Raw genomic sequence first — 72089 nt, 5'->3', positions numbered from 1 at the left:
CCCTAGTTTTGGAGTTTTTACTTAATTCCTTTTTCTTTCTTAATTTTATCTATTTATTTAACTCTTTCCCACTTGTTTCCCTCTCAGTTAAGTAATTAAGTAAATTTCCCTTTCCTCTCCCACCCTTTAGCTTCTTTCAAAAAAATTTTTACAAATTACAAAATTTACAAAAAATGACCAGAAATATTACAAACAAAATACAAAAAAGAAAGTGCACCTTTTTAAGATAAAAACTTATTTAAAAAAAAGCAGTCAGTTCAGGGGCCTCATATAAAATACTCATTCCCCTAACAATGAAATCATAAATAATGATTGATTCAAAGAACAAATCATAGAAATAATAATTATTTGAAAGAAAATGATGACATAACAATGTTGTAGCTAAAGCATTCTTCAAAGGAAAAATGATATCCCTATAAACCTACATGAACAAAATAGAAAAAGAAAGGATTAATGAGCTGAATATCCATTAAAAAATTAAAAAGTCAATAAACAAGCAAACCTAAAATAAGCATAAAAGAAGAGATATAAAAAATTAGAGGAGAAATACATAAAATAAAAACCATAAAGACTACAGAAATAATAAATAAAAGTAATGGCTAGTTCTCTGAAAAGACTAATAAGGCTTATAAACTTTTTAGCAAATCTTATTAAAAAGAATAAGGCAGAAAATCAAGTCAATAACTAGCAAATGAGCAAGGTGAAATCATGAGAAAACCAGAGGAAAAAAAGGGGAATAAACAGAACCTGGACTTGTGTGCTAACAAAACTGAGAACACAAAAGAAATTGAGGAATACCTTTAAAAAATGTAAAATTTCCAACTAATGTGAGAAATAGAAATCTTAACTAATCCAACCTGAGGAAAGAAATTTGCTAACCATAAAGGAACCACCAAAGGGAACCCACACACACAACCCAGATTTCAGTTGATTTGCAGAATTTAAAGAAAAATAGGTACTAATACTGCAAAAATTATTGTCAAAAATTAAGAAAGTACCTTACCAGATTCCTTTTATGGAACAAATATAGTCTTGATTCCTAGATCAAGAAGGGTTAAAGCTCAGAAGGCAAACTATATAGGTCTGTGTCTTTAGTGAATTTTAGTTCAAGAATTTTCAGTAAAGTCATGTCAAAAAATCATTAATTATGACCAAGTTACATTCATACCAGGGTTGTAAGAGATGGTTCAAAATTAAGAAAACAGTCAAAATAATTAATCATTTAAAAAATAAAACCCACATTATTATCTCAACAGATGTGGAAAAGTATAGGGTTAGAAAGACTTTTAAAAAATATAATAAAAAATATTTCTCTATAACCAAGAGCAAACATCATATATGAGAGATAGATTAGAACTTTTCCTAACTATAGTAAAGAATGCACTCTCCTCCTACTATTATTTGTTATAGTACTAGAAGTGCTACCAATAGCATTAAGAGACGAGAAAGAAATTAAAGGCATAAAGACAGGTAAAAGGAGATAAAATTATTCCTGTTGGCTGATGATATAATGGTTTCCTTTGAAAATCCTAGGAATTGGCCAAGATACTAGGTGAGACAGTAATAGATTCAGCAAAATTAGCATCTAAAAAAATAAATCCTTAAAAATTAACATTTATACATTCTAAAAAAATCCAAGAAGCAATAATAGAAAGAAAAATTCCATTCCAAATAATTATAATGTATATAAAATATCAGGTGATCAATCTATGAAAGCATGGAAAACACTGATTAGACTGGTATAGATTCAATTACAAAGTGTTCCTTAAAGAAACAAAGAAGTTAAATAATCAGAGGGATATTCAGTGCTTATGGCTAGGTCATGTCAATATAATAAAAATGACTATAATTCCAAAGTTAATTTATTCTTTTCACAATATAGCAATGAAATTATCAATGGGATATTTTATTGAATTTCATAAAATAATAACAAAATTCACTTGGAAAAATAAAAGGAAGCCTAGACAAGATAGAATCAGAAATAATGGAATTCAATAATCCAGTGCTTGATAAATAAGAAAACATAAATTGTTTAGGAGAGAATTTTCTATTTTGAAAAAACATTTAGAAAAACTGGAAAGCAATCTGGTAGGTATTAGGCTTATACTCATGTACCCTACACAGTATTCCACAATTAATTCTAAATGAAACACATGACCTTAATATTAAGGATTATATCATAAAAATAATAGAGAAGCTGATTACATACCTCTTACAGGTACAGATGGGAGATGTATTCTTACCTGAAGGAGGATAGATAATTGCAAATGATAAAATAAATAACTTTGATTACATGAAAATGAAAAACTTCTACACAAAGAAAATTAATGCACCTAAGAATAAGAAGGAAAGTAGCCAAGTGGGGAAAAAAAATCTTTGTATCAAATTTCTCTGTTATAGGTGTGGTACCCAAGATATATATATATATATATATATATATATATATATATATATAATTTACACACATAACATACAAATAACTTACACATACATACACATATACTCTAGAACCCTAGATTGGCTGGTCCAATTGAATACTGGGGGAATGGTTGCAGGAACAACAAGTGATGATGGTATACATGAAGCCTAATAGGAATGCCCTTACTGGTAGTAGCAGTAGTTAGTGGCTGTTCTACCCATGTCTCTGACTATAGCAGTGGTTCTCAACCCTTGGGTCGCGACCCCAGTGGGGGTCAAATGACCAAAACACAGGGGTCGCCTAAAGCCATCGGAAAATACATATTTCCCGATGGCTTTAGCCGCTGAGAAATCGCGCTACTTTACAGCAAGATCTCGGAAAGAACGGGGACCCTGCTGCCCGCACATTGTACTACTATTAGTTACTTATCAGCAGCCCTCCCCCTATGAGGGGCTATGGATTTACCCTGTTGCCTGGAGACCAGACTCAAACAGAGACTCAGAGAGAGCACCCAGGTGCTGACTCTGGAGGGGTTAAGAACGAGTCCTGGAGTGGATAACTCCTGGAGCAGATAACGGAGCCAAGTAACCCGGCAAAGTGAAACCTCAGCTCGAGCTGGAGGGAGACGACAGGAAGAAGAAGGCAGCGTCTGCGGATCCCCTCCCCAGGTAGCACTTACCTCCCACCCCAGTGCTCAGGCTGCCTCCTGCTGGATTAATATTTCTCAACATATAATTAAATATTGTTTTGTGATTAATCACTATGTTTAAATTATGTTTGATTTGTAGCAATGAGAATACATAATGCATATCAGGTATTTACATTCTGAATCATAACTGTAGCAAAATTACAGTTTTGAAGTAGCCACCAAAATAATTTTTTGCTTTGGGGTTACCGCAACATGAGGAACTGTATTGCAGGGTCATGGAATTAGAAAGGTTGAGAACCACTGGACTATAGTGTAATTTGCCACCTGAGCCTTAGTTTTCCCATCATATTCTAGAGACAATGAAAATAGATATTGACCTATCTGGAAAAGAAATCCTATTTAAGACCTGGCCCCCAACCTTTATGACAAATCAGGACAATATCCTTTTTGGCCTTGAGTTTAGATATCAGAAGAAATAAACAAAACAAAAAAGGAGCTAAAAACTGAGCCAGATAGTTAGGAGTAGACCTATATGGTTGTAATTATACTTAAATTATTTCTATATGAATGACCAGATCTTAAGTATGGTTTGGACAAATGAAAAGGAATTTTGGTAATTTTCTGGCTTATTTATTTTAAGAAGACATTCACCTTTAGTTTCTATGGAACATATAAAGCAGTTGTCAAATTTCTTCTTTATTTAGTGTTGTACAGACATAATCTTAAAGTGGAATTTTATAGTATAATAGAAAAAGGACTTTATTTGAGTCGCTCCTGATATGAACTTAAGTTTCAATAAGACTTAATTTAATTCAACAAGCACTTAATATGTGCCTATTGTATGGAAGGTACTAGGTATACAAAGGCAAAATGAAAACTAGTCTTTGACTTCTTTCAAAGAACTTATATTCTACTAGTTTCCTAAGAGTCTGGATGTCCCAGAACTCTAGAAGCTACTGTTCCCTATAGATTCTCTTTGATTGTAAGAAAATGACTTATTTTAACTTTTGCTTATAAAATTGTCAATTAGAACCTTAGAGGCATCCGTGGCATAGTAGCTAGAGAGCTGACCTTGAATCCAGGAAGAATTGGGTTCAAGTTCTACCTTGGATATTTTAACTCTGGGACCCTGAATGGACAAGACCTTAACCTTTTAGTGCTCTAAGACAGTATTTAAGACTATAATTTGCAGATGAAGTGCTGACATATTGGTAGAGGGGATTGTCTTATTTAGGAGATCCTTCTACATATCAACTCAGAGGTCTTTTTCTCATCACTATCACTACTATATTCGAGGAAGAAAGACAAAAAGTAAATAGTTACTATCCTTAAGGAGTTTATATTCCCCAGTGGGGATGTTGGAGGGGCAGGGAACAAACATGTATATAGATAAACAAACACATAAAATGGCTTGGTTCTCTGATTTCATTTACGTAGGCAGCTCCTGGGTGAGGAAACTACCTGTATATAATATGGGTACCACAACTTCCTTTTCTGAGAGAGCTGGCTGGAAATGAGTGAGATAAAATGACCAACCCAGATTCATGCAGATAGTAAGAGTCAGAGACAGGACCGAAGAATGCTCTCTAGCCACTGTCCAAGATGCTTCTCAAATGTACAATAGATACAAGCTGAGGTGGGATGGGGAGAGCACTAAACAGTTGGTGGGTATAGAGGGTATCAGGAGGGGGCAGCTGAGATGAGTCTTGGAGGGAGCTGGGGATTCCTAGAAGAAATAGACCCAGAAATATGGAAAGTGTTACTTTAGGTAACATAGGTACAATGTAGCAGAACTGGGATTTGAACCTAGATTCTTTGATTCTAAATGCTACAAATCTCCTACACCTAGATCTTTAGATCAAGAAGCTGAGCTATAGGGACAGATTAGTCCTAGGATTTAAGGAGTCCAGCTGTCAACAAAGGAAACCATTAGTCACCTTGTAGGGAAAAAAAAAGAAAGTAAAGACATTTTTAGCTGCTGGGTAAATGTTTCACATCACAAAACTGTGATTGATGGTAGCTGAGTTTAGTTTAATTCATCTAATTTCATTATCTGTTAATGGAACTCTTAAGGTTAGTTTAAGGGAAATAATTGATTCATTCTGTTGTGGAGAAGTTTTAAACTGGAACAGGCACCATCATTGTTTTTCACCTTTGTTTCTAGACAAAAGGCTGGTGATTCATCTCTAATGGATCGGATTCCTGTCCCCTATCCCCCAAAACATTTATCTTTAATAACTCCATTACCAAACAAATGTGGGCAATTAGGTGGCACAGTGGACAGAGTGCCTGGCCTAGAGTCAGGAATATTCATCTTCTTAAGTTCAAATCTGGCCTCAGACACTAGCTATGTGACCCTGGGCAAGTCACTTCATTCTCTTTGCTTCAGTTTCCTCATCTGTAAAATGAACTGAGAAGGAACTGAAATATTTTAACATTTTCACCAAGAAAATCCCAAAACAGGTCATAAAGTGTTGGACTTAAATGAAAAGAGACCAAATAACATACCAAACAAATAACTCAATAGGGAAATACTTTATGGCAAGGAATAACCTAAGTAAGATACACTGGCCTGACTTAGATCTAATATTTAGTAAACTGAGCACATTTTGAGACTATTGGTGACAAACATCTGGATTGGCTAAATATTCTCCCAAATTGATCTGTGACAGTTTGCACCATTTGCTTATCTTTCAGGTCTTTGGCACTGGCCCAGTACTACAGCTCTCATTCTCTACCTTTACAACTTAAGATCTCATCAAGGGCTTGATTTTATCACTGTAGGAACTTGATCCACTCATATAACTCAAACCCATCTCTAATTGATAGTCTCAGATTGTTTCCTAAGGTTCACAGAAATATATGGTCACACAGTTAGCAAATATGAGAGGCAGGATCTGAACCCAAATCTGACAGACTCCAGGGCTATCCCCCATGCTTGCACATTCGTTATAACTTATAGTAGGATGTGCTGGGAAATGGTCAACCACTTGTATGAGAAGTGATGGGGTATGCATCACATTTTATTTATTTTTTATTTTTTAAAATTAATTTATTTAGTCAATTTAGAACATTATTCCTTGGTTACAAGAATCATATTATTTCCTTCCCTCCCCTTACCCCACCCTTCCTGTACACAACATGCAAATCCACTGGGTATTACACGTGTCCTTGATCAGAACCTATTTCCATGTTATTGGTGTTTGCATAAGGATATTCATTTAGAGTCTACATCACCAACCATATCCCCTCAACCCATGTATTCAAGCAGTTGTTTTTCTTCTGTGTTTCTACTCCCACAGTTTTTCCTCTGAATGTGGATAGTGTTCTTTCTCGTTGATCACTCCAGATTGTTGAGGATCACTGCATTGCCACTAATGGAGAAGTCTATTACATTCGATTGTACCACAGTGTATCAGTCTCTGTGTACAATGTTCTCCTGGTTCTGCTCCCTTCACTCTGCATCACTTCCTGGAGGTCGTTCCAGTTCCCATGGAATTCCTCCACTTTATTATTCCTTTGAGCACAATAGTATTCCATCACCAACATATACCACAATTTATTTGGCCATTCCCCAATTAAAGGGCATCCACTCATTTTCCAATTTTTTGCTACCACAAAGAGCACAGCTATAAATATTCTTGTTCAAGTCTTTTTCCTTATTATCTCTTTGGGGTACAAACCCAGCAGTGCTATGACTGGATCAAAGGGCAGACAGTCTTTTAGTGCCCTTTGGGCATAGTTCCAAATTGCCCTCTAGAATGGTTGGACCAAATCACAATTCCACCAGCAATACATTAATGTCCCGATTTTGCCACATCCCCTCCAGCATTCATCACTTTCCTTTGCTGTCATGTTAGCCAATCTGCTATGTGTGAGGTGTTACCTCAGAGTTGTTTTGATTTGCATCTCTCTGATTATAAGAGATTTAGAACATTTTTTCATATGCTTATTAATAGTTTTGATTTCTTTAACTGAAAATTGCCTATTCATGTCCCTTGCCCCTTTATCAATTGGAAAATAGCTTAATTTTTTGTACAATTGGTTTAGTTCTTTATAAATTTGAGTAATTAGACCTTTGTCAGAGGTTTTTGTTATGAAGATTGTTTCCCAATTTGTTGCTTCCCTTCTAATTTTAGTTACATTGGTTTTGTTTGTATAAAAACTTTTTAATTTGGTGTAATCAAAATTATTGATTTGACATTTTGTGATTTTTTTCTACCTCTTGCTTGCTTTTAAAGTCTTTCCTTTCCCAAAGATCTGACAATGTATACTATTCTGTGTTCATCTAATTTGCTTGTAGTTTCCTTCTTTATATTTAAGTCATTCACTCATTCTGAGTTTATCTTGGTGTAGGGTGTGAAGTGTTGATGCAAACCTCATCTCTCCCACACTGTCTTCCAGTTTTCCCAGCAGTTTTTATCAAATAGTGGGTTTTGTCCCAAAAGCTGGGATCTTTGGGCTTATCATAGACTGTCTTGCTGAGGTCACTTACCCCAAGTCTATTCCACTGATCCTCCTTTCTGTCCCTTAGCCAGTACCAAATTGTTTTGATGACCATTGCTTGTTAGTATAATTTGAGATCTGGGACTGCAAGTCCTCCTTCCTTTACTTTTTTTTTTCATGATTTCCCAGTATATGCTTGATATTTTGTTATTCCAAATGAACGTTGTTATGGTTTTTTCTAATTCAGTAAAAAAGTTTTTTGGTAATTCAATGGGTATGGCACTAAATAAGTCAATTAATTTGGGTAGGATTGTCATTTTTATTATTTTAGCTCATCCTACCCATGAACAGTTGATGTTTTTCCAATTGTTTAGATCTCGTTTTAATTGTGTGGAGAGTGTTTTGTAGTTGTGTTCATATAGTTCCTCTGTTTATCTTGGGAGATAGATTCTTAAGGATTTTATATTGCCTAGGGTGATTTTAAATGGAATTTCTCTTTCTAATTCTTGCTGCTGAGATTGTTGGAAATATATAGAAATGCTGATGATTTATGTGGGTTTATTTTGTATCCTACAACTTTGCTAAAGTTGTCAATTATTTCAACTAGCTTTTTGGTTGATTCTCTAGGATTCTTTAAGTAGACCATCATATCATCTGCAAAGAGTGATAGTTTGGTCTCCTCACTACCGATTTTAATACTTTCAATTTCTTTTTCTTCTCTAATTGCCACAGCTAGTATTTCTAGCATAATGTTAAATAATGAAGGTGATAATGGGCATCCTTGTTTCACTCCTGATCATATTGGGAAGGCTTCTAGTTTGTCTCCTTTGCAGATGATGTTTGCTGATGGTTTTAGATATAGACTGCTTATTATTTTTAGGAAAGGCCCTTCTATTCCTATGTTTTCTAGTGTTTTCAATAGGAATGAGTGTTGTATTTTGTCAAAGGCTTTTTCTGCATCTATTGAGATAATCATGTGATTTTTGTCAGTTTGCTTGTTAATATGGTCAATTATGTGGATGGTTTTCCTAAAATTGAACCATCCTTGCCTTCCTGGTATAAATCCTACCTGGTCATAGTGAATAACCCTTGTGATTTGCTGGAGTCTAGTATCCTATTTAAGATTTTTGCATCTATATTTATTAAGGAGGTTGGTCTATAGTTTTCTTTATCTGTTTTTGACCTGCCTGGCTTTGAAATCAGTACCATATTTGTGTCGTAAAAGGAATTTGTTAGAACTCTTTCTTTGCTTATTCTGTCAAATAGTTTGTATAATATTGTGATTAGTTGTTCTTTGAATGTTTGATAGAATTAATTTGTGAATCCATCTGGACCTGGGAATTCTTTGTTAGGGAGTTCTTTGATGGCTGTCCAATTTCTTTTCCTGATATGGGGTTGTTAAGGTAGTCTATTTCTTCATCTGTTAGTTTAGACAATTAATATTTTTGTAAATATTCATCCATATCACCTAGATTGCCATATTTATTGCCATATAATTGGGCATAATAATTTTAATGATTGCCTTAATTTCCTCTTCATTAGAGGTGAGGTCTCCCTTTTCATCTTGTCTAATATCAATTTGATTTTCTTCTTTCCTTTTTTTAAAATTAGATTGACCAGTACTTTGTCTATTTTATTTGTTTTTTCAAACTACCTGCTTCTAGTCTTATTTATTAAATCAATAGTTTTTTGACTTTCAATTTTATTAGTTTCTCCTTTGATTTTTAGGATTTCTAATTTAGTTTTCATCAGAAGATTTTTAATTTTTTCACTTTCTGGTTTTTTAATTTGCTTGCCCAATACATTGACCTCTGCTATCTCTAATTTGTTAATATATGAACTCAAGGATATGAATTTCTCCCTGAGTACTGCTTTGGCTGCATCCCATAGATTTTGAAAGGACATCTCATCATTGTCATTTTCTTCAATGAATTTTTAATTGTTTCTACAATTTGTTCTTTAACTCACTGATTTTGGAGAATTGTATTGTTTAATTTCCAATTAATTTTTGATTTGCCTCTCCATTTACCTTTACTAATTATTATTTTCATTGCATTGTGATCTGAGAAGATTGCATTTATTATTTCTGCTCTTTTGCATTTGTTTGCACTGTTTTTATGCACTGATACATGATCAATCTTTGTGAATGTACCATGTGCTGCTGAAAAGAAGATGTATTCCTTTTTGTCCCTATTTATTTTTCTCCATATATTTACTAACTCTAATTTTTCTAAGATTTCATTCACTTCTATTACCTCTTTTTAAATTTATTTTTTGGTTTGATTTATCTAGTTTGGATAGAGGAAGGTTCAGGTCTCCCACTAGTATAGTTTTTCTATCTATTTCATCCTTGAGCTTCACTAGTTTCTCCTTTAGAAAGGTGGATGCTATGCCTTTTGGTGCATACATGTTGAGTACTGATATTTCCTCACTGTCTATACTGCCTTTTATCAGGATGTAATTACTTTCCCTATCTCTTTTGACTAGATCTATTTTTACTTTGGCTTTGTCAGATATCATGATTGTGACTCCTGCCTTCTTTTTATCAGTTGATGCCCAATAGATTTGGCTCCATCCTCTTATTTTGACCCTATGCGTATCTACCTTCCTCGTTTGTGTTTCTTGTAGACAGCATATGGTAGGGTTTTGGTTTCTAATCCACTCTGCTATTCACTTGCGTTTTATGGGTGAGTTCATTCCATTCACATTCAGAGTTATGATTACCAGCTGTGTATTTCCTAGTGTTTTGATTTCTACTCCTGGTCCTGCCTTTTCTTCTTTCACTATTTCCTTCTACTCCAATGTTTTGTTTTCAATCAGTCCCCCTAATTTCCACCCTTATTCTACTTCCCTTTCTATCCTCCCTTCTTATTCCCCTCTTATTTTCTTTGCAGTCTTTTTATACTATCCCCCACCCTCTCCCTCCCTTGTACTGCTTCCCTTCTCACCAGTCCATTTGTTACCCTTCTTCTTCCTTATAGGGCGCAAATCTATTCTCTGCCCCAATGTATTTGATTGTTCTTCCTTCTTTGAGTCAATTTCAATGCACGTAAGAGTTGAGTATTTCCTATCTCCAACCTCTTTACCCTTTTGGTGTATTGATGTTCTCTCCCCTCCCACCATGAACGTCTTTGTGACATATGAATTTACCTCCTTTTGTTTCTTTTCCCATTTCTTTTAGTATTAACCTTTTTTTTAGCTCTAATTGAGCTCTCTATATATACAACAGATATACATATTTATGTCTTAGCATATCATCCTATACAGTTTATCACTGTTCCCTCTAAGTGTAATTCTTCTAGCTGCCCAGGTGATAATTTTTAAGTTATCAATGACCTCTTTTCTTATAGGGATACATATCATTTTAAGTTATTGGGTCTCTTTGAAAAAAAGGTTTTTTTGGTTTTGTTTTTCTTCCCCCCCCCCTTTCTTAATTATCTTTTGATGATTCTCTTGAGTTCTGTGCTTGGGCATCAAATTTTCTGTTTAGGTCTGGTCTTTTCTTTACAAATGCTTGGAATTCTTCTATTTTGTTAAATGACCATACTTTTCCCTGTAAGAATATACTCAGTTTTGCTGGGTAATAGATTCTTGATTGTAGACCTAGTTCCCTTGCTTTCTGGAATATCATATTCTAGGCCTTTCGGTTCTTCAGTGTAGATGCAGCCAGATCCTGTGTTATCCTCACTGTAGTTCCATGGTATCTGCATGACTTCTTCTTAGCAGCTTGTAATATTTTTTCCTTGGTCTGATAGTTCTTGAATTTGGCTATAACATTCCTGGGTGTTGTCAGTTGGGGATTAAGTACAGGAGGTGATGTGTGGATTCTTTCAATCTCCACTTTTCCCTCTTGTTCTAGAATATCGGTGCAGTTTTCTTGGATAATTTCCTGTAGTATGATGTCCAGGATTTTTCTTTTTGGAAATATGGAGTGTCTCTGCTGCTGCAACTAGGGTCCCCACTCTACGGTCTGCGTTTCTTCTCTAGATGATTCCTCACTGCTTGTGTTGGATGCTCTGAACCTGGCACAGGTTTGCCTCCAAGGTACTCCCTCAAGACCAGTGCCTTTGCTTGCCCAGAGGTTCTAGCTGCCGCTTGAGACTTAGTGCTCTAGGTTGGGGAGTGGTCCCAGGACCTTACAGCTTCCTTCCCCTTAAACTGGAGTATTCTTGAATTCTGATCTTTGGGGTGTATCTTTTAAGTTGAGTCCAGCAGGAGGGTTCCTTGGCTCTGTCTTGTTGTTAGGTTTGATTTTCAGTCCCCCATGAGCATTTAGTTTGTAATTGGTAAGGAAGGGTTTTCAGAGGTCTGAACTTTTTTGCTGCCTCTACCCTGCCATCTTGACTCTGCCTCTATGTATCACATTTTAAAATTTAATCTGAAATTTGTGCTATTATTTTCTTAAGTCTAGATAATCAACAAAATAATAAATCAGTCCCTTATTTTTAGTATTTGCTGATTTCTGAGGAAAACTGGATCTTTGGTTCCCATAACCTGATAAAAGTTGTCTCTTGTACACTACTACTTACAGGTGTGTAATAGGGTTTTCCCAATAGCAATATATAGCTGTCAGAGTTGGACTATGAGGAAAGTGCCACAGAAATGACACTTTCAAATTGTGGTACTAGAGAAGACTTTTTTTTTAAAAAATATCCTTACCTTCCATCTTTGAGTCAATACTATATATTGGGAAGAGCAATGATGAAAATTAAGTGACTTGCCCAAAGTCACACAGCTAGGAAGTATCTGAGGTCACTGAACCCAGGATGTCCCATGTCCAGGCTTGGCTCACTATCCACTGAGTCACCTAGCTACCCCACCGGAAAAGTCTTTTGAGAGTCTCTTGGACAGCAAGATCAAATCAGTCAATACTTACAGAAATTAACAGTTCATTGTGTAAAATTTTAATTTAATCTCTAATAATAAAAATATTATATTTATGAGGTTTATTAAGGATCATTAGAAATCAAGGAATAAAGAGACTACAAAATAAAAACCACGTGCCCATGGCTAGCTAGCCATTTTCAAATTTTCTCCACCTTTCCACCATCACTGCTGATGCTACATCATGCAAAAAAAGAGGACTTGGGAGGCATTATTGCCAGTTAAATGCCAACAATGTGATTTCACCAATGTGGAGATGCAGGAGAGATTATAGGGAATTCTGTGAAATACCAAGGACTTCCAGGGAATGAAGTCAAAGGTTCAAAATATCCATTTATACAATTGAAAGATCAGAAAAGGAAGCTAAAGCTTAAATACATTGACTACATAATGAAAAGACAGGACTCATTGTAAAAGACCTTGATGTTGGGAAAGATTGAAGACAAAAGGGGAAGGGACCAGCAGTGGATGAGATGGATAGATACTATTATGGAAGCAATGTACATGAGCTTGGACAGACTTGGGGAGAGATTGGAGGACAGAAGGGCCTGGTGTTATGGTCTCTAGCAGGGGTCCCCAAACTTTTTACACAGGGGGCAAGTTTACAGTCCCTCAGACCATTGGAGGGCCAGACTATAAAAAAAAAACAACAACCTGTGAACAAATCCCTATGCACACTGCACATATCTTATTTTAAAGTAAAAAAAAAACACAACAGGAACAAATACAATATTTAAAATAAAGAACAAGTAAATTTAAATCAACAACCTGACCAGTATTTCAATGGGAACTATGGGCCTACTTTTGGCTAATGAGATGGTCAATGTCTGGTTCCATATTTGTCACTGTTAGCCGTAACAAGTAATGCAAGTGTGCATTAGTTAATCTAGATCTGGTTGGAGATTTCAGATGTTTCATTCTGGAAAAAGACTGTTCACAGACATAAGTGCTGCCAAAGATGGTTGCCATTTTAAGTGCATGGTTCCTGAGATTAGGATATGTCTCAGATGGGAGAGATGCATAGAAATTAGGCAAGCTGCTTGACTTGAATGCATCTTTCAGAGAGTCACAATTCTGTGGTTCATCCAGTTCCATTTGGTAAATTATATCCTTGCATCCACATTTTCAATGTCAATAGAAAATGGGTTATGGAAAAGCTGTATGTCCTGTTCATGGAGACGAAGCTCTTTAAATCTGAATTGTAACTCCTTTTGCAACTTTTCCAGTGAATCCACACATTTTCTTTTGGGAATACAATCAAGGGTTTTTCTAGTAATAGATTTTGAGATAAGGGGAGATGGCAGAAATTTTCCTCCTTCACTTGTTTGATAAGGAGGCCTAATTTTACTTCAAGTGCTTTTACATGTGATTGCATATCACAGATGAGCTTCCCTTTTCCTTGAAGTTGCACATTGAAACTGTTGAGGAGTTCTGTTATATCTGTCAGAAAGATGAGGTGCCATTTCCATTCTGTATCATTGAGCTCTGGTACGTCTTTGTTTTTTGAAAGCATAAAAGCTATAATCTTTGGAAGTAAGTCATAGAAATGTCTCAAAACTCTCCCTTGACTCAGCCAACGGACTTCTGTATGGTACAGAACATCTTCGTAGGCAATATTTAGCTCAGACAGAAATTCCTGAAATTGTCTGCCCATCAACGCAGTCTGATTTGTGTCCATCAATGCAGCCTTCCCAGTCCACATCATTTCAGCCTTACCAGTGGCCATATCAATAGAACTCCACTTTTACCTCAGGCTCACATTGGTGCAGGAACCAGCACAATTACAGAGCCAGTTCCTCCACCACCTTTCCAGTTCATACTACCCTGTGCAAACCACACTGCGATCGTGAACTCACACATTACCCATGCGATCAGATTTCACGGCAGGAAAAAAGAAGGCACAACACTAGTGTGTTTCCTCTTGCAGTCCATATTTATGAATCTGTAATTATAGACCATAATACGAAAAACACATGCCTCACTTCCCCCACACAGTACAATGGCAACCATACTCCCCCAGATGCACAACATAATGGCGCCTATAACCTCCCTTTGCCCAAAAGTCTCTCCTCACATTACTACAGAGTACAATGGCCCCCATACTCCCCCAGATGATGCACAACATAATGGCCCCTATAATCATCACCACCACTACACCAGGCAGCAATATACACAGTGCAGAATCCCCTCCCCCAGACCGTTGCTCACCATGCTGACATCTTCCATTGTGCAGCCACATAATCCTTTGCATGGTGCCTCATTCTCATTCAGTTACTCTCAGAACAAGGCGCTACGCAAAGGATTATGTTACTGGAAGTAGTACTGTACTTGAGTGATGCCACACTCCAGGAGCACAGGATGCAGAAACAGCCTGTGCTCCTCTCACTGACCACCAATGAAAGAGGTGTCCCTTCCAGAAGGGCAGTGGGGGGGCTGGATAAATGGCCTCAGGGGGCCATATGTGGCCCACGGGCCATAGTTTGGGGACCCCCTGGTCTATGGGGTCACAAAGAGTGTGACACAACTGAACGACTGAACAATTGCAATTGGTAAAGGTTTTGCTGACCTGGCAAGATATAAATTCATTCTGGGCCACTGGCAAGATTTTGACCAACATCAATCACTAAACTGTTCTCTACTCTTCAGTCCCTTGACTCTTTCAATATCCTCTCTTATCAGTGAGCCAAGGTGGTAGAGTTGCAGCAAACAATACAGTGAAGAGCTCCCTGCCAAATTTCTCCAAACACATGCAAAAAATGCACCAGCCCAAAGCTTGTTGGGACAATCCAGAAAAAGATACAGTGAGTCATTTTCCAGCCCAGATTAATACAGGGGGACAGACAATGAGGTCCTTGGACGCTGGGGACAGGGTTTGGTATAAAGCATGATATTCTTCAGGATAGACTATTGCCCAGGAAAAGGCTGTGAACTGGGGCAAGAAAGGTCCCCAGACCCATATGGGGTGCCACAACAGGGACAGGTGTGAACGGGCAATTTTGTTGTCTACTACCTAGTCCTGGATCACAGATCCAGCATGGTCTGAGGAGGGGGGTCTATCCCAGCCCCACCTCAGGGGTCTCAGGTGCGAGGAAGTATGCCTATAGAGGAGCAAGTCTATAAGCAAGCAGTAGCAGTGGAGCTCAGACTCCAGGAACAGAATGGGGTAGCAAACTTAAGGTGAGTCTGCTGCTCTGTGACTCTGATCTAGTAGAACTAGCTGATCTTGGTCCAGTCCAGCAGCCTCCACTGTTGCTCAGATTTTTCAAAGCTCAGAAGGAATGGGGAGGTTGGGGGGTGGGGAAGTAATCAAACTTTGCCCTGGATCAGATCACTTGGAGAGCACCGAACACTTGCAGGTCTCCAGCATGAGATGTTACTGAGATCCTAGAACAAATACTACCCTTTGTCTATCACCACTCAGGCCCTGTCAAACTTCAATCCTGGGCTACTGTTACTATCTTCCTTCTCACTCTTAAACATGGTATTTCTCTGCTTTTAAGTAGTATTGGTAGAAATCACACAACTATGCCACCTGGTTCCACTCTTTACATTGATATTATCTAATCTCCACTGAGCCCTTCAAGTGGCAAGGCAATCCTTCCCTTTGGTCCTTAACTGATTTTCTACATCTTTTTTTTTGCTTTCCATGTTTCCATGTTTATTATTTGAAGAAAAAGAAGGGCAAAGAGGAGAGAGGAGAGTAGAAAAAGGAGGAAGATGAAGAAGAGAGGGCTTAATTAACGTAGCTGAAAATGTTGCCCTATCCCTGAGCATAAGACATAGCTCCTGAGCAATGACGCATGGAGATAGAAAACTAAGGTACTTGCTCACCCAGAGAGCATGATTACACACAGATAATAAAGATGACTCAGCCATTTAGTACTTATATTTCTCAAAAAAGGTCCCTAAAATTTTGTTTTATATTTAAACATACACACAGAAAAAAAAAAACAAAAAACAAAAAACCAAGAAAAGCGGAGAGAATCATTTTGCAGTTGTCTGGGCTAATTTGTCCTCATATCAGGGCTATTGTCCTGCCCCTATAAAGCTGTACTTTATCCTGGAAAGTATCCCTATTACTCTAAGTGGTCTAGACAGTTCTGTGAGGAAACAGGTGTCACTGTCAGAATTACTGAGGGGAAAAGGGCCTGAAGTTATAAACATGGACCAGGTCCTGGTAAGGCAGAAATGCCAACACTATTGGCCAAGAGAACAAAGAATTTCCTTCCAAATCTGAGTTTCAGAAAGACTCAATACAGAATACATTAGGAGAAAGAAACAATAATATGGAGAAGAACACCTCTAAGTGCCCATCTCTTATCTTCTGGCTAAGAGAAGAACTTTATTCTCTTCACCTGGGTTTTTTCTGTCTTCTGGTGTGAGGAAGGAAATGCCATCCCCTCAGCTTTCTTCATTGGTCTCCTGAATGAACAGCCTAAATCCCCAAGAAGTCTCTGCTGTTGCTTAGTATTTTTTACTTGTGTCTAACTCTTTGTCACCCATTTGGGGTTTTCTTGTCAAAGACATTGGAGTGCTTTGCCATTTCCTTTTCCAACTCATTTTACAGATGAAGAAACTGAGGCAAATAGGATTAAGGTCACACAGCTAGTATTTGAGGCCAAAGATTCCTGATTCCAGTTTTGGCATTCTTATCCATTATGCCCAGGGTAGACCCCTAGGAATATTGATACCTATCTGAACTCTTATAATAAACACTAAAATCCCTGATGACACAACATCCCTAGCATCTCTTTTCAGCACTGGTTGCATTTTCACTCATTCTCTCAACATCCACCTAAGCTAAAGATAGAGTGTGGGGGGGAGGAAGGGAAGGTTTGTAATACTTCTTGCTCCTCATTGCTTTTTTCAGTCTCTCCCTCTGCCACCATCACTCAGTAACCTCTACTTTGAGGTTCACTCAATCCATATCTATCACCCAAAATATTGTCTATCCATCCACTCCCTTTCTGTCCTCAACAGTTCTAGAACTTGGATCACAACTTTCTCTTCCTGATCTCATATTAGGAAACTTCCACATGTTGATAATGCTCCAAACATCTTAATTGCTCAGTTCTTCCCCTTATTCACTTCACATGGCCTATTCTTCCATTCCTCATCTACACATAGAAGCAGTCACATTTTTTTATCTTGTCATCATCCACAAATATAATACTTCATGTTCATGAACTCTGATATTCCCTTATCTGATGACAGTCTGTTGTCATTCTACCTTTCCCTCTGCTTTACAGCCACAAATCCTGTCCAATTTCACCATGATGACCAATTCCTGGACCCTTTGGTTCTTCTACCAAATCTAATCACTTTTCCCTTAATCCTTCCCTTCTAGACCTCCCTGCTGCCTTTGACACTATTAATCAGACACTTCTGATACTCTCTTGTTTTTAGATATTCAGGATACTCCTCTGATCCTGTTATTCTCCTACAAACACTTCTAAATCTCTTTTGTTCCTGCTTTCTTCTGACTCTCAATGGCAACTTGTAGTCATTTAGGCTTACAACTATTTCTAACCCTATTCCCTATCCTTCTTCATTCTAATGCCTTCTCTGTTGATTGTGGTTGTTGTTCAGTCATTTCTGACTCTTCCTGGCCCCATGGACCATACTGTCTATGGAGTTTTCTTGGCAAAGACACTGGTGTAGTTTGTCATTTCCTTCTCCAGTGAATTAAGGCAAGAGAGATTAAGTGGCTCTGTTGATTATTTCCAATTGATCTTGTTTATAGTGTGCTTGAACATAGTTGTTTGCATGTTGTCTTCCCTCTTATTCTGTGAGTTCCTTGAGATCAGGGATTGTCTTTTGCCTTTTATATAGCAGACTTTGCATGCTTAGTGGTTGGCCTATACATAGTAGACATTTAATACATATTTACTGACTGACCGGCAACCTAGGTAGGTGTCATCCTCAACTCCTCACTCTCTCACCTCCTATATCCAAGGCTTGTTCTTACCTTGGTAACATCTCTTGAATATTCCAGCTTCTCTCTTCTGACACTACTGCAATCCTAGTACAGGCTAGCCCTCATCTCTCATGTTTGAACTGTAGCAATAGTCTGATGGTTAGTCTCTGTCTTAAATCTTTTCTTATTGCAAACCATCCTGCATTCAGCTGTCAAATTAATCTTCTTTAAAGTGCATGTTTGACCATGTCACTCTCTGTTCAATAGATTCCAGTGTCTCCCTAAAACCTCCAAGATCAAACATAAGATCATCTGCCATTTAAAGCCTTTTATAACCTGGCTCCTTCCTATCTTTCCAGTCTTAAACTTTGCTCACCCTCTATTGCAATTTTGTGGATTTTCTCTGACTGCCCCTGAGGTCCAGAATTCTTTCCCTTCTCATCGCTACCTCCTAGATCCCATGGTGTGCTTTTAGCCAGAGCTAAAATCCCACTTTCTACCAGAAGCTTTGACTGATCTGTCGTAATGTTTGTGCCTTCTGTCTGTCAATTACTTACAATTTATCCCATGTCAGTCTTGTTTGTACATACTTGTTTATACCTTGTCTCTCTCATTAAAGTGATCTCCTTGACAGATGAGGAAATGGAAGTCCATAGACATCAAATGGCTTCGTTTTATAGATAATAAAGAGCAGATCTAGGGAATAATCCTTAAGTCCTCTAAAATAAAATCCTCAGTTTTCTCAATTAAATTACGTTTCCCTCAGATGGGAAGCAAGATCATTTTAGTTGAAAGGATCAGTCTTAGTTGTGTTTGATGGGTGGCTTAAAAAAATTAATTGGGGGAAGATTTCAACTTCTTATTTTAGTTGGGTTAGAGATGGGTCTCTTTGCACTGTACTACAAAGACAGTATGATCCAGTAGAAAGAGTACCAAATTTGGAGTCAGAGGACCTGGGTTAAAATTTGTGTATGGGGCAGAGCCAAGATAGGAGAGAAGGCAAGTAGACCTTCCCGATCTTTATCAAATGATTCTCCAAAGAACTTTGACATCATGCTCCAAAATTAATTTTGAAGTGGCAGAACCCAGAAAAGGATGGGGTGGAAAAATTGTTCAGTCCAACATAACTTTAAAGGTTGGCAAGAGGGGTCTGCTGCACCTCAGAGGGAGTGGAGTGCAGACCAGTGTCCCAAGGCTGATCCCACCCCAGCAAACCAGCACAGACCATGAGGGTGGCTGAATCAGCCACCAAGGCTTCCTGAGCTCTCAGCCACAGATAGTAAGCAGGCCAAACAACTAGTCAGAAGAAGATTGTAAGGATCCCTTTGCAGGATATGGGAACAGGACCATGTTGCATTGCCTCAACTCAGATCCAGCTCATGGTCCTAGGAGCAGTCCAAACCAAGAAGGAGCACTAGTATGCACTAGCTCTTGTGGCCAAATGAGAGCAGGGGACCTGTAACGGTTTTTAAGACAAGAGAAAGGCTGGAAAATAAGTAAACAGCAAATTCAGTGTATAAAGTTATTTTGGAGATAGAGAAGACCAAAACACAAACTTGGAAGATGACAAAGTCAATACTACTACATTCAAAGCCTCTAAGAAAAACATGAATTAGTCTAAATTCCAAGAAGAATGACTGAAGGAAATAAAAAAGGACTTTAAAAATCAAATAAGAAAGGTAGAAAACTGGGAAAAGAAATGATAGTGACACAGAAAAATCATGAAAAATAGTTGGCATCTTGGTAAAGGAGGCACAAAAAATTACCAAAGAAAATAATATTTTAAAAGATAGAACAGGTCAATCGGTAAAAGACACAAAAATCCACTGAAGAATAAAACTCCATAAAAAGTCAAAAAGAATGAAAAAATAGAAGAAAATATGAAATATCTCATTGGAAAAACAATGAATGTGGAAAAATAGATCCAGGAGAGATAATCTAAGAAATACTGGACTATCTACAAGCCATTATTAATAAAAGAGCTTATATCGCCCTGATACTCTAGAATCAGAGAATAAAATAGAAATTGAAAAAAAAAAAACAACAACCAATCACCTCCTGAAAGAGATTCCAAAATGAAAACTCATAGGAATGTTATAGTCAAATTTCAGAACTCCCCAGTCAAAGAGAAAATATTGCAAGCAACCAGCCAAAAAGAAACAATTCAAATATCATGGAGCCACAGTCAGGTTAACATAAGACTTAGTAACTTTTCCATTTAAAGAATCATAGGGCTTGGTATATGATATTCCAAAGGGCAAAGAAGCTAGGAACACAAACAAGAATCCCCTACCCAGCCAAACTGATTATAATACTTCAGGGAGAAAAATGGATATTCAATGAAAGAGGACTTTCAAGCATTCCTGATGAAAAGAACAAAACTGAATAGATATTTTGTCTCTCAATTATAAGATTGAAGAGATATATAAAAAGGTAAACAAGAAAGAGAAATCATAAGAGATTCAGTAAGGCTAAACTGTTTATATCCCTATATGGGAAGATGGTACTTGTAACTTCTAAGAACTTTTTCATTCTTAGACCATTCTTAGACCATTCTTAGAAGGAGTGTATATAGACAGTGGACAAGGGTATGAGTTGAATATGATAGGATGATTTAAAAAAATAAAATGAAGTGGTGTGAAAGAGGAATATGTTGGGAGAGGGGGGAAGAGTGAGGTAGAATGGGGCAAATTATTTCAATAATAGGGGCATAAAATAGCTTTTACTGTGGAGGGGAAGATGGGGGAAGTGGAGAGGGAAATGATTGAACCTTACTCTCTTCAGAATTGTTTCAAAGAGGGAAGAATGTATAAACTCAAGTGGGTATAGAAATCTACCTTACCCTACAGGAAAGTAGGAGATAAGGAGGGGAGGGTGATAGAAGAGAGAACAAATTGGGATTGGCAAAGGTCAGAAGCAAAACACTTCTAAGGATTAACAGAATGAAAGAAGAGAGAGTAGGATAAGGAGAGTAGGGGTACATGATAGGGGGAAGATAATATGCAGTAATCACAATGGTAAAAAAAACAACCCTTTTATAACAAGTCTTTTTAATAAAGGCCTCATTTCTCAAATACATGGAGAAATGACCCAAACATATAACAATACAAGTCATTCCTCAATTGATAGTTAAAGGATATGAACAGGCATTTCACAATGTAATTGAAGCTATCTATAGTCATGTGGAAAAAAATGCTGTAAATCACTATTAGAAAAATGCAAATTAATTAAATATTCTGAGGTATCACCCCATATCTATTAGCTGGGCTATTATAACAGAAAAGGAAAATAACAAAAGTTGGAGGACATACAAAAAATTTGAGACACTATTGGAGAGTTGTGGACTAATTCAACCATTCTGGAGAGCAATTTGGATATATGTCCAAAAAATTATAAAATCATGTGTACCCTTTGACCTAGCATTACCATTACTAGGTTTGTCTCCCAAAGAGATTTTTTAAAAAAGGAAAAGGGTCTATATGTACAAAACATTTTAAAGCAGCTCCTTTTGTGGTGGCATAGAATTGGAAAGTAAAGGACTACCCATCAATTGGGGAATAGCTGAGTAAGTTGTAGTATATGATTGTAATGGAATACTACTGTGGTATTAAAAAATGAGGAGTAGAAGATTTCAAAAAACATGGAAAAACTTACCCAAACTGATGTAGAGTGAAGTAAGAAGAACCAAGAGAGCATTGTACACAGTAACAGTAATATTATATGATGAACTTCTGTGAACAACTTAGCTATTCTCAGCAACACAATGATCAAATAACCTTAAAGAACTCATGATGAAAAATGCCATCTGTTTCCAGAAAGAAAAAAAAAAAACAACTGATGGAGTCTGAATCCAGACCAAAGCAAACTTTCTTTCTTAATTTTTTTTAGTATCTGTCCACAAAAAAGATTAAAATGGGAAAATGTTTTATATGATTGCACATATAAAATCTGTATCAGATTGCTTACCATTTCGTTCAGGGGGAGGAGAAGGAAGAAGGCAATTTGAGACTCAAAAAAAATTGTAAATGCTAAAAAATTTTAAATGTAATTGGGAGGAAAATATTATAATTTAAAAAAAAATTTGCTCCTCACTAGTAGAGTGACTTTGGGTAAATCATCAATTTCCTCATCAACTGATGCCCTCACACTCCCAAAATAACATTATATTCTCTATATACCAACATGCATTCTTGTTTATCCTACCAGAATTTAAGTTCCTTGAAGCCAAGTACTGCCTTACTTTTTATCTTCAGCACATAGCATAGGGCTTAACATATAACAGGGGCTTAAGAAATACCTGTTGATGGACTAAAAAGCAGCATGATAGAATGGGGGGGAAAAGGCTGAATTTGATGTCCAAAGATCCAAGTTCAAATTCTGTCTCTGAGACATGCCAACTCTGTGACCTTCATCAAGTTAAACAAAGGGGTTCAACTATATGGCCTTCAATGCCCCTTCCAGCTGGAAACCATGATCCTATGACTTAACAGAAATAGACCATTTTGACTGTATCCTTTGATGTTTTTCTTCATGTTCTATTGTCTGCAAATTTGGATTAAATTTACAGCTTCCTCAAGGCAAAGACTTCCTTGGGATAAAGTCTGGAAGGTGGTACTTGTTGCCCAATCACTTTATCCAATCAATTAATTTTATGTAGCCAGACTTTCCTTACCCCTCCTCACCCCTGAGCCATATAGGTGTGGTTAAGTGGCTGCCTAATGTAAATATAAGTGTGGGCTGGTCTGAGTATGGCCTGGCTAGAAATCTGACCTGGGATTTAGTCCACCCTGTCTCTAGGGGATGGTGTGATTTCCCTTCTTTGTGGGAAGTAGGAGATGGAGAATGGAGTCTGTACTGCCAGTAGCCTCACAGAGGGAGAGGCAAGAAGGATCCAGGACCCTAGTGGCCAGACGATCTCTCCTCTCTCTTATCTCCAAGACTCATTGAGCTAGAATTACAGCTATCTACAGTTACATGTTAAACATCTAGAGTCTAGGCTTAAGATGCTTTCTTTTAGGGATTCAAAAATAAAAGAGGCACTTTCCTTGGTTGTTCTAATGGGGAAAATAACACCAAACACCGATTATAGAAAGGATAATCTGTTCATCTGGCAAAATTCATTATCAAAGTAAGCAGTAAACAGAAATGGATGAGATCATGCATATTAGGATAGACTATAGAATATATCTGAGTAAATAAGCTCTTTGATTTTGGACTAAGATAATAGCAGCTAGAAAAAGGAGAGAGCAATATCACCAGAAATCACTTTTCGTAGACTCTGGGGTTACAGGCACTGGAAAGTCAAGGAACAGGTCAATTTCTTTCTACCTCTCTAGGGAAGTCTTCAGTCCCCCATTCACAAATTCACCTTCATTTTCACATCTCTCTCAAACCTTCTCCATGTTTCTCAAGCAAGTTTCTCAGAATCTGAAGAAGTCTCTTATTTATCTATGCAGCATTATAGGTTCAGAGGTTTCCCAATCAATCTGGACTTCCTCTCCTATCCACCCACCATAAGTAATATTGCCACAGGGCTCTCTATCTCTCTCTTCTATACTCAACTCATTCTTGGTACCTCCTGTTGCTGCTTCTTTTGTTTTGCTGATAAAAAGGGATGATCCGCTGAGGTTCCCAGGCTGATTAGTTCTTTCTGGATTCTGGTTGCCATGGTTTCTCCCTCTCCTCTTCTCTAAAACCTCAAGTTAGGTATATGGGCTTGTATGGATAAGGGATTGTACCTGAGAATTTCCTAGTACAGAGAGTTCCTGGGTGAGGAAATGCAGGTCAGCACCTTCTCTGTAACTTACCTAGAGCACCAAGACAGTCACCCAGCCAGTATGTATTAGAAGTGGGACTTAAACTGAGATTGTCCTGGCGTGGTGACTGGCTCTCTATTCCCTCCCCACATTGCTTATAAACTAGTTCTTAGCTACAAGAATCCAGAAATGACTTAGAATTTTAAATCAACAAACATTTTAAAAATTAATTACTGTATTACTTACAGTTTTAATATCCTATTATAAGGCTGTGGTTAAGAACACAGAAATAAGCAAACAATTATCTTCCGATTTCATAATAGTAACCATGTGCTTCAATAGAGAACAGTTGCCTTATAATTAAAGTGATGGGTATCCCACAAAACAAAATGATGCCAATACTATCCATTTGGAGACATGAAATTAAATTTCCCAGAGTGAGTTAAACATTTTTCCTTCACTCGTTATGAGAAACCATGGTCTTTTACTATTACTTTGGGAATCTGACATTTTTCTTTCAAAGGGCACTTGTGACTTTGGTTTCTCATCACAGTCTCGGTTAATTGGGGCTTTAAAATCCAACACAAAAATTTTCTCTTTCTATCACTTCCTCTCTCTGGGCAGAGGATGGTGCTGAGGCCACTCCTTTGATACCATCTGAGAAAAAATATTGGCTCAATCCCAGATGATGGATTGGCCTCTAGCCTATGGACCATATTCTCCAGCCTCTCTTGGCTCCTCCCTAAGGAGTCATCTGTGGATGACCACAGAGAAAAGGTAGGTGACCCTACGCTGATCAGGCTTGCTGGGTCACAGATAATGATTATCCTAATACCAGTCAGAGAAGGTATCCTTCCAAGGTTTTTAGAAGCAGGGGAAACAGATAGTTCTTTCCCTGAATCAATTCCCCCTTCTCAGATTTCTTCCTGAACACAAGAAATATAGACTGAGAAAAAAAAAATACACCAAAAACCCTAAGAAAAACATTTTGGTAGGTAACTAAGGGAAATATATAAAGCTGATATGACTCTTGTTTTCAAATGTCAGGTCTGAGACCCGATCAAATCAGGCATGCCCCTCAGGAAGGGGGAAGCATCCCAGCGCAATTAATCAGATACAGGTCTACCTGCTAAGTATGAATTACAGACTCATCACAGATTTGCTCCTGTCATATGGCCGTGACTCAATTCTGGTGCTGCATGCCAGCATGATCACAATGCAGGAGATGGCCGAGGAGATGGGAAACACACACACACACACACACACACACACACACACACACTGCTTACTCTCCTGGCTGCCTTCCCAGGGGAGCAGCACAAACAGTAGAGAACAAACAACGCAAACAGGGGGAATATCCTCAGGTCACCAAGACAACGGCTGCCTGCAAGCTCAGTCTCCTCTGCCTGAAATGCTTTCTTACTTCATTTAGTCATTTTCTCCCTCTCCCCTAGCGGGTCAATGTTCCAGAAGAGCACCAGGGCTCCGTGACCGCTCTCCTCACTTACCCTGGGGAAGGATTGTGTGCTTCTCCCTTTTAAATCCACTGACCTCAGGCAGCTTCCTTGTGTGGGTGGGAACAGTGGTCCTTCTACAGTGCAAATGGCCTCAGCTGTTCCTTTCTTTCCCAGGTTGGCTCCATTAAACTGCATACAGCTTAGATGTCTAGAAAGGTGGATCTAATGCAAATGTATGCTTTACAAATGTAAAGGTAGCTAAATGCCATGAGAAATGACTGAGAGGGGATATCAGCAAGGAGAAAGCTTCCCTGAAGATGTGCCATCTGATGAGGAAGGTTGCAATAAAGATGGAGAAAAGCGTTTGGGGTGTAGGAAATCTGACAAGCAAAGCCACAGATGTGATAAAGTGTGGAGCATGACCCATGAATTGTCCATTAATTGTGTGGTTTGGGCACACATGGATAATGCATGAAAACTAGGAAGTTAGGAGGAGATTAGCTTATACAAGACAAACAGAGGATTTTATGTTTGATCCTGAAGGTACTAGGGAGCCATAGGAGTTTACACAATAAAGGGATTGTAAGTCAGACTTGTGTTTTAAGATGATGATTTTGACAGTGGAGTGGAAGATGGACCGCAGTGGGGAGAGAATGGAAGCAGAGAAACCAACCCAAAAGGCTGTTGCAGCAGTCTGTGTGTTGAGGGCATCTCTCAAGGAGTGGGTGATAGTATGACAGGAGAGAAAGAGGGCTTTATCAGAGATGTTGTGAAAGGAGAATCAATGGGACTTGACTAGAGTTGAATGGGGATGGGGCATGTGGATGAGAGTGAGAGGATGGAGATGGAGGATTAGCAAAAAGGGTCAAGAATAATAGCTAGCTATATAGACTCTAAATGATCACCCTAGTGAAAACATCAATAATATGGAAATAGGTCTTGATCAGTGACACATGTAAAACCCAGTGGAATTGCGTATCAGCTACGGAGGAGGGAAGAGGAGGGAAAGAACATGAATCTTGTAACCATGGAAAAAATATTCTAAATTAATTAAATAAAAAAATTTCAAAATAATTAAAAAAAAAGAATGATACCTAGCTATTAGGTATCAGAGGCAAAATCTAAACCCAGATTCTCCTGATTCAGATTCCCAAACTCTCCCTTTTACTGCTTCTTCTGACATCATAACCCAGCTTTGGCCATCCCCATAAGCAAAATGACCAATTATGGTCAGATTCATAGTGACCCTGGCTCCATCCTGCTGTCTCCACACTTAAGGTAAAACTCAGATTAATGGAAGACCCCATCAGGGTTTTCCATTTACCAAACGCCCACAGACAGGGCAGTGTTTACTGTTTGCCTTTCTGAGGTGGGTGTAGCTTCTCTTGCTCGATTGTACTGCTGACATTTCTTTGCTGCCATAGCAACTGCCCAGGTCATTTTCTGTTCCAGAACAGCTGTGGCTTTCATTGAGTGATGGGGACTTGCATGTCTGCAAGGGGAAAATTTCACTTGAGCAATTGCTGGTCTGACTGCAAGTGAAATTCAGGCTCAACAGGAGGTCAGGGAAAATCAAAGGAAGTGAAGGACAGGGAGAATCAGGAGGCTAGACTGGATATCACAATGAGGGCAAAGAAGGGAGAGAGAGAAAGAAGCAGAGGCAGAGATAAGGGAGAGACCCAGAGAATGATGTGGAAGGTCGGAGGACTGTGGTCAGAGAATCGACTTAGAATTCAGTAACTCAGAAGGAGGTGATGGTGGACCTTAAAGGGTGGTCACGATGGTGCTTAAATGAAGGGATAAGAATGAGATCAGTAGACCTGAGGTTAACAACCTGAAGTTGCAAGCTATCCACATGGGTTTATGTACAAGATATGCCAAAAGTCTTAGTGTAGTTTTAACCTACTAAAGCTTTTAAAACCTTAAACTTCACTAAGACTGTCAGTGATGATAAAACATGGAAATTGTTGACATCAGTAGGCTGGGGGATGACCAGCACACTAACAATACATTGTCGGTAGAGCCATGAATTGATTCTGACCATTCTGGAAAACAATTTTGAATTATTTGAAAAATATCATCATACTGTTCATGTCCCTTGACCGGAAGGCCCCACTGCTAGGCATGCATACCAAAAAGGTCAAAGACAGAAAGAAAGATCCCATATATAAAAAATGTTCATAGAAGCACTTTGTGTGTGTGTGTGTGAGCAAAGGACTGGAAACCAAGTGAATGTCAATCAGCTCAGGAATGGCTGCAAGTGGTGGAATATTATTTCATTGTACAAACTAATGGATATTGTAAATTAGGAGAAAAATAGGAAGACTTTTACAGACAGATACATAGTGAAGTAAGCAGACCAGGAAAAAAAACATTCATAGTAACTTTAACCACATAAAAGAACACATGAAAGAAACAACAACAAAAAAAGAAAATTAATGATGTATAATTTTAATAACCAATTGGCTTAAGAGAAGAGATGAAGAAATGTACCTCTGTTCCTTCTGCTGGACAAGTGGGGGACTATGGGTATAGAATGTTGTATATACTATCAGATATAGTGCTCTGTTCATTGCTTTTGTTTCATTTTTTTTCTTTGTTTCAAGGGACAGCAAAAGAATGGTAGTGATAGAGCAGGAAATGACTGTGGTTTATTATTTTAAAGAAAATATTGGATTTAAATTTGGAAGAACTGTTTTTAAATTCCAAGTCTACTCCTTACCAGCACAACTATGGATTTTATCATGCTGCAGTGAAAAGAGCATTGTTCAATCAGAGGACTTGGGTTTAAGTTTCGCCTCTGATTAATTTGGGGTAATAATAGCTAATATTTATTATGGTACTTAATATGTTCCAGGCACTATGCTAATTGCTTTACAATTATTATCTCAATTGACCAATCACTTAATCTCTCTGGTCCTCAATTTCTTCAACCGTAAAATGAGGAGACAAGACTAGATGACTACTGAGGTCTTTCTATCATCAGCATTGACCTAATTCAAGACAGATGAACCTATGATCTTTTCTGGGACTCCATTACTTCTTTTTTAAAATTAAGAGGCTAGACTAAAGACAGTTTTAGAATTTTAGGTGGGGTCTGTGAACTCAGGGAAAAAGTTACATCTTATTTCCCTAATTGCTAACTGAAATTTAGCATTTCCTTTAGCTATTTAAAATATTATTCTAAGAAGTCCATCTTATTCCAAAAATGTTATTCTGAGAAGAGGTTCACCAGATTGTTCAAGGGATCCATGATATACAAAAAGTTGAAGAACCTCCAGAGTAGAGGATTTAGATATCTACTTCCTTTTTAACTCTAATAAATGTGTGATCCAACTCCTGGCTAGGAGAGAGGGGCTGCTGATCAGGGACAACAATTGAGGAGGTACCATTGAGTTCCAGCAGGAGTCCAGTAGTTGGTGACCATGGAACTCAAGTCCTAGTTTTAACTATTAGCAAGGCATTCTTTATAGTACTATAGCTGTCCTCCCTGCTAATGAGTTTAGGAACTCATTATTTTGGCTAAAAGAATTGAAGATATATATTTATAGAGCTTTAGGGGTCTAGTTCTTAATCACCAAACTAATATTTCCAGATTTTCTCAGTAGGTTTCTTTCAGCTATCATACAACCTGCCTCCAAGAAGCCCTTTTACCTCCTATTAATGAATGATACTTTTATTGAGTTAATAATAGGTAATATTTGCATAAGGATATGGACTGGACATGAGATTTCTCCCAGATGAAGAAATCCCTCCAGCAATGCAGGTAGGGATCTTCTCTTCAATTTATCTTCTTATAGAGAGTTGCATAGAGCACTCAGGGGTTAAATAATGACTTGGACACAGCCAATATGGGTCAAAGGTGAGACTTAAACTTGGCTCTTCCTGGTTGCAAAATCAGCCATCTGTGATTACTTCATTACAGTTGCCTCTCCTGACATGTATATAGCACTACAAAAAAATAGATCACAACCACAAAACACTTTACACACAAATAAAGTCATCTAAAACAATTGGAAAAACATTAATTGCTTATAGATAGGCTGAACTATATAATAAAAGACAATTCTACCTTATTTACCTATTCAGTGCCATGCCAATCAAACTACCAAAAATTATTACATAGAACTAGAGAAAATAATAATAAATTCCTCTGGAAGAACAAAAGGTCAACAATATCAAAGGAATTAATGAAAAAAATGAAGGAAGGTGGCTTAGCTACAATAGATCTCAAACTGTATTATAAAGCAGTAACCATAAAAACAATCTGTTATTGGCTAAGAATTAGAGTGATAGATCAGTGGACTAGATTAGGCACTCAATAAATAGTAGTATACATAGTAATAAATGACCATAGAAACCTGGTGTTTTACAAACCCCAAAACCCAAGCATTCGGAAAAAGAATTCACTATTAGTCAAAAACTGCTGGGAAAACTGGAAAGCAGTATGGCAGAAAGTAGTCACAGACCAACACTTCCCACCATATACCAAAGTAAAGTAAAAATGAATTAATGATTTAGAAATAAAGAGTGAAACCATGAACAAATAGAGGAGCATAGAATAATTTACCTATCAGATCTATAGATAAGAGAAGAATTTATGTCTGAAGAAGACATAGAGAACATTATGAAATGTAAAATAGATAACTTTGACTAAATTAAATTAAAAAGGGTTTCCCCAACCAAAATCAACACAACTTAGATTAGAAAGGAAACAATAAACTGGGAATAATTTGTATAGCAAGTGTCTCTGAAAAAGGACTGAGTCAAATTCATAAGAATACAAAGAATTCTCCCATTGACATGTGATCAAAGGATATGAATGGGCAATTCTCAGATGAAAAAAGTAAAACTATCTATAGTCAAATAAAAATGCTTCAAATCATTATTAGTTAGAGAAATACAAATTAAAACAACTCTGAGGTGCCACTTCATACCTATTAGATTGACTAATATGACAAAAAAGGAAAATGATCGATGTTGGAGGGGATATGGGAAAACTGGGACACCAATACACAGTGGGAGGAGCTGTGAAGTGACACAACCAATCTGGAGAGCAATTTAGGACCATCCCCAAAGGGGCATAAAACTGTGCATGCCCTTTGATCCACTATAAGATTTGTAACCAAAAGAGATGAAAGATAGGAGAAAAGGACCTACTTATGCAAACATTTATAGCTGCTCTTTTTAGGGTAGCAAAGAACTGGAAATTGAAGGGATTTCTATCAATTTGGGAATGTCTGAAGAAGTTGTGGTATGTGATTGTCATAGAAGACTATTGTGCCATTAGGAGTGACAAGATGATCATAAAAAAAAAAACAAAAAACCTGGAAAGACATATATAAAATGGTGCAAAATGAAGTAGTAAAAACAGGAGATCATTGTATACAGTAAAGCAATAGTGTATGACAATCAACTATAAATGTCTTAGTTATTAGCAATGCAAGGATCTAGGACAACTCCAAGGGACTCATAGGAAAAAAAGACTATCCATTTCCATAGAAGGAACTGACAAAGTCTGAATGGAGGTTGAAACATGCCATTCTTCACTGCATTTCCTCCAAGAATTTGTCTCTATTGTAAGCAATATGTGTCTTCTTTCACAATATGATGAAATTATGCATTGTGCATTGTATAATAGCATGGTACAACCTATGTTGTATTACCTGTCTTCTTGGAGAGTGGGGAGAGAAGGGAGGGAAGGAAAGAATGTGAATGGTAAAATGTCAGAGCATGATTATAGAAATCATCCATGCAGAAGCTGAAGCAAGCACTTAGAGCTTGGTCAGACATCAAAGATGCCAAGCTCATCCACTGCATCCTGGGCCATTAGCACTTGTCCTGAATTTTGTCTTGCCACTGGACTTTGATAAGTCTGGCCAAGAGAGTGAGGCTGACAACTCTGTACAACTCTGCCTCACTTAAATCCAACCCTGTGATATCATTAGTCCTCTTTGAAAATGAAGGATAAACAACAACAGATGCAGAAATGTGAAATGATATATTCACAAACATAGTGTCACAGAGAGGATTTGAAATTAAATCTCTCCTGTCTCTGAGTCCAGAATTCTTTCCATTACATTACCTATTGTGAGTGTTGTCTCTTCTAATGCAGCCTCTTCTGGATCCTCATTTTCTTTGCTTTCTTCCAAGTACCTCCATCCTGGATAGCATGTAGGATCATAGGAATAAAGAGGTAAAGAAGGAGTGGCCAAGTTCAGATGTTGATTAGCAAGGTCAGAAAAGATATGATGGGGGGTGTGCTGGTAAATGTTTAACAGGCTTAAGATACCCCCTGTGACAAGGAAATCACTTTAAAAGACTGATATATATTAATTTAAGGTTGCCAAGGAATTCAGCTATGTAATTCCTAAATGAAAACTCAAGTCGGCAGTCAACCTTTTATGGAGTTTTTAATTACAAACAGGAGAAAGAAAGGTATTAGAGAGAGAGAGAGAGAGAGAGAGAGAGAGAGAGAGAGAGAGAGAGAGAGAGAGAGAGAGAGACAAAGGGGAGAGAAGGGAATAGGGCTTAAATACCCCCTCTGTTTAGGCTGGGCCAAAAGGCCCAAGTCCTTAGATAGCTGAGGCAAAGAAAAGAGATCAGTCCCTATCACTCACATGACCAAAATGGAGAAACAGTCTCAGGGGCCTCCACCTCCAGCCTCCTTCAGAGCAAAACTTCTCAGAGCACAACCTCTCAGAGCAAAACCTCTTGAACCCTCTAGTCCTCAGCCCCTGCTATCTTTAAGGAAACCATCTAAGTTCCCTCCCCTCAGTTCTCACATCTACCAATCACTGTCGATGTCTCCCCTGTGCCAATGGTGGCTCTAGTTTAACCCAGGACCGCCCAGAGGTCTTCCCCTTTGCACATGTCTGTTGAAGGGCATATTCTCAAATAATTAAATCTTGATCCTTGCTGCAGCCCTTCCTAAATCCTTTTACTCTGAGTAGGGTGGAGATTGTATTTTCCAAGACCTGGTTCTGTCATTCCAAGTATCTCTATTATATCAATTCTAAAATCAATCATGACTCAAAGAACTTCCTGTTCTATGCTTAAGCATAGGTCAAAGCCCTTTCCATTGTTTAGCAAAAGGTTTCTGTCCTAAAGTAGTCTTAGGCAGGGAGGAGAAGGATCCTCCCATGCCAGGGGGTTCACATTCCAATAGAGGTCTTACTATCAGTATGAAATTTTTTCCAGTATGAGATTTCCCAATGGGGAAATTTCCAACATTCATAAGTCTAAGAAATTTTAAGGTTTACACCCCTTTTAAGTTTAATTTCCATTATTAACATTTTTCTATCCCATCTAGAAATCAACAAAACAATAAATCAATAAATGATTTATAGAATTTCTAAAATTTCAATTCACACTGAAATTTTGACAATTGACTTTCATGGGGAGTAAAAATTGGCTCCAGCATACTTTCCTGCCTCCATTTATTCCAGATGCAAGCTTAAGGGTGAGGAGAGACCCCCAGACATAATAGGAAAATTCCTTTTGTTTTCTTATAGCTGCCTAGTGGCAAATGTGCCTGAAAATTAGCATTTGATACAACTTTTAGAGCTTTGCTCCCAGAAATGACATCATTACTTTTGAGAAAACAAGAATGAAAGCTTTATAAGCAAATTGTGGTAGACCAATCATTCTGCTTCCTATGTGCAATTCATACATGTTGACCCATTTGTACTGGATCCTTATTCTCTTTTTATGCCTTAAATTTAAATGTGCTTGTGGATGGCATCATCAAGTGTATAAAAAGCTGTGATAGATATTGTAGTTTTTAATTGTCATCTCAAATCTCTAGATATTTTTCTAGATCGTTTGAAGTTTTTTTTTATCTGTTTTCCATGCAAACCATATTCCTTCTTTCTTGAACTTAAATATGTGCTTACACTCCTTAAATCCTTTCCTCCCATTTAACTCTTTTCCTTTTAAGATATGCCTTCAGGGAGTGAAGCTTAGAGAGAGCTCAATCTTTCTGTGGATTGTGACCAGTTGTTCTTTTCAAACCTTGACCTTCCAGATGTTCTTAAACAGGGAGTTAAAGTAGGTCTCTTTCTAACTGTGAAGGTGTCCCAGTTCTTTTTAGCTGTGACTTGTAGAAAACATGATACTTAGCAATATGTGATATGATAAGAAACTGTTTTGTCTTCCAATTTGGAATGAAGATTACCTTAGTTTACATATTCTAACTGGTTTATCAACTGAAATAATAGAACCATGGAATTTTAGAAATAAAAAAAGGACCTTAGAAATCATCCATTCCTTTTAAAAAATTTTTATTCGTATGCTTTGTTTTTATATTGAAAACATTTAGAGATTGTCCCCATTCCATCTTATGACAATGTAAAACAATTAAGCAAAACTAGCAATACTATGAGCTCATATGAAAGTGCATATATTACATACCTATAGCACCCATACACTTCTCTATTTAACAAAACTCCTTGTAATCCAAAGAAATTTATTTTCTCTCCTCATTTCCAACCCCATTGAATAAAAGGGAGAAGGAAAAGCAAATTCCTTGTATTAGATATGTATAGTCATGCAAAAGAAATCCCTTTTTGGCTGTATACCTATATATACACACACATACACAAAAGCTCTTCATCATCAGTCCTCAGAAATCATAATCATTACATTGATCATAATTCTTATAATTTGCCAAATTGTTTGTCTTAACAATATTGTTGTGATGGCATTAATTATTCTAATTCTGCTCATTTCATTCTTTATTTTGTCTTCAAAATTACTCATTTTTATAATATTGAAGTTATAGCATAAATAATTCTTATGTTTCTACTTTCTTCACTCTGCATCAGTTCACATGTCTTTCTGTATATCTTGAAGTATTCTGTGACATTCATATATTGAAACTTATCCAGCAACTCTTTAATTGATGGGTATCCCCACAATTTCTATTTCTTACCTCCATGAAATGAGCTGCCACAAATATTTTTGTATATATATGATATATTTCTTTGATTGTTTTCTAGAGTGGTTTACCCAATCACAGGTCCATAAATTGTAGATACACATAGGTTGAAAGTAAGAAGGTGGAGCAAAATCTATTGGGCATCAACTGATAAAAAGAAGGCAGGAGTCGAAATCATGATATCTGACAAAGCCAAAGTAAAAATAAATCTAGTTAAAAGAGATAGGGGAGGTAATTACATCCTGATAAAAGGTAGTATAGACAATGAGGAAATATCTGTACTTAACATGTATGCACCAAATGGCATAGCATCCAAATTTCTAAAGGAGAAACTAGTGGAGCTCAAGGACGAAATAGATAGAAAAACTATACTAGTGAGAGGCCTGGACCTTCCTCTATATGAACTAGATAAATCAAAACAAAAAATAAATAAGAAAGAGGGAAGAGAAGTGAATGAAATCTTAGAACAATTAGAGTTAGTAGACATGTGGAGAAAAATAAATAGGGACAAAAAAGGAATATACCTTCTTTTCTGCAGCACATGGTACATTCACAAAAATTGGCCATGTATTAGGGCATAAAAACATTTCAAACAAGTGCAAAAGAGCAGAAATAATAAATGCAACTTTCTCAGATCACAATGCAATGAAAATAATAATTAGTAAGGGAACATGGAGAGGTAAATCAAAAATTAATTGGAAATTAAACAATACAATTCTCCAAAATCAGTTAGTTAAAGAACAAATCATAGAAACAATTAATAACTTCATTGAAGAAAATGACAATGATGAGACATCCTTTCAAAACCTATGGGATTCAGCCAAAGCAGTACTCAGGGGGAAATTCATATCCCTGAGTACATATATTAACAAATTAAGAAGGGCAGAGGTCAATGAATTGGGCATGCAAATTAAAAAATCAGAAAGCGAACAAATCAAAAATCCTTAGATGAAGACTAAATTAGAGATCCTAAAACTCAAAGGAGAAATTAATAAAATTGAAAGTCAAAGAACTATTGATTTAATAAATAAGGCTAGAAGCTGGTACTTTGAAAAAACAAATAAAATAGACAAAGTACTAGTCAGTCTAATTAAAAAAAGTAAAGAAATAAACCAAATTGACAGTATCCAAGATGAAAAAAGAGACCTCACCTCTAATGAAGAGGAAATTAAGGCAATCATTAAAAATTACTATGCCCAATTATATGGCAACAAATATGGCAATCTAGGTGATATGGATGAATACTTACAAAAATATAAATTGCCTAGACTAAAAGGGGAAGAAATAAATTACCTAGACAACCCCATATCAGAAAAAGAAATTGAGCAAGTCATCAAAGAACTCCCTAAGAAAAAATCCCCAGGTCCAGATGTATTCACAAATGAATTCTATTAAACATTCAAAGAACAACTAATCAAAATATTATACAAACTATTTGACAGAATAAGCCAAGAAGGAGTTGTACCAAATTCATTTACGACAAAAACATGGTACTGATCCCAAAGCCAGGCAGGTCAAAAACAGAGAAAGAAAACTATAGACCAATCTCCCTAATGAATATAGATGCAAAAATCTTAAATAGGATACTAGCAAAAAGACTCCAGCAAGTCATCACAAGGGTCATCCACTATGACCAGGCAGGATTCATACCAGGAAGGCAAGGATGGTTCAATTTTAGGAAAACCATCCACATAATTGATCATATTAACAAGCAAACTGACAAAAATCACATGATTATCTCAATAGATGCAGAAAAAGCCTTTGATAAAATACAACACCCATTCCAATTGAAAACACTAGAAAGTATAGGAAGAGAAGGACCTTTCCTAAAAATAATAAACAGCATATATCTGAAACCATCAGCAAACATCATCCGCAATGGGGATAAACTCAATGCCTTCTCAATAAGATCAGGAGTAAAACAAGGATGCCAATTATCACCTCTATTATTTAATATTGTACTAGAGAAACTAGCAGAAGCAATTAGAGAAGAAAAAGAAATTGAAGGTATTAAAATTGACAATGAGGAGACCAAGCTATCACTCTTCGTGGATGATATGATGGTTTACTTAAGGAATCCTGGAGAATCAACCAAAAAGTTACTCGAACTAATCAACAACTTTAGCAAAGTTGCAGGATACAAAATAAACCCACATAAGTCATCAGCAGTTCTATATATCTCCAACCCATTTCAGTAGCAAGAATTAGAAAGAGAAATACCATTTAAAGTCACCCTAGACAATAAAAAATACTTAGGAATCTATCTGCCGAAGCACAGGAACTATATGAACAGAACTACAAAACACTCTCCACACAGTTAAAACTAGATCTAAACAATTGGAAAAACATTGATTGCTCATGGGTGGGATGAGCTAACATAATAAAAATTACAATCCTACCCAAATTAATTTACTTATTTAGTGCCATACCCATTGAACTACCAAAAAACTTCTTTACTGAATTAGAAAAAAAAATACCCAAAACTAAGTTCTTTTGGAAGAACAAAAAAAAGATCAAGGATATCCAGGGAAATCATGAAAAAAAAATGCAAAGGAAGGAGGACTTGCAGTCCCAGATCTCAAACTCTATTATAAAGCAGTGGTCATCAAAACAATTTGGTACTGGCTAAGAAACAGAAAGGAGGATCAGTGGAATAGACTTGGTGTAAATGACCTCAGCAAGACAGTCTATGACAAACCCAAAGACCCCAGCTTTTGGGACAAAAATCCAGTATTTGATAAAAAACTGCTGGGAAAATTGGAAGACAGTGTGGGAGAGATTAGGTTTGGATCAACCCACCCTACACCAAGATAAATTCAGAATGGGTGAATGACTTGAACATAAAGAAGGAAACTATAAGTAAATTATGTGAACACAGAATAGTATACATGTCAGAACTTTGGGAAGGGAAAGATTTTAAAACCAAGCAAGACTTAGAAAGAGCCACAAAATGTAAAATAAAAAATTTGACTACATCAAATTAAAAAAGTTTTTGTACAAACAAAACCAATGTAACTAAAATCAGAAGGGAAACAACAAATTGGGAAACAATCTTCATAAAAACCTCTGACAAAGGTTTAATTACTCAAATTTACAAAGAGCTAAATCAATTGTACAAAAAAAATCAAGCCATTCTCCAACTGATAAATGAACAAGGGACATGAATAGGCAGTTTTCAGATAAAGAAATGAAAATTATTAATAAGCACATGAAAAAGTGTTCTAAATCTCTTATAATCAGAGAGATGCAAATCAAAACAACTCTGAAGTATCACCTCACACCTAGCAGATTTGCTAACATGACAGCAAAGGAAAGTAATGAATGCTAGAGGGGATGTGGCAAAGTCAGGACATTAATTCATTGCTGGTGGAGTTGTGAATTGATCCAACCATTCTGGAGGGCAATTTGGAACTATGCCCAAAGGACACTAAAAGACTGTCTGCCCTTTGATCCAGCCATAGCACTGCTGGGTTTGTACCCCAAAGAGATAATAAGGAAAAAGACTTGTACAAGAATATTCATAGCCGTGCAGTTTGTGGTGGCCAAAAATTGGAAAATGAGGGGATGCCCTTCAATTGGAGAATGGCTGAACAAATTGTGGTATATGTTTGTGATGGAATACTATTGTGCTCAAAGGAATAATAAAGTGGAGGAATTCCATGGAGACTGGAACAAGCTCCAGGAAGTGATGCAGAGCGAAAGGAGCAGAACCAGGAAAACATTATACACAGAGACTGATACACTGTGGTACAATCGAAGGTAATGGACTTCTCCATTAGTGTCAATGCAATGTCCCTGAACAATCTGCAGGGATCTAGGAGAAAAAACACTATCCACAAGCAGAGGACAAACTGGGAGTAAAAACACTGATGAAAAGCAACTGCTTGACTACAGGGGTTGAGGGGACATGTCTGAGGAGAGACTCTAAATGAACACTCTAATGCAAATACCAACAACATGGAAATGGGTTCAAATCAAGGACACATGTGATACACAGTGGAATTGCGCAACATCTATGGGAGAGGTGGGAGAGGGGGAGGAAGAGAAAATGATCTTTGTTTCCAATGAATAATATTTAGAAATGACCAAATAAAATAATGTTTAAAAAAAGAATTAATAAAGCAAAATCAAAAGATTGACAAAATAGAAGGAAACATGAAATATCTCACTGAGAAGATGGCTGACCAAGAAAACAGATCTGGAAGAGACAATTTGAGAATCATTGGTCTACCTGAAAACCCAGAAATAAACAGAAATCTTGACATACTACAAGAAATTATCCAAGAAAACTGACCTGATGTTCTTGAATAAGAGGGCAAAATAGACATTGAAAGAATTCATAGAACACCTTCTACACTAAATCCTCAAAAGACAACCCCCAGGAATGTAATTGCCAAATTTAAGAGCTTCCAAGCTAAGGAAAAAATTTTTACAAGAAGCCAAAAAGAGACAATTCAGATATCAAGGAGCACCAATCAGGATCACACAAGATCTGGCAGCTTCCATTCTAAAGGACCACAAGGCTTGGAATATGATATTCAGAAAGGCAAGAGAATTGAATATTCAACCAAGGATCACCTACCCATCAAAACTGACTATATACTTCCAAGGGAAAGTATGGGCATTCAACAAAATAGAAGATGTCAAAGTTTTTGTAAAGAAAAGGCCAGAACTAAGCAGGAAGTTTGATATCCAAACACAAAGATCAAAAGAAACATAAAAAGGTAAATAAGAAAGAGAGAGGAAATGGGGGAAATATTTTTTTTTAATTTAAGAATCAATATGTAGCTTGAGAAATGAAATGCTGCTCCCACCCTTCATTCTCACTTCTTTTTATTATTTCCCTTGAGATTCTTGAACTTTTTGGTCATCATATGAATTTCATTATGATTTTTTCTAGTGCTATAAAGTAATCCTTTGGTGGTGGGGGGACCCTCTGTTCTGAGAGCTCTCAGTAGGCTGGTGGGGCAGAGTGGCAGGCAGAAGTGGTTGGCAAACAACATCTTTTCATATCTCTTGCTGGGCTTTGACTGGGGAAGACAGACTCAGAGAATCAATCTGCTCCACTGGGGTCTGGCCCTACTGGGGGGAATGGAAGACCTGTGGAGCAACACAAAATTCCAATTTAAGGAGAATTATCCTTTCAAGTGCTGGAAAAAAGAAGGGGAGAAGATTTAGAAGAAATAACCTGAGAGTCCCTGTAGTTGTGAAGAAGACATCTAAAGCCAGAGTTCCTAATGGGGACAAAAGGAAGGACCTACCTGGTCTTCTCTGACCTTAGAGTCAATCAGTTCTACTTCTTAATTTAGAAATGGATCCACCTTCATCTGGAAGACACCCTGTTCTTTGTCAACACTATCCCCCTATTAGTGCTACCATGAGCCAAACTTATAAGGACAACCAAGAGGGACATTCTTTTCTCTATGTGTCCTACAGTGATGAAACCATCCACACAAAGAAGGCATTGCAGGACGGAGCTGCTGGATTGGCTGGGGGAAGTTTTTGACAATTATGATTGGGAAATCCCCTTCTTCCCGCTCTGTAAGAATTAGCCTTTGTGGTGTTGGATAGAAGGGACTAGGATTTGCTAACCTAAGCAACAGTCTTTGGTTAGAATGCAAGCTTCTTAAGGCCAAAGATCATTTTATTTTCCTTTTTTATCTTTAATGCATAGCACAGTGTCATAGACATAATGAGTGTTTAATAAATACTTATTGATTGATCCATTCCACACTTATAATCCTCTATAAGGCAATGAAGTAAGCTGGTTGATTTAGAACTTAAAACATGATTCAGGACACTTTTAGCAAAAGAACTTATATTTGTACAAATTACCTAAATAATCACCTCAATTAACCTCTTTGATTTCTACACGTATGTGTAGACATAGTTTGCTATATTTATCTGAATCACAGAAGTTCAGCATTGTAAAGGATCTCTGTGGCTGTTTAGTTCAACTCATACCCCTCAAAAGCCTTTATCTAGAATGTATCCAATAAGTGGCTTTTTAGCCTTTTTTTTTTTTTGGTAGAAATACTATTCTTGGTACTATTCTCAGCAGCTTCTCTGCTGCTTAATTCCAGGATGCCAAGGGAGAACAGAAGGAGATCTAGGGCAGATCAATGGGGGCAATGATATTAAGGGGCTAGGAAGAGGATGAGGAGCTAGAAAAAGATACCAAGAGATAGGAAGGCAACCAGCAATGTGTGGTCTTACAAGGAAGAGAGAACATCTGTTTAGTAGGAAGGAGTAGTTAGTATTAAAAACTGAAACGAGGTCAAGAGGAATTTAGAAAGACTGGATGCAGTATTTAGGAGATTATTAGTGTCTTGAAAGAGAATAGTTTCAATAGTGTGATAGTGGTTGAGAGACTGAATAAATTAAGAGATTGAATAGATTAAGGAGTAAGGCAATGGTTTAGAGATAATTTTTTTTCAGGAAGGTTAGCATTGAAGAGAGAGAATGTTAGATCAGCAAAAAAGGTCAAAGAGAGATAGATGGATATAATAAATAGAACATTTATTAAGGATTATCTTCTAGGCATTGTAGCAAGCACTGCAGATACATGTAGTTTATGTGACTAAAGTGAGTTAGATTTCTATATGATTTGGGCTTTTAATTTTAAAAGATTATTCTATTGCAAAAATGAATAAAATGGAAATAGATTTTGAGTAATAATATGTGTATAACCCAGTGGAATTGTTTGTCAACTCTGGGAGGGGGGAGGAAAGAGAGGAAGGTGATAATATGAATCATGTAACCGTGGGAAAAAATAAAAATATATAGATTTCTATAAGTTTATTTTATTTTTCTCCAAATTATATGTAAAAACAATATCTAATATTTTTCAAAGAATATTGAGTCTTGAATTCTCTCCCTCCCTCCTTTACCACTCTCCCAACTTTCTCTTCCCCAACTGAGAGGGTAAGCAATCTTATACATATTTTAATGTGTAAAAAATTTTCTCATATTAATCCGTTTGTTGAAGGAAACTTGAATAAAAATATTAAGAAAGTGAAAAAAGTTTTCTTTGGCTTGGACTCAGACTCTAACAGTTCTTTTTCTCCGGAAGTAGATAACATTTTTTTTTGTCATGAGTCTTTTGGGATTGTTTTGGATCATTGTATTGCTGAGAATAGCTAGGTTTTTACAGTTGTTCATTGTACCATATTCCTGACATTGTGTACAATGTTCTTCTGGTTCTGTTTATTTCATTCTGCTTCAATTCATGACTTTCCAGGTTTTTCTGAGCTTCTCCTGCTAGACATTTCTTATAGAACAATAGTGTCCTATTACAATCATATACTTTAACTTACTAAGCCATTCCCCAATTGATAGGTATCCCTCACTTTCCAATTCTTTGCCTAAACAAAAATAATTGCTTTAAATATTTTTGTATATATAGGTCCTTCCCTTTTTTGTTTTTTTTTTATAGTATTGCTAGGTCAAAGGGTTTGTACTATTTTATAGCCCTTTGGGCATAGCTCCAAATTGCTCCCCAGAATGAGTCATTTCACAACTCCCTAAACAATGCATTAGTGTCTCAATTTTCCCATATCCCCTCCAATGTTGTCATTTTCATTTTCTATCATAATAGTCCATCTTTTTTTCATAATAGCCCATCTGATGGATGTGGGGTAATACCTCAGAGCTGTTTGCATTTCTCTAATTAAAAGTGAATTAGAGCTTTTTTTTTGCATGACCATAGAGAACTTTAATTACTTTCTCTGAGAACTGCCTGTTCATGTCCTCTGACTATTTATCAATTGAGGAATGACATATTCTTATACATTTGACTCATTTCTCTCTGTATTTCAGAAATAAGGCCTTTATTAGAGAGATCCATAAAATAATTTTGCATCATTATGATTACTGTGTTTACTCTCCATCCTATTTTCCCCCTATTTAATTTCTGACCACCACATCTCCCAATGTGTGCCTTCTTTTCTTTTTTTCTTTAAACCCTTACCTTCCGCCTTGGAGTCAATAATGTGTATTGACTCCAAGGCAGAAGAGTGGTAAGGGCTAGGCAATGGGGGTCAAGTGACTTGCCCAGGGTCACACAGCTGGGAAGTGTCTGAGGCCCGATTTGAACCTAGGATGTCCCATCTCTTGGGCTGGTTCTCAATCCACTGAGCTACCCAGCTGCCCCCTTGTGCCTTCTTTTCTATCAACACCATTCCCATTCTCTAATCTCCTTCCCCTCCTACTATTCTGTAGGGCAAGATAGTTTTCTATACCCAAATACATTATTCCCTCTTTGAGCCATTTCCAGGGAGAATACAGTTCACATCCTCTCCTCTCCACCTCTCCCATTTCCCCCTCCATTGTAAAATTTTTCATGCCTCTTATGAAAGATGTTATCCTATTCTATTTTTCCCTTCCTCCTAGTGAATTCCTCTTTTTCATGCTTTAACTTTATTTTTTTCTATCATCTCGTCATAATCAAACCATACCTTCACTCTCTGTCTATGTATACTTCTGCTAACAGCCCTAATAATGACAGTTCTTTGGTGTTACAAGAATCATCACCCCATTTAGGGAGATTTAACATTATTGAATGTCTTGATTTCTTTTTCTTGTTTACCTTTTTTATGCTTCTCTTGAGACTTGTTTTTGAAAGTCAGATTTTTCCATTCAGCTCTGCTCTTTTCATCAGGAATGCTGGAAAGTGCTCTTTTTCATTGAATACCCATTTTCCCCCCTGAAGGATTGTGTTGAGGTTTGTTGGGTAAATGATTCTTGGTTAAAGACCTAGCTCTTTTGAACTTGGTAATATCAGGTAATCTTATCCTCTAATGTAGAGTTGCCAAATCTTGTGTTATCCTGACTAGGCTCCATGATATTTGAATTTTTTTTGGGGGGGGGGGGCTGCTGCTTTCAATATTTTCTCTTTGATCTGGGAATTCTTGAATTTGTCTATAAAATTCCTGGTAGTTATCTTTATTGGGATCTCTTTCAAGAGATGATTGGTATAGTCTTTCAATTTCTATTTTGCCCTCTGGATCAAGAATATTAGGGCAGTTCTCCTTCATGATTTCATTTTTTTTAAACCCTTACCTTCCGTCTTGAAGTCAATACTGTGTATTGGCTCCAAGGCAGAAGAGTGGTAAGGGCTAGGCAATGGGGGTCAAGTGACTTGTCCAGGGTCACACAGCTGGGAAGTGTCTGAGTCCGGATTTGAGCCTAGGACCTCCTTCTCTAGGCCTGGCTCTTAATCCACTGAGCTACCCAGCTGTCCCCTCCTTCATGATTTCTTGAAAGATAATGTCAAAAAAAATTTTTTTTATCATGACTTTTAGGTAAACCAATAATTCTTAGATTTTCTCTCCTGGATTTATTTTCTAAGTCCATTGTTTTTCCAATGAGATATTTCACATATTCTTCTATTTTTTCATTCATTGCCTTCTATTATTCTCACTTTGATTCCATGAGACATCTATGAGTCATTCTAATTTTTAAGACATGATTTTCTTGAGTAAACTTTTGTACCTCCATTTCTGCTTGCCAAATTCTACTTTGTAAAGATCTCCCCCCCCCCCCCCAGTGAATTTGTGTACCACTTGTTCCAATTCTGCCTTTTAAGAAGTTCTCTTCAGTGGATTGTTGTGCCTCTTTCACCAATTTATCTAATTCTCTTTTTTAAGCTATTAATTTTCTCAGTATTTTTTGTACCCCTCTTTACCAAGCTATTAACACATTCTTCATTATTTTCCTGTATCACTTCTCATTTCTTTTCCCAATTTTTCTTCTGCTTTTCTTATTTTATTTTTAAAATCCTTTTTGAACTCCTACATTGATTTTTTGGGGGCTTGAGAGCAACTTCTATTTTTCTTAGAAGCTTTGGATGCAGCAATATTGATTTTGTTGTGTTTTGGTCTTCCCCATCACCCTAGAAAATAACTTTCTATGTTGAATTTCTTTTTGTTGTTGTTGTTTGTCATTTTCCAGTTTTTATTTTCTTTTTGTTTAAAAAAAAAAACTGTTAAAGTTGGGATCTTTAATTGAGGTGAAGGAGCACTGTTCCAAGCTTCAGGTTCTTTGTGTAGCTGCCTTTAGAGATGGCACTGAGGACTTACCTGTTTTCCGTTCTTCCAAGGTGGTATGATATAAGGAGAAGTGTGTTTAATACTCTCCTGGCTGTTCTCTGGTCTAGGGGTAGTCGCAAGCACTCTTTTGCCCCTTGGAACTATGACCCGGATTCTTGCTCTCCTGTGACCACAAGGGCTGGTGGGTACTAGAGCTCCTCTTCACCTTGAGAGTGCAACCCATAACTATTTCCTGGATTGGTATGTGAGTAATGAAAAAGGAGTCGTACTCAGAACCAGCAAAGGGATCCTTTCATCTCCTTCTGAGCAATTCTCTGACCCCCCTCCCCTTACCATCTGCGTCTGAAAACTCCAGAAAACTTTGCTGCGGCTTCAGCTATACCCAGGGTCCATTGCCATGGTGAGGCTTGCCCTGGGCTGCTTTGCATTCTACCTCCACCCTGGTATACTAAATTCTTAGTGCCAGCCTTCTAAGTTGTTTTGAGCTAAAAAACTACTTCACCTCATCTTTTTTATGGATTGTGCTGCATTTATTCTGAGGTGTTATAGTTTTTTTTTAATAGTAATTTGGTAGAGATCAGATGGGTCTATATATCTTCTCCCCCATCTTGGCTCCATCCCCTAAAGTGAGTTAAAAAAGGAAGTCTCTGGAAGGTTGAGAAATTATGTGATCAGATTGTTAGAGCAATTGTCAACATGAATATTGAAGACTCTAAAGATTATGGTTAGAAACAGAAAGGTGAATAAAACTATGAGCCAAGTATTAAAGTCCTGAAAAGTCACTGAAAAAATTCGAAGAATGATTTGGACATTACTAGATTATAATGGGGGAAATGTATATTGCATAGACTTTATTTTATTTTAATAACATTTTTATATAAGTATGATCCATGATGTCTCTCTCCCTTCTCTACCCTCATCCAGGAGCTGACAAGCAATTCAAACTGTGTTATATATGTATTATCACTATTGCACAGGCTTTAAAGGAAAAATAGTCATGACTGTAAAAATTAAATTAGTCTCTACTGATAAAAATATTATATTTTATGAGGTTTATGAAAGATTATTAGAAATCAAGGATACAAAATAATAAACCATGTGCCTAGGCTGATTAGCCCATTTACAGCCTACTCACTACATCCTGCAATGTCCGAGTGGAGGAAGAGAGAGGCCGAAGTAGGTATGACAGCCAGTTTAAGTACAAATTGTGATCTCGGTCATGTGGGGACTCAGGTGAGATTATAGGGAATTCTGGGAAGTACCAAGGACTTCTGGGGATGGAAGTCTGGGGTTCAAATCTCCATTTTACCTCCCTGAGGCCCAAGGAAGACTAGTCTCTCTGCTGGGACTTATAAACATACCAACTTTGAAATTACAATAATTTGAGGATAAGAGGAAAAGAGAACAAAACCAATGATTGCTAGGCGCATTGACAAAAAGCCAATTAGGGGGGAGTCCCCTTTGGCATGAAAGTATACATATAAGTACATATTCAATCAGCCACACTCAAAGTTCATTTTTGATCTTATGCACAGCTTGTGGTCTGTGGAGACATCTTCATGGTGTCTTCTCCAAACAGTTCAGTTTCTGGATTTGGAGAGGTAGCATGTTTCTTAACCTAAATTACTCTCAAAAGGAATTTAAACTTTGCAATTTAGAATAATAATAATTTTACATTACCCCTGTGAAGAGGGTGATTGAAAAACACAGGGATCATTTAGGGATGCAAGGCTAAGTTATAAGGTATATGAATCAATTGGCAAGAGAAATAAAAAAAATTAGAAAAATTCCAATAAAAAAAGATAATTTCTGGATGAAATATAGACTATCAAAGTCGTATGTGTAAAAATTCTAAGTAAAGGAAAAGTAAATCTATAACAGGTCCTTGAATCAGGGACCAATTAAAATGACATAAGCAATGATGCATTTACCCAGTCAGTACCCAGGACTACAGAAAGTTGCCATATTATGAAAGACAGAATAGGGACCAGATTATAGGAGTCAGGTAGGAGTCAAATTTGAGATAATTGTCTGTAAGTATTTTCACAAAGAGTGTGGATACAAGGAAGGCCTATGTCTTAATGTATGTTAAGCATCACAACCTTGAGTCTTCACACTAGGTTTAAGTCTTTTGTATTGGCTTAGAATTTTCATCAACCCCATTGGGATTGGTTGGTCTCTTTGACCTTATGCTCAATTGGCACTGTGAAGGTTAAATCTGTGCTTCTTTGGCCCTGTGCAATGGCTCTTTTTGTATTATCTTGTCCTGGAATCAGACAGAATCATTAAGCAAAGTCCCATAATTTTTTTTAAGACAATCAGTGGCATCATTTTTGTAGTCTCAAGCTTTTGGGGCATGCATTGACATTATAGCAAATGTATTTTAAACTTATATTACTGCTAAATGAAAAAAGTTAAAGAAAATCTTAATACTGGTGACATGTGCTTAAAATATAAAAAGGAGAGAAAAAAATAAAAAAACTGAAATAGTATATTACACATGCAAGAAAAATACAATAGTTTTAAAAATAAAAATATAGCTTATAATCAGTGACACACTGTCAGCTAAGAAAAATATAGAATACAAGGTTTCTCACATAAAATGGGATCCATTTCTTCTTCATACCTGGCCATGATCCACTGTGAGTACAAGCAAATGAATTCCACAAGGTAGCAGTTTTTTATAAAGAAGAGTAGTTCAAAATCACCAAAATTCTCAACAGCCCAATTAATTACAATAGCAAACAAAACCACTATCGTATTTCACATAAGTTGCTGTATGGCATTTTTAAAAGCCTATGAATTGATGGATATTTGTCACAGTTTTTTATAAATGTAGCAAATCTTTCAACCTTGGTAAACATATTTTTATAAAACACTGGAGTCTGAAAAGCCTTAAAAATATAACCTCCAGTCTCTTTAAAGTTCCTTGTGTTTTTATCCATTTAGATGCTTATTGCCAGAAGGCAGAAGATTGGTAAGGGGTAGGCAATGGGGTTCAAGTGACTTGCCCAGGGTCACACAGCTAGGAAGTGTCTAAGGCCAGATTTTAACCCAGGACCTCCCATCTCTAGGCCTGACTCTCAATCCACTGAGCCACTGAGCTGCTCCCCCATAGTGAGGGTGGGTTTTTGGAATCTCAAATTGGGTTAGAGTTGCAGGGAGATGAATTTTTCCCCTGAATCCCAGGTGAGATAAGTAAAAGGATCAGTGCACTCAAAAGATATTCTTTGAAATAAGCTATGCTTATAACTTCCTGTTTGGAAAAGTCTCTTCCTTCCCCTTGTTGTTCCCCCCCTCCCCCACCGTGGTCCTTTGCCACATGGAGGTTAATTATAGCCTAAGGAAGAATCACCCCTGTTTTTACCAGTTGTTGTGTGATCATCTGTGGCCGGAGATCAGCTGGGGCCCGGTTAGAGGCTGGAAATCAGCTGGGGCCGGGGTGGAGGCTAGGGCAGGAGAGCTATCTGGGTCAAGCAGGTCCAGAGAAGCAATCAAGGATTGCAGGAAGCAAGAGCAGGAATGAGCTGATCAAGAGGCTTTTCAGAAAAGTCTTGGAGAATCATGGCTTAAAAAAAATCTAAGCAGTAGCTATTAAAAGCTGAACTTAGTCACAGTAGAGAAAAGATTTAGGAAAGTTAAGATTGAGGGTATTTCGTCATAACCGACGTGGTCAGCCAAATTGTAAAAATTAAATTAGTCTCTACTGATAAAAATATTATATTTTATGAGGTATATGAAAGATTATTAGAAACCAAGGATACAAAATAATAAACCACGTGTCTAGGTTGATTAGCCCATTCACAGTCTACTCACTGCATCTTGCAATTTCTGAGTGGAGGAAGAGAGAGGCAGAAGTAGGTGTTACAGCCAGTTTAAATACAAATTGTGATCTGGGCCAGGTGGGGACTCAGGTGAGATTAAAGTGAATTCTGGGAAGTACCAAGGATTTCTGGGGATTGAAGTCTGGGGTTCAAATCTCCATTTTACATGACAGAATGGTAATGGAGAAATGGTATGGAAACAGCATTAGAAAACAAGAACAATGCCTTCTGGCACTTTGAATGAAGTAAATTGGACAAGGTGAGGCTTTCAGTAGACAAGGGTTCAAGGGATGTGGTATCCATAGAGTAGAGTCATGGTAACAGGTTGAAAAAATGACCCAACTAATAAAACTACTGTGATTTTGTGATATTTAATGCATTGAGACTTCAATGAATCTGATCTTATTTATCACTATGGTACTTCCTCTGCTTGTATGGAATCATTGAAGATTCTATGGGATTCTGGGATTCTTGTCCATGTTTTCTCATTAATCCACTGGAGTTGGGGAAAAGGAACTAGTGTTTGTTCCTCAACAAGACTTGCATTAATAGAACTGTTCATCCATTATCCTTTGCTCTAGCTATATGATGTTACAAAACCATATTAATAAGAAAATGCCATGTCATAAAAGGAGCAAGACTTATTGACAGGAATTGGGGCCAAGACTTCTGTACTGATTTACTGAATTTCTTTCAACCAAGCCCCTTAAACTCTTGGTCCTTCAACAACATATCAGGCTGTTTAAAAAACTCCTGGTCCCAGGGCTACTGTGAGGCATAGTTTATATTTCCCAGAAAGCTTTCAGCAGTGCTAATGAATGAATATATTAGTAAAATGAAAACAAAATACTTTGGTTTATATACTGATAGCTCATAAGTTATCCCCTTTGAATGTGACTAATGTATTTTTGTTTATTCATTTGAAGTTTGTTTATGGCTGATTAGTTTCATGGCCCACAGCATACTGCCTCAAATTTGTGGATTTGAATCCTATGTGGAATCTTACATGAAACAGTAAGTAGCTTCACACTGATTCATATACAGACTATACACTATAAACTCTTCTAATTGCACCAAAAATATATGCCATTAGTCACAAACAGATATGGAATGATCACTCCATGTCCTGGACCACTACTATAAAAAATGTATAATATATAGTCTATTGGTAAATAGAATGCCGAGCATCAGCTTTCTGTAGATGAGCACCAGCATTATTGTTATTATTAATTTAGGGTGAAATTATACAGCTTCATGTTTCTGATAGTTATGCCTTTAAGAAAAAAATACAATGAAGCATGATGTGGTAGGAGCAACATTTACTTCCTGGCTCCCCCCAAAAGGCTAGGCTTGTTTCACCCTAAATGGCAATAAAACTGTTATTAAAACTTAATTGGTCCAAATTAATGTTCAAATTAATTGACTCAGATAAAAGTTGAGATTGTTGATAGAGTTTCCTAGTTTCCCAAGTATAAAAGCATAAAGAGTTGGGAGGTTGGAATACCCTGACAGTCAGATGTACCACCATGACAAATGTGGAGAAAAGAGAACTAGACTCAACTAGAATCACTGCTGTATCCTTGATAATTATCCTTTCCCTGTTGTTAAGTAAATTTTTTTTTTGTTAAATGTTAGATGGTCTGTGAACATTTCATTTCATTTCAATTCTGAGCCTGAATCATTCAGAACATACATGGCCAGCACACATCAAATTATTGTTAAAAGGCTACTTAACATAATGCTTGTAACAATCTGGAATTTATTTATTTTCTAAACCTAGGAACAATCAACAAATATGAATTAAATTTGATCACAAACAAAAACCTTTTTTAAGGGGGCTTGATCAGAGGAGCCCCTCGTTAATTTTGTGAATTTCTTTCAATTAACTTGCTGAAATTGTAGGTTATGGACCTTACTACAGACATATCTGTGGGAGTGTACTTACACACTGATTTATTACTGAATGAGATAAATTTGGGACTGTTTCCTGTATTATAAGGGGGGGGGGTTAATTTGTGTACCAAGGGGTTCAGTCTTTCAGTATAGAGAGAGGAAAAGAGAGGAGAACCTCCCTTTTAAAAGAGAGGTTTGGGGAGACAGCTGATGTTTAAGGTTGGCCTAGAGAGAGAAGAGGGGGTTTGCAGATTTTTCCCCTTCTGCCTTCCCTCCTTAGCTAAAACTGCTCTCCCCAATTCACTCTTGTCCCTTATGTCCTCCCTCTACTACTCGAGACCAAAGGGTCTCCCCTTGATCTGTTCACTCACACTCAGCTTGGGGAACAGATAACTTTTAATGTCAACTCAATCAGGTAATACAAAAGAAATAATGGGCAGGGAAGAATGGGAAAGGAATGTGAGGAAAAGGGATCCCTGTCTCTATCTAAACCCTTTTCCTCTCTCATCAAGTTTGGGGAAACTCATATTTTGGCAGCCTGAGCCCCTTGAGAGAAAGTCAGGTTGACTCACCCTGGGTTTGACCCCTTGGCCACAGTTCAGACTCAGGCCAACAGGAGCTGAGGTAAAATCTGCTCAGGTTTCTCTTCAGAAAGTCCCTTCAATTGGGAAGTGTTGGGGAGAAAGATTTTCAGTCACCAATGGGAAAAGTGGGTAACCCTCAGGAGAAAGTCTTTTTTTCACCCTCTCCCTTTGGCTTCTCAAGACTGAGAACCATCCAGCGTCTTTTCCACCTCAAGATTCCAATCCCTTGGGGCCCCTCCCCTGTTGAGGTGATCAGTTTCACACACTCTTCAGCCTGGCACTTTTTCTTTAGTGCCAGCCTCTGTCAAACTCCTACTGACCACTTGACTGAAGTTTGATAGACTCTTGTCAGCTCTGTGTGTGTGTATGTATGTATGTATGTATATGTATATCTGATATGGCTTGCTCACTTCTTTTTATTTTCCTGTAGTTTTTCTCCCTTGGATAATTAAAGCAGAATAAGACTGGGAGAGTATGTTCCCCCCTTTTCCCCTAGGAACAGAAAATGATGACTTGCAAAAGAAACACTTTGTGAGCAGCCTTTGCTTGCTGAGATGAGTCTAAGTACAAAGTTCTTGGTCCTCCAACTCACAGACCAGAAAAGAGTAATTCTAAGAATGGATATTCCCCATTCTTGGGAATTGTTTCCATAAGTCTCTTGAATTTGAGTTCCCAAGAGAGTGAATGACTGAGTTGAGTTGGGAACCAGCCCTCCAGAAGGAGAAGAGAATTTTCCATAGTAAATCAATGAGGATCTGGGCCATAAAAATCCTTTATGATAATTTCCCAAGTCGTTAAGTTAGTATAAGTGGAAGGAGAATAGGGAGTATTTATTTATTTATTTTTAAACTCTTATTTTCTATCTTAGTAACAACTCTAAGAGAAAGGGCTAAGCAAATAGGGTTAAACAGTTTGCCCAGAGTCACTTAGCTAGGAGTTGTCTGAGGCTAGATTTGAACCCAGGTTCTCCCAACTCAGAAGTATTTATCAATTAGCCCCAAAGTATCTTTAACTTGGGAGTAGTCTGGGAAAATCTAATGGGTTTCTTAAATGTTTTATGTTACTGTTATTTAATGGGTTCTGGGAATCCTTTCTATCTTATACTTTTTCTGTGATGGAGGAAATAAAGACTGCCCTATACCTGATAATTTTACTTAATATTAAATACCTATATGAGAGAGCAACTAAGATAGAGTGCTGGGCCTGGAGACAGGAAGACTCCCCTTCCTGAGTTTCAAATCTACCTTCAGACACTCACTAGCACTATGACCCTGGGCATCTATAAAATGAGATGAAGAAAGAAATGGCAAACCACTCCAGTATTTTTGTCAAGAAAACTCCAAATAGGGTCATGAAGAGTTGGACATGTCTAAAAAAGGAACATATTGGGAAGAAGTATCTTATTAACTACTTAGAAATTTAGACCCAAGTCATACTTCAGCTTTATTCCAATTTTGAATTTTACTTAGGGGAGGAGTCAATGAGCCAATGAAAAATAATGGACTCTTTGGGGTCAGACCCCCAGGATCATACCTGGTTCCGTGAGTGCCTAGAGTTGTAAGAGAGCCCTGTATTTATTCAAACTTTATTATTTATAATTTGTTTTAAAATATGTATGTTAACTTCAACAAAGAATTAGAATATTCTCTCTGTGACCCCTCAGTTATTCCCTCTTTATTTTTTGTATTTTCTCAGTTTTGTTTATATTATTATTTGTATTTTTGTTGTAGGTATAAATTGTCATTCAGATTCTACTTTCTTTGCTATGAATCACTTCATGTGACATATTTCTTGTCTTGATTTTGTGTCTCAGCTTTTCTTTCTTTTTTTTCTCTTGTTTTTTTTTAATACCTTCCACCTTATAATAAATACTATGTGTTGGTTCCAAGGCAGAAGAGTGGTAAAGGCTAGGCATTGGGAATTAAGTGACTTGCCCAGAGTTACACAGCTGGGAAGTGTCTGAGGCCAGATTATGTCTTGGCTTTTTTAATCCTGGTTTCTCCAGATTATTCATACTCGGGCTTCTCTTGTTCTTGCCTAACCTTGCTTCTTGGGTCTTTAAATATGTTCAGTTCAACAAACATTTATGAAGTAGCTACGTTGTGGTATATCCTAGAGACGCAAAGACAAAAATAAAATAGTCCTTGCTCTCCAGAAGTTTTCATTCACCTAGGGACAACAACTTTTACCCAGATGAAGCAATAAACATGGTATATTCAAATGGCATATATTTAGTCTTTCATCTTTTAAAACAAGAAATTTCCAAAGTAAGTACCTCAAATACTTTTATTTTTAAAGAAAAAAACAAAAATGGAAAAGTAATCTTTTGTTTCAAAGATGATGGTATATTCAAATGAATTTGATATGACCCATGCACCCCAAATCCTTACCCTGCTGGCATGATGACTGATCAATTTGGAAAGTAGACAGAATTATTTTGATCACCATTTCTCTCATGCTTATACATACTTCTTATATCCAGTCCTTTCCGCATAGAGTGTACATCTTCTCCTGATTGTTGGGTATGAGCCTGGAGTGTGGTCATTAATCCTTATTTAACTGAAGCCATTTGACAGATATGACACATGCAAGACAGTATAGGTAGGTAGAGGTTATGTTTTATAAAAACAGAACATTTATAAAGCATCTTCAGGACCAAAAAATAAAATAAAAAGCACATGAATATGAATTGTATGATCTTTAAAACAAAAGATTACTTTTCCATTTTTGTTTCTTTAAAAACATTAATATTTGAAGTATTTACATTGGAAATTTCTTGTTTTAAATGATGAAAGGCTAAAATGTTCAATAAAGTTAAGACCTGGCAGGGTATTCATATTCCCCTCTATTGCAACTGGACCAGACTTTGAACAGCCAGCTGAAAAAATAAACTTGAGGTCACCAACCATTTGTCTGGTGCCCTTGTGTGCATTCCAAAATCATGTGCAAAAGATGCAAAGTAGTGAATCTCTCACATTAAGGTGTCATGTATGTAGATAACATATACGCAGCCAATTCAGGACAAAATGAGGTATAATAATCTGGATTTTTACCACCTAGAAGTTGTTCTCTATTTAGAGAGACTAATTCAAAGGCTGAGAAAGCTGACTTTATGACTTGCCAATAGTAATTGGAAAATCCCTTAAAGATTTCACCTATTGTTACAAACTACCTGGGGACCACCTTTAGGGAGATGCTCCCAAGTTTTCTTGACAGATGATATAAGAAGGCTCTAGATTCCATCCTGAAGAATTAATGTTTTGCAGAAGTTGCTAAGTTCTGTAAATCCTTAAATAAATGCCTGTGTAAATCCACCATAGAATTTTCAGGTTCTGGGTCTCAATGCTGATTCCCACACAATAAATGTTGGGAATTTTGATGATTTTGTCATGGAAGAGGCAAATATATATTTTCTCTTTTTCTTTACCTCAAAACCTGATGACATACTTTACTTTCTCTTCCTTTTCTAAAGAAATAGATCTCTAAAGATTTCTAAAGATCTCTTTTCTAAGAGATCTAAAGATAAAGAGGCAACCCTTCTCTAGGCCTAGGAGAAGGCAGCGAGGTGGTACAGTGATAGAAAGTGGGGCCTGGTTTCCTCAGGGAAGGACTGAGTTTCAATCCAGCCTCATATACTTACTGTGCAACCTTGGACAAGTCACTTAACTTCCATTTCCTCATCTATAACGTGGGGATAATAGCACCTATTTTCCATGATTATTGTGAGGATCAGGTGTTTATTTGGCATGGTCTTGGCACATAGTAGGCATTAAGTAAATGTGGTACATTACTATTATTATTAAGGTCAACAAAATGGTCAAGTTAACAAATGTTTATTAAGCACTTACTATATACCAGACACCGTGTTAAGTGCTGGGAAAAGTGCTGCCTTCAAAGAGTTCATTTTCTAACAAGTGAACAACATTGTTTTTAAGCAAGATATTTACAGTACAGATAGGGGCTCGTCTCAGAGGGAAGGAAGTAGAGGTGTGGGAAACATCAGGAAAAACCTCTGGTAGAAAGTGGGATTTGAGCTGAGTCTTGAAGGAATCCAGAAGGTAGAGGTGAGAAAGAAGAGCATTTCAGTGGTAGGGGACAGCCTGTGAAAAGGCATAGAATTGGGTGATGTGGTGTCTTGAGAGAGACACAGCAAGTATTCCAGTGTCACTGAATCATAGAATAGTCAAAGGAAAGGAAATATAAGGAACCTGAAAAGGTAGGAAAGGACTAGGCTGATAAGGGCTTTAAAAGTCAAAGAAAGAAGTTTATATTTGATCCTAGAAGTAAAAGAAGTTTATTGAGCAAGGAGGGAAAGGTGATATAGTCATTTCTATACTTTTAAAAGATCCCTATGGCGGCTGAGTGGAGGATGGATTGGATTATGGAAGAGACTTGGTGCAAAGAGACCATCTAGAAGGCTATTGCAATAGACCAGGCATGAGGTGACAAAGTCTTGCATCAATGTGGGCTGAGTGGAAAGGAGGAAACATATATTGAAGATAAAAACAAGGCTAGGTAACAAATTAAATATTGTGTGAGTGAGTAGTGGAGGATGAAATGGAGATTGTTAAGCCTGGATATTTGGGAGGTGTTCCTGACAGTAATAAAGAATATGAGAAGAAGTAAGCATTTTAGGAAAAGATTCTGTTCTGAGAAAAAAAGTTTTTAATATGTTGAGTTTTAGATGTCTTTAAGACATCTAATTGAAAATGCTGAAAAGATAGTTGATGATTTGAGACAAGAAGTCAGAAGAAAAGTTAAGTCTAGAAAAATAGATATGGGAATCATCTGTATTTAAATGATAATTGAATCCATGGAAGTTAATGAGATCAGTAATCAGAGGGTAGAGCTGAAGAAGAAAAGAGCACCACAGACAGAGCCATGGGTGGCATTCATAATTAATGAGTTCAACCAGGAAGAAGATTTAGCATAGGAAATTGGGAAAGAATGGTCAAACAAGTAGGAGGAGAACCAGAAGAAAGTAATGTCAAGAAAATCTAGAGAGAAGAAAATATCCAACAAAGAAGCAGTGACATGAGCAACAGAGGTCAAGAAGGATGAAGACTTAGAAAAAACTCAATTGGATTGTCAATTAAGATTAGATTTGGTAATTAAGAGATCACAGGTAACTTTGGAGAGAGAATTTCAGTTGAATAAAGCCAGTTGAATGTTGAATTTGGAAACTATATTACTGAGGATGTAGATCACAAGCTCCTTAAAGGCAGGGACTATCTTTTGCCTTGTTTTGTATCTCCAGCACTTAGCACTGTACTTAGCACATAGTCATTAATAAATGTCTTTTGATTGAAAAAAAGAGTGAGAATAGGAACTTGAGGCATTGATTGTAGATGACTTTTTAAAGGCAATAACATATGAAAGGAAGGGTGATACAGGATGATAGCTAACTAATGGGAAGTGGATTAAGTAAGGGTTTTTGGAAATCTGGGAGACTTGTAGGCACTAGAGAAGCAGTCATTACATAGGAAGACATTAAAGAGTAATAAGAGTGCGGATGATAGAGGGGGCAATCTTCTAGAGGGGACAGGATGGGATGGGAAAAGTACATGTAGAAGGGTTTGCCTTGGCAAGGAGAAAGGCCACTTCATGTGAGAGAAGAATAAAAGAGTAGTTAGTTGGGAAAGATAGCTGAGTGATGTGAGGTGAAGAAGAAGGGAGAAAAGGGTGTTCTCATCAAATCACTTCAGTTGTTTTTTTCAGTGAAGCATTTGACAAGGTCATCAGCTGGGATAGTGAGGATAGAGGAGGGTTAACGAAATATTAAAAGATTTTAAAAGCCTCTATTGAGAGATGAGTGTAAATGATACTAGACACAGCGCCTAGGGATGTTATTATCAGGAGGAAGCTAAGTCTCAGACCTGGAAGATGGAGTGAGGGAGGTGTGAGAAATTGATTACCACAACAGAGAGATTTTCAAAGAGATGCAAGGAATGGAAGCTTGGAGGTTTGTCAATCAAGGAGAGACAGGAAGATTCCAGAGAAGAATTTGGTCAGAGAGACAGTTAAGAAAGCCAACATATGAAACTTCACTTCTGCTCTCTTGAACTGGGAGAGAGGAGCCAGCAGACCACTGTTTGAATTCCTGACCAATAATTTAACCTTGGAAAAGTTTGGGGCATAGCTCTGAAGATACTTTTCAAGTTATTAACAATTTCTCCTTAAGGACAAATCAACCTGATTTCCTTATTTTGAACTTTATAATAGATTAGGGAAACCTTAAATACCCTCTGCCGTATCCCATCTCCCTAGCTTCTTTCCTTTAAAATAAATCCCCTTTTGACAGTATTATATTGTGAAAATTAATCTATTAGAAGCTGCTGGTAACTTACCTTCTCTGAAGAGCTTTTAAAAATCAACCGAAAGACACAGGAAGTGGGGGGGAGGGGGGAGTGAAAATCCTTGTTTCTCCTCTAATCTTATTTCCTAGTGTCATTGTTCTGGCACTTCCCTTACCATAAATACCATAGTAAAAGAGCCTCTATTACAACTTAGTACCCAGGAAACGGTCTTACCCTTTCCCAAAACAGTGAAAGACAATAGTAGAAAAAGAAACAGAAGATAATGCAATAGATAATCTGTGGTCTGCTTGTGCTATCAGCCATTACATGCTACTGGATATATACTATAATGTATAGTGCAGTAACTATTGTCATTATGGATACTATAGGCCTTATTTCGAATTCAACAGCTTTTATAACAGCTATTCCTTTTACAACAGATACTGTGCTATGGCAAATCCTTATCCAACTATATGTGTTTACAATGGCTGCCATACAGACTTTCTCATACCTTAAGAACATTATCAAATTTATGACACCAAGAAAGGCAGCTCAAATCCTGTTGGTAGATACAAATCTGGAACAATTAGTCAAGAAAATGTGAGGAGTTTCTACAAAAGCAAGAACTAGATCAGGCAAAGGATGGAAGTAGGCAAAAAGATACAGGGCTTACGGACAAAGATACTAAGGAGAAAGATAAGAAAGCAAAAGGGAAGAACCAGAAAGGGGTTCAGGAAAATAGCAAGGAAGTCAACAATAATGCTGAGAAAATACTACCACTCAGGGACATTGCAAAAATTTCAGACTTGGCTGGGGTGGTTCATTTAAAGATACACAAACAGTTTTCCACCCAGGAACTTGATTCTATCAAATGCAGGTTTCCAAAATTTCTCTGCGATCCCTACCAAGCACTTAAGGAATTGAAGATGGATTTTAAAATATTTGAACCTGATTTTCACGATGCAGAGTTCCTCCTTTCCAAATTATTTAGCCCCCATGAGCATAGGCAATTTGTGCAGAAGACCAGGACAGACAGTACCCTAACGTACCCTAACAAGCTGGTCAACTGAAGAGCAGAGAGAGGATTTCGATTTTGCTAATCCCACTAGTATGGCTTACTTGAGAAAATGTGGTGAAGATCTCCTGCAAGCCATAAAGTCTTTCTGCTCCAAACCAAATGATAAGTTAAATAAAGAAAGTACTGAACATTCTGCTGTATACGTCAATTGCTTATCTGAGACAGCAGAGTCTATAATGGGGATAGATCAGGATTCAGAGGAGTCTGTGGCACATGTGAGGAGGCAGTTCCTTAGGGGTTGCAACTCACATTTGAACATTTTCTTTAGAAATTTCTTTCCCAAGTATGATAATGTCACCCTAGCTGAACTTTGAGATTCTGTGACATACTTATGGGAGAGTCACAAGGATCAGCAGTCTGAAATGAGGGAATTAAAGCAAAAATTGCAAAGCACTGAAGAGTCATTAATACAGAAAGAAATTCAGCAAATTAAAAGTTTATAGACCATAAAGACATACTCTAGACCCTCACACCAACAGAACAGGGAACAGAGATAAACAAGGAAGTGTTTCTTGTGTCACAAGGTTGGACACCAGATTAAGAACTGTTATCTAAATAAGAAATATGAATCTAATAATAAAGACACACAGGCAAAAACATATTATTTATCTAAAATAAACTCATGTTGTCAGCATTGTTAGCTAAGAAATGACCAGGAAGTGTCAGACATTGAAGCTACGAAGGTAGCCATAAATCAGGGGTGAAACCAAAATATGCAGATGTCGTATCAAAAAGAAGGCAAAATTTATGAAGCCAGGAATCTAAGATAGTTAGAAAGAAACATGGGGTTGGCAGAAAGGAATTGCAGGATTTTACAAGCAATGAAGGAATTGCAAGAGTAAAACAAAAATATATAAAGAGAAAAGAAAATGCATGGGTGAAACATAAAACTGAATTTATTGGGTCTGTGAGAAGTTATGACAATAAATCAAATCAAATATTGAGTGAAAAGCAGGGACAAGTACAGGAATTAGATGAAGAGATTAAAAATCTAATTACACAGATACAAGCTGATATTGAAGACTCAGACAGAAAGGGCATGGTAACCAGTCAGGAAAAAAGCAGAGAACAGGTTAAGAGATATCTGGAAAACTTTTTTTAGTGCAAAATGGGCATGGGGATTGAATTGAGGAGAAAAACAATTCATGAAAACATGCATAAACATGATCATGAATTCTTGAAAGAAACAGTGAAACACCATTTCAATTCCCTGCAATATAATGTCCACGTGAAAGCACAGACTAAGGTTACTTTAGCTGATACAATTACAGTAGCTGTAAACATACATAAACTCACAGACAAAGATAAAACCCCACTTGAACCTATTAAAACTTCAAAAAGATATTTGGTACAGACTTCTATAGAAAAAAAATATCTAGACACCATAAATACCATAGTAAAAGAGCCTCTGTTACAGAGGGAGAAAAAGGTTTAAATTGAAAGAAAATCTGTTGCCTATGGAACAGGCATTTCACTAGAAGGAGTGGATAGATTTGTGGTGGGACATTTGGGGAGTAGGGTTGAGGGAAATGTAAGTAAGAAAGAGAATAGTTGAGGTTTTGGAATGGGTTTTGTGCAGTGACAGCTGAGGTTCAGAATCACTGGGATGGGCAGAGTATTCTATTAAGGAAGACAAGAGAGAAGTTGGTTGAAGGGGACAGATGATTAAAGTATTCAAGGACCTTCTCTGATGTCCATCTTTGTAGCAGATGGTAATATTTTGACCTGTGAAGTCATTCGAAGTAGGCAGGTACATATGATATAACCTTAAAGAATATGAGGAGGAGACAAGAACCATCAATTTGAGATGGGTCTGATTTAGGAATAGCCTCTAGAATTTATGAGAAGGCCTGGAGTCACACAGGTCTGAGGTGGGTCACATAACCTGAATTGACTCAGGTTTAAGTCTCACCAGACTTCTGATAAGTCTCAGGTGTGCAGAGGCCAAGGATAGGCAGCCTGAGTCTGAGGCTGATAGAAGGCTCCCTCAAAAATTAGCTAGGCAGCTAGGAGATGTAGTGGATAGAGAACTGGGTATGGAATGAGGAAGACCTGAAGATCGGGAAGAGTTCTAATCTGTCTACAGATACTTATTAACTGTGTCACACGCCATTTAATCTGTTTGCCTATTTAACTATAAAATGGCGGTGATAACACCTACCTTGAAAGGTTGTTGTGAGATAATATTGGTAAAAACAACAATAACAAAACACTTAGCACAATATCTAGCACATAGTAGATACTCTGTAAATGATGACTACTATTATTATCATTAATTCTTCCAAATGTACCCTTGATCCCATCACCTTCCATCTTCCCCTCATTTCTTCATCAAATCATTCCCAACTTGTCCCTAATCTTCAACCTGTCCTTACAAGTCCCTTCCCCATTGCCTTCAAATATGTTCAAGACTACACTCATCCTTAAGTAACCTTCAATAGTCTCTACTATCCCCTCTAGCTGTCCTTTTCCAGCCAAACTCCTAGAAAAAAGCATCTCTACTTATTGCCCCAAATTTACTTACTCTTTTCCTTCTCAGCCTTTTACAATCTAGCTTCTGACTTCACTTAAAATGTGTTGCCTTCCCTCATTAGATTGTAAACTCCTTCAGGACAGGGATTTTTTTATACCTTCCTTATTATACTTTCCAGCACTTTGTATACCTTCTAGCACTTTGTAGACGATGCTTAATAATATTTACTGACTGATTTAAATGGAATTATTGTCTTCAGGATTACCACCATCTCTTTGCTGATGAGTGTTGTAGTAGATGGTAGAGTCCTTTCTGCTTTTTTCTCATAGATGGTCAGGGGCAAAGCTGAATCCTTCCCAGACCATTCCAGTGTTGTCCCAACATGGATGAGGAGTGTACTTTAGGTGTGATAATTTCTCTGCTTATCACTCTCTTCCCTATCTTCTGCCACCTCTACCCCTATTTTCCTGAGATTTAATCAGTCACACAATTATAACAATTAGTCAAGTTTTCTGAGCCTAAGGACAAAATAATGGCCTTCAAGACCACCTGTTCGCTTTCTCTATATTATGGAATTGATGTTAGGTGATCCCCAGAGAAGTGTTTCAGTTCTTTAAGGAGATCTAGTACTGTTCTAGAATGAGTTTGTATATTCATAGGAATCCTAGAACTGATATACTTTCCTGAGGATCTTTTAGATTATGAACAATAGGCCATATCTGAGAGGTTCAGAAGACCTCTCTTTGGTACCTTTAAGACTATCTTCAATCTGAATTAGAATGGATGAATCCCCAAGTGTAGGGACAAAAAGCCTAAATTCTAATTCTGATTGCCATTAACAAGCTACTAATTTGGTCCAAATTATTTTTCTACTTCTCATTTTTATCAATAACAATGAAGATGGTTGACTAAATGATTGTTTAAAGGTCCTTCCAGATAAAAAATTCTATGACTTTATGGCTCTAAAATGTCATTTTCTTCCTGCTCAATTCTTAATTAACTGTAATTTGGTAAGAACTTCCCTCATATGGTCCCTTTTCCCCATCCCAGGGAATGTCCTCTGCAAGTTCAGCAAGCAAATTGCACAATTAAAAAGATGTCATCCAAGGTAAGTTTCAGTTGTTAAGTTAGGTACTGATATAAGGAAAGCCTTTGCAGAAGTCTGGCTTTTTCCCATAAAGCTCTAGGAGCAGAGGGACTCTGCCTATCCCAGAAGGATGCTTTTGGGCTTACACTGTAGGGATATCTCTGAGGTACCAGTTTTTGAAGAAATGCCTTTGAAGCCCAGGGAGAAAAAGAAAGAAGGGGGGAAAGTTAAATGACTGCTGAGCTCAGGAACTCCCACCTACCTCATCTGCCTTATCCTGTGATTTGTGCACATTGAAGTGTTCTCTAACTCTGCTATGATCCAAGGCTTTGGGATTCCACATAGTCATATCCTGCTGGTCCTCAGAAAGAGTGCTTGCTTACCTTTAAGGGAGAAGGGGAGACAGATTTCCTCAGGACTCAGGGGATTGGTGGTGAGCAGCAACCCTTTGTGGTCGTGAATACAGCACATGTTGTGGTCATCTGAGGGGCAATTTATTGTTCTCTCAGGCTGGTGTCAAGCTGATAGCAGCTGGACTCACAAACTTTCTCCCTGGGGTTAGGGGGTGGTGGGGGATTGAGAGATGTTTTGCTTTAGGATTTTAGGATTTCAGAGTATTTGCTACTATTGCAGTTTCTTGATTTTATTCTGTATTTCTATCTCAAATCAACTGTCTTTTCGTTACTACAGTTGGTATCATTTTAGCTGTTGATTATTTTTAAAAAAATTAACAGGGAATTAGGGGCTCAGAACATTCACTAGAACAGTTAAAAACCTAAAACTTATCCTTGGGTACCTGTATACATCACTAGACTGATTGATATACTTACTAGACACTTCATTGTATTTCAATGTTAATGCATGTGTTTTCTATTTATTGCCTTAAAATAGTTCCCAATATGGGGTATCACAGGTCAGGTCTTTCTGCAGTCACCAAGCTTAGCAGGTGATTAGTGCTGGAAGTAAGAACTAGTACAAAAGCTAAAACATTTTGCTAAAGAAGTTCAACTCAGGCAAGCACAAGAATTTTAAGTTGGCTAGAAAAGGGTTAGCCTAGAAATCCTTCACAGGCTAATGAACCAGAGATAAGGAAAGCATAGGTGCAACAGCAATGGAAGGGTCAATAAGTGGTATAGTGGATAGGGTACTGGTCCTAGAGTCATAAAGCCCTGAGTTCTAATCCAGCCACAGACACTTACTCTTTGTGTGACACTGGGCAAAACATTTAAACTTATTTTCCTTTTCTAGAAAGCAAGCTGGACAAGAAAATGGCAGATCACTCCAGTATCTTTGCCATGAAAACATCATGGGGTCTTCATGGCCAAACAGAGTATTGGAGAATCAAACACACCCAAAATGACTAAACAACAGCATAGGCATTGGGTTCAATCTGAGTCCTAGCAAAACTTTCTAGGAGCATTGGATGGTTTGTTCATTCAGCATCCTATTATCTGGCATCCTTTTTTCCAGGGTATTTAATTTCTCAATCTTGTCCCTCTACTTCCTCCCTTTTCTTGCTTTCACTGCTGCTGAAAATGTCCTAGAGAGACAGCTGGACACATTTTACACAAGCCTACACCAATCAATCTTGATGTGCCAGTCAACCAACAAATATTTTTTTAAGCACCTCCTCTGTCTCGGGCACTGTGATATTTACCAAAGAAAACCAACCTTCCAGTCTCACTGCTAACCCTCCACTCTGGGATGGAAGATTGTAAGGCTAGTATGTTCGAGCTGATCCTCTCAGCGTGGCACCCTCTCTGGGAACACAAGAATTGTCCCTCACGTGACCACAAATGTGCTGTTCCAAGCTATAGCTGGCAGAAGCAGAGGCCAAAGGGAGCCATTTAGGCTACTCAAGCAGTCCTGGAAGGTGGGTTTCTTTTTAGGTATTAGGTCTTGTCCACAATCCAAGGCAGCCTCCTCTACCCCAAACAGCGGCATTTTCCATGAAGGGGAAACATTATATGCCCACATATGTAATCTGCCATCCCCATTATTCAAGAGTCCACACATGCAAAGGGCAATAAAGATGGCATGAGTAAATGCCTTCATTGGAAAAGTTTCTTATCTTGGCAGGTTCAGAAAAATTATCTACTTGTTTGGGTCTCAAATTCTTTCTTTAGATTCCAGATTTAGATCAACATATATTTACTGACTTACATTACTCTGCTAGGCAATGGGAAGGTGGTGGTAATGAGCACAGACACTGTATGACCAAGAACATATGCATGAGAATTCAAGGACAGAGAAGTCCTAGACCTTTGTAAAATGGAAAACTGATTTTAATTCTTTTTTTTTTTTTAACTTAACTTCCATCTTAGAATCAATACTGTCTATTGGTTCCAAGGCAAAAAGGGGAGCAGCAAAGGCTAGGCAATAGGGGTTAAGTGACTTGCACAGGGTCACACAGCTAGGATGGGTCTGAGGCCAGATTTCAACCTAGGACCTCCCATCTCTAGGCCTGACTCTCCATCCACTGATCCACCCAGCTGGCTATTCTATTCTATTTTTAAGACTTAGTTGAGTTGGTGTAGGTTAATGTTCTCCCATGCTTGGTGAGTCTAAACTCTTTACCCAACTTCCCTGGATAAAAATTCCTCCATGGATCTTTTCACCAAATAATTCACCAAATGAATTTCTGCAATGAATCCTTGTAAAAACCTGAGGGTCTTCTAAATGTAGGCCCAAACAAGAATTTCTCCAATACGACCTTGCAGTAGAAAGTGCACACAAAATTTCCAGAATTTCTCCAATAGGACCTTGCAGTAGAAAGTGCACATAAAATGTCCCTAATGCATCACATAGTCTACAAATGGAGATCCAAATTTAACTTATGTTGAGCAGGATACCATAATGGAAATCAGAAAACTCAGAAAAGCCCCAAAATTCTTTGGGACTCCCAAAAAAAGGATTAAGCATGTGGGCTTGATTAGTCAGGGTTTCTAGGCTATAAGGCAAATCTTATTCTTTAGACCTACACTTCATAAGGATTTCAGAGGCATTCTTTTAATCAGGAGTCTTCTGTGTGGCTCTAGATGCATTGCTAGGCAACAGAATTCTAGGGATGCAATTTCCATATTGTTCATATTAGTTTCCAATAGACACAGTAATTCACCAGATATCAGTATTTAAGCATTCTATCATTCAAAAATTATCTCAAAGCAAATGGCCAGATATAAAAACAAAAACATGTCAAAAAACTAATTACAGTCTGGAAACAAAAGGAAAAATACTAATTTTCTTTCCAATAGATCCCTGCAATACTACAATATACACAAGAAGATTAATCCTGGGTCAGAATCTCTCCATTGCATACTCTTAAATTTATAGGACATTCAAAATATATTCCAGATGAGAATTTCTCAAGTGGGTCCTTGAAAATGCATAGGAGATCCATAATATGTCCTGGGTGTACCCCCAGAGTATGATTGAAGTAGTGAAGTCAGAAGGATAAAGAGGTTTAAAGAGAAAAATAATAAGTTTAATAAGGGATGTTTTGAATTTGATTAGGGATCAAAAGATGATAAGGTCATACATGTAGATCCAGAAGAAACCTCAGAGGTCATGTGATTCAAAGGTCTCATTTTTCAGATGACCATACTAAAGCTCAGGGAGGTTAGGCACCTTGCCCAAGGTTACATAGGGAATAAGCATCACAGGTTGGATTTGAACCACCAATTCTTCTGACTAGAATTTCTTCTGCTTGCAGAGTCAGGTGTTCTTCCCAATATACCTCACTACCTCCAAGAGGTTGGCTATCCTAACTAGTTTACAGATCAAATATCTATGTATCCCCAAACATCAATTTTTAAAGTAATATCTTCTAGTTCAATTGTTTATATCTTTCTCAATATTACACAGAAATATAATAAACATAAGTAACATAAGCTTATTGGAAATATACCTAATAATAACAATTATATTATAAATGTTTTCCATATAAAATCTGTTAATATTTTATTTATAATAGACATAAAGGCTGGTTTGTTATTGTTCAGTCATGTCTGACTTCATGACCCCATTTGGGATTTTCATGACAGAGATACCAGAGTAGTTTGCCATTTCCTTCTCTAGATCATTTTACAGATGAGGAACTGAAGTGAATAGGGTTAAGTGATTCGCCCAGGGTCACACAGCTGCTCAGGAACTCAGGAAGATGAGTCTTCCTGGCTTTAGCCCTGGCACTCTATCCATTGTGTCACCTACCTGCCCTAAAGGCTAATTTGCTGAACTACAAATAGCTGGAATATTTCAGACTTAGAGCTAATGTCTTTCTAATACTATATCAGAAGATTCTTCCCTTGAAACTTGATGTTACTTGTCTCATAAAATTCCCAGAAAATGGGAATATTCCTATTGTATTCTTACATCTTAATGATTCCATAGCTTCAAAAGGGACAATCTGCAAAAAATTGGTAGTTCTCAGGTGAGAAAATGGTAAAAAACATTGCAGTAAATGAAATATTTTATGATCAGACTTTGTGGCTTTATGAGAACCAGAGCATTATAATAGGTTATCTTTGTGAAAGAAAGAAAAACGTAAGAGAATCCTTTGATTTGTTTTTGTTAGTGCTGCTTTGGCACATAAACCAGTAGACCTTGGTAACTCTGGTCAAAGTCCCATATATCAGTATCTGAACAGGTAATATTAAATCATAGAACTTTATTGGTACTCAGTTAAATATCAGACATACCAACATTCCATTTGCATTTCACCGAAGAGGAAGTTTCTTACTACTTTCTCATGGGAATCAGTGTGGCAAGTACACACCCACGTAGCTTTTGAAGACATAATTTTCATAAGTCGCTGACTCTGTCAATATACTACTTCCATTTCTGAAAGATGTTTAACTGGTTGTGTTGAATAGTGCATCTAGATTAGTAGCCTTCTTATTACATATTTTCCTTCAGGCATCAATTTAATAATAGACTTACACTCACAAATTGACTATAGATTAAGGTCTGGCTTAATGCTTATATCTGTGAGATCTCTCTATATTGCAATTTTTTTTCATAGTTAGAATAAACTCAAAATTTTCCTTAATGAATCACCAGCTAGTTAGGCATTGGGCAATATACTGTATTGAAGTAATTACGTTATCATGCTGAAAAAAGCAATGACTATTATGGAAACCAGAGAACTACAGTAGGTTATCTTAGTGAAAGTGCCATTACTTTCTCTTGATAATAATAGCATAGCATATATTGTAAAAGATTGAAATAAATTTATTAAATAAAATGAATTTTTTATGCCATCAACTAGTCTGATTAGAATGTTTTAATTTCTAAGAATTTTTACAATGAGAAATATATAATTTTTAAAGATAATCTTTCAATTGAACTCAACATTTAATAGGAAATGCACTTTGATGAAGATCATATTCTTTGCACATGTTTATTTTGAGAACAGTGCTACTTAACCTAAAAGCAATTTGAAGGGAAACAGTAAGATTATGTGGACACTTAGAAATATGATCAAACTATTTCAAGAGCACTGAAAGCTTGCAAGTCCCCAGCTTATCCCTAAAATCCTGGAATAATACAATATTCAATACCCAAAAGAAAGCAGCAACAGAACTAGCCAAGACCTTCCCTCCAGAAGTGCTATAGAATCAATCCAGCCCTAACATCAAATTCAAAGACAGGAAGAAGCAAATGAAGAAACAAAAAGAACTCTACCATAAAGAGCCATTATTGTGGCAAAGAAGTTCAAGACCCAAATCCAAAAGAAGAGAATGACTCCAAAATATCTACAAGGAAAGCTTCAGAGAAAAATATAGCTTAGGCATAGACTCACCTAGAGTTCCTGGAAAAGATGAAGGAAGTCCTAAAAATACATATTTTTATAAATGGAAGGATAATTGGAAAAGAAATGAGAACTATAGAAGAAAAAAATGGAAAGCTTCTATGTCTAAGAAACAATATTACAAGCAAATAGGAAGAAAAAATTTAAGTACCAAGGATCCACAGTCTGGATCACACATAATTTAGCAGCCACCACTATAAATGAGCATGGAACTTGGAATATGATACTCTAGAAAGTAAAAGATATGGCCTTACCGCCAAGAATAACTTACCCATTAAAAATGAATATAATGTTACAGGGGCAAAAATAGATCCTTAATGAAACAGAGGGTCTTCCAAGAATTCATGATAAAAAATACCAGAGCTGAGGAGAAACTTTAAAATTCAAATACAGGAGTGAAAGGAAGCATAACAAAGTAAACATGAATGAACAATGCTGAAGGACTAAATAAGGATAAACTGCTTATATTGAAATATAGGAACATGCTGTCCCCTCTGAACCCTAGAATCAGGGTTCATTTAGGGAGTCCAATTTGACAGTAACACAGTGGATAGAGTGCCAGATCTGGAGTTGGGAGGACCTGGGTTCAAATCTAGCCTCAGATACTTCTTCCAATCTTTGTACTGATCACCAAGTATCCCAGTATATTCTGATTTAATCTAGGAAATCTTCATAGAATTTTTTTTTACCTCTTCATCCTCAATAACCAATATTTGTACACAAATTGCAATTATTTTCATGGTTGTCTTTTTTAGAAATATCATCAGTTCTTTAATACACAATAACCAGATTTCCTGTGAAATAATGTTTCTTGTTGCCTTTGGACATAGGCTGATGTCAATTCCAACAATTGCTTTCCTTGCTTCTCTCAGGAGTACCTATGACTCAGCCTTCCATTCAGCTGCAATTTTCTTTCTTTCTGGTTCCTTTTATAGCAAGAATGTCAAGATCAAAATGATTCACCACCTCCAGCAGTTTATCTACTGGTTAGTCATTAAACAAGGATTTTACACTTAGAATTTCAATAGTCAAATGAGAGTTTATAGATGGTCTACAAACTACATCATCCTTAGCACTCTCTACTCTCTTTTATGCTTTACTGGCACAGTCATTACTGAAGGAGAAGGAGACTGCACAGGACCAAGGGACATTTTGTATTTTTCTTTGTTTCATAGATAAGGCCAAAATCCACTAAAAGAAAATTCACTAAATGTGAGTTGTTATTTTGGGAGGCAGCATGGTGAAAAGAGTCTTGGATCCAGATCCAGAACACCTGTGTTTGAATGTTCACTATCTATGTGGATTAGAGCAAGTCATTTAAACTCTATAGTCTTTAGTTTCTTCATCTGTTAAATGAAGGAGTTGGATGATGTTGTTGGAGTTGACACATGTGGGAATGTGCCAAAAGGGGCCATTGCTGTGTTGCCAGAGCTTCCCTGGAAGAGTCCAGGGACTCCAGCAGTGAATGTAACTAAACCCTGCAGGATTTTTACTTTGAGATGACAAAGTAGTCCCCTGGTTGAGAAGGCTCTTCTTGCTGACTCAGTGGATTTAAAAAAAAAAAAAAGGTGTCACCTACCCTCTACCATTCTCTTTTTCTCTTACTTTGTTATTTTCCACCATGGCTCCTTTATTAGCCAATCAATAAGTATGTATTAAATACTTACCTAAGGGCTAAGGGCTGGAGAGACAAAGAGAAAGCAAGAATAGATCTGGCCCTCAAGAAGTTAATACTCTAACAGGGAAGGCAATAGGCATATATAATATAAATAGGTATATACAAAAGAGAGGCACAGTCAATGAAACCCTAGTCCATAGAGCATTGGCAATATCCTCTGTGTGTGTGTGTGTGTGTGTGTGTGTGTGTTGCCAAACTATGTAGAGACTTAATGAGTTGTCTCCAAAAGTAGTCAAATCATTCATGGGTGTTCTTTAATGGTTTCCATTCTAGTTATTGCCTTTTACTAAAAAGTCCTTTAATTGGCTGCAAAGCTGGAACTGAGCGTACACAAAAAAAGCTGAATAGCCCTTCTCTCCCAACCTATACTCTAACCAGTCTGGAAAACTAGAGCATGGCTTAGAAGTCCCCATCTGATATGTTCTCCCAACATCAAATACCAGTTAATATCTTCCCTATTTGTCCAATTAATATGAACCAAAATCTACAAAGAAATATTTATTGAGAAGGAAAGTAGTGCAATGGATAGAGTGCCATCGTAAAATAAGAAAGACTAATTTTCCTGAGTTCAAATCTGACCTCAGACAGTAGCTGTGTGACCCTGGTCAAGTCACTTAACCCTGTTTGCCTCCTTTTCCTCATCTGTAAAATGAGCCAGAGAAGGAAATGGTAAATCACTCCAGGATCTTTGCCAAGAAAACTCCAAAATGGGGTCCTGAAGCATTGGACACCTTGTTCCTGGGGAGAGTCAACTCAGATATAAAATGACAGTTACTAAATATTCCCTTCCTCCCCAAGTTCACTTCTGTACTTCACATGGCTCTCTTGCTTACAGGATGTGGCGTCTCTGCTAATGGACTGATTCATTGCTGGCTGAGTCAACCAAATCACTCATCACCTAACTTGGTACTGCTGTTACCAGCTTTCAGTGCTGAAGAGAGAGAGCTTCCATGGCTCTTCCAAGCCTCTTTTGAGAGCTCACAAGATTGTCATCTAGTCTGTTCCATCTCAGGGATTTAAGCATGTTCATGCTTAAAGCCTTAAACCAAAGGTTAAAGGTGGAAAGGAAGAACAAGATAGAAAAACTGTCGTGCCAAAGGGATCAACAATTAGTGGACTAGGTTGCTCATATTGGTGATCAATTAAGATGTGGGGTAGGCCAAGAATACAAGGAAATCAGGAAATCAGAAACTCATTAGAAGCAGAAAACTGGAACAAAGTGTCTGACTGATTGTGTGTATTTGTGTGTATTTATGGAAGACCTCAGAATATTAGACCAAATGTTATAAAATTAAGGGAATTAAATATCACTCTTCCTCACAGGAAGCCTCCCTAGTCTTAGAGCTGCAGTTTTGTTTCAGTTGGCTGTTTTGGAATTTTTTTTTGTCATAGCTGGTAATACAAGCTCATCAAAAGTGAAAAATGAAGAATGCGGCTGGATTCATAGATATGATCATGCAGCCTTTATCATAGCCTTTCCTAGTTGGTAAAATAATGGAATTAACTCTATTATTTCCTTTTTGCTGGATTTTCTTCACTATGAGGAAGCTAGGTGGCATAGCATATAGAGCCTTGGATCTAGAGTCAGAAAGACCTGCGTTCAAATTTTATTAATATTTGTGACTCTAGGTAAGTCACTGAACTACTATTTACTTCAATTTACTCATCTATAAAATGAGGATAATAATAGTATCTATGGCCTAGGGTTTTTCTGAGGATCCAGTGAAATAATAATTGTAAAGTGCTTAGCATAGTACCTGGCACATAAAAGCTATAAGAACTATAAAAATGTTATGTATCACCATTATTATTATCCATTTTTCCTGCCCATCCACAAAAATTAAGGACAAACAGGATTTGGTAGGTGTGTTTGTCACAGCAAGCAGCATACATGAGATTGGGAATTTCAGTCAAAAGATCTTGGACTTGTGTGACGTTGGAAAAGTCACTTCATCCCCACTGCCTATCCCTTACTGTTTTGCCTTGGAACCAAAGTACAGTATTAATTCTAAGAGGGAAGGGAAGGGTTAAAAAAAAAGATCATGGGATTCGTTACTTGATTATAATCCATGATGGGTCAATGGCATGATCTTCAAAATTCCTAGAGGGCCAGTAAAAGCAAAAGTTCTAAGTAGGTAACTAGGCCTGATTCTTTATCTTCCAAGGATTCCCCTAGGGATCTAGGGTTATTGTTCTGTTGCATACTTTGATGTAGCATCTGCTGTTTAAAAGGTGATCTGTAGGTTAGTTTGGGAAACCTTTAATTCTCTCAGCCATTTATTGCTGCAACTTCTGTGAAGGATGCTAGGGATAAAAAAAAACAAAAAACCATAAACAGAGCTAAAAGCACAGTGTAAATGGAAAAGAATCTTCAGTGATAATGATCAGTACAGGATAACAGAATTTCACAGTGGAGAACATGGAATGCTACACCTGGTGGTATGAAATATAGCTATCGGGGTACAATCCTCCTATGTATATCATTCTAGTACATTCTGTTTACCCATTAAACTAGGAATGGTAAACCTTGGAGAAGGGAATCTTTATGAAATCGGTCATTTATGAATGCCCACTAAATGCTGGGCTTCAGTCCAGATACCATCAGACCAATGCAGTGACATATAGCAGAGAGCAACATCAGAGTTTTGAGTTTCTCTGACCACCCATATATGACCTGGTCACACAGATTCCCTCTGAGTGGCCAACACGTGTGGTCCCAGCTCACAAGTATTTCTTAGAAATATATGTCCTCCCTCCCTGGCGGGATAGTTACCTCTGGGAGAGGATGCATTGAGTCAATTTTCTCTTGTCACTTTATTTGCTATGATCTTTCATTAAATGCCTTTTGTGGG

At 37.3% G+C, this 72089-nt stretch overlaps 1 long non-coding RNA gene and 1 pseudogene across 1 annotated transcript; both read left to right on the top strand.

Moving 5' to 3' along the window:
• Window positions 1–39350: 39350 nt before the first annotated feature.
• On the top strand, window positions 39351–40445 carry LOC100618404 (gamma-aminobutyric acid receptor-associated protein-like 1; annotated as a pseudogene).
• Window positions 40446–48620: 8175 nt separating this feature from the next.
• On the top strand, window positions 48621–70702 carry LOC107650655 (uncharacterized). Its single transcript, XR_001626383.2, has 3 exons — window positions 48621–49353; window positions 61714–61771; window positions 70073–70702. It is a non-coding gene; the product is annotated as an uncharacterized LOC107650655 (long non-coding RNA).
• The last annotated feature ends 1387 nt before the right edge of the window (window positions 70703–72089 follow it).

The sequence above is a fragment of the Monodelphis domestica genome, chromosome 1 (assembly GCF_027887165.1).
Source record: "Monodelphis domestica isolate mMonDom1 chromosome 1, mMonDom1.pri, whole genome shotgun sequence".
NCBI classification, from domain to species: domain Eukaryota; kingdom Metazoa; phylum Chordata; class Mammalia; order Didelphimorphia; family Didelphidae; genus Monodelphis; species Monodelphis domestica.
Note: the sequence above shows the minus strand (reverse complement) of the source record. Positions and strands in the feature narration are given on the sequence as shown.